Genomic DNA, 72,089 nt, shown 5'->3' with positions numbered 1-72,089 from the left:
ATTCTGTCTTTTACGTACTCCTACAAAAAAAAAAGGGGTAGATCGCAAGGTGTGACAGGAATGCACGTTGCACTTTAACAATGGATTGACTTGGGCAACTTCCAACACATAATGATTTATCTCGTAGTGTAGTGGCCACGTTGCTACAAACAAGCAACAGCACAGCTGTGTCAAAACTTTGAACTTCCTGTATCTAGTGATATGCGTAATGTGTTTCTGTCTTTTGTAGTTTGTAATAAACGACTGAAAACTATTCTTTCTTTTTAAACACCTAGTACCTAAAAGCCGATCTCCTTACACATAAAATTATGGCAAGCATGTTAATGAACAAAGGTATCCTCAGTATGCCAACTTTTGACCTTTCAATTTCCTAAGACTAGGTATTACATTTATACGAAATGTTGTACGTTTTATTATTACCTGCCAAGCCATGTTTAAGGTATACATACTAGTAAAGGGATTTTACTTGTACACACTAAATGAGTATTTCTTTGATGAACCTTATAGTTAGGGGTGAAAAAACTTCTGGCAATGTAAATTAAACAGCAAGATCTTATAAAAGAGTTGTTCACTATACTGTTGTAGTCTGACAAAACTGAATGCACATATTGGATACACTTTAAAATTATGCTTGAACTCAGCGGTTTGCAGAGCAACACAAGGTTTACGACATACTACCACCGTCTGAGCAATGGATACCATCGCCAACCACAAGTTCGCCTATCACGATCAGCCATTCAGCTTTGGCTCAGCTATGGCGCCAACAAGCCAGGAATGCGAAACGTCTGCAGCCATCATGTTATCTCAGCGACCAAGGATATATGGTGAGACATCTGCACTGAGTGGTACGACCTATCCTTGTAGCATATTTTACGTAATGTTATCTCTTTGCTAGAATATTCATTGAGTAATTTCAGTCATTAACCTTATGTCCAGAATGAAATTTTCACTCTCCAGCAGAGTATGCGCTAATATTAAACTTTCTAGCAGATTAAAACTGTGTGCCAGACTGAGACTCGAACTTGAGACCTTTGCCTTTCGCGACCCAAGCATTACTCATGACTGTTCCCCACAGTTTTACTTCCGCTAGCACCTCCATGTCTCCGTAATGCCCTTTCTTCCAGGAGTGCTAAGTCTTGCAAGTTTCGCAGGAGAGCTTTTGTGAAGTCTGGAAGGTAAGAGATGAGGCACTGGCGAAAGTAAAGCTGTGAGAGGACAGGTGGTGAGTTGTGCTTGGGTAGCTCAGTCGACAGGACTTTCCCGCGAAAGACAAAGGCCCCGAGTTTGAGTCTTGGTCCAGCATACAGTTTTAATCTGCCAGAAAGTCACATTTATCTAGTGGTGTACATGTCCACATGTCCACTGCAGTGGACAGCTGTTAATGATCGCTTTTTCCATGTTTTCAACCAGTCCTGTGGCTGCAAATGCATGCAGTCCACTCCAGTGGACACTTCCTAATGGTGCTGTGCCCTGCATGCATTCGCGGCCTCAGAACGAATGAAAACGTGAAAGAAGCGCTCATTAATAGCTGTCAGCTTCAGTGCACGTGTGCACCTCCTGCGTGTTGGTTTTCCAATAAAAGTGCAACAGTACGGTCATTAGCGGTAGAAAATTTTCGTTTGTTGTCGATATTGGTTACATATAATAGAAAATTATATTAAACTGTGAATATTCATTATTTACTCACTACCTTATGGCACGTGTTTTTCTTACAAGCTGGAAATAACCAGTTTACGCTGATGTTTTGGTTCTCTCTCTCCCTCTCTCTCTCCGCAACGTTGTACATCTTTGGGCACTACGACTGCATACAGTTTCAGTTAATACATTGCATCTATTGATTTTTGCGATACTTACTCCACTTAACATAATCTTGCATATTCTGCCACTACGAGCAAGTATGAAAATAGTAACATTATCCCATGGACAACAACGCTGATCTTCTCCAAATACCTCTCATTATATGAAAGCGAGCCTATGTTCAAGAAATTACACATTGGTACAGTACTATGACATTTGCTACCACACAATGTGATTTTCAACTTCAATTCTTCACATTATGGCTACGCTTCATATTCCGGAAAACATGTTGCTGAAACATTGCTCCAGCTTTACCCATATCAAAATTAAGACTTGCTACGAATAGCGACGACTGTTTGTTTTACTTTTTTTCCTTTTTTCTAAAAGGAAAAAAAGAAAAACATGAGGAATACTGCACTTACAGTTCGCGAAAAATATAATGATCACAATAATGAATAGCTCCCCACGAATTCATCATAAAACCCTAATGACATTATCTTGTGCAGACAATAATTAATGAGATAATTGCATTTATGAGGAACCCACATTCACAGCTTGTGAAGCTGGCACATATCTTTCCACAAATACACGTATTCTTTCAGAATTCTTGGTAGATACGCAATATTTCTAGACTTTTCTGTGCAAAATTTGAATTACTCTGAAGAATTTCGTGAAAAAAATTATGATCACAACTCTGAATAGCCGAATGGCTGTTATACATTAGAATGCAGATCATTTTAAGCTTTCGCAGTTGCTCGTGGGTTTTATAGTATACATAAATTAATCAGTTTTTGGAAGACAGGATGAATCGAAATGCTGAGAATGCCTCCATCATCGATCACTTTATATTCTTCCAAGCTGAGAAGATGTTTCAGTTCCAGTAGAGTGTAGATAGTTGTTATGGTTCATAAAAAGACTAAACAAATATAATCACACTGTTCAAATGAGCGTGAGTAGTGTTGTTGCATTTACTCCTCACATCCTTTTAATAACACTATTTGTCTCGACCATGGTGTTTTATTGACTTTACTATCTGACTGCCCTGTGCTGCCTGGGTATGTATTTATTCTAGTTCTATAAATCCATCTCCTCATCATTCCCTCTGTCCATCTCCTTCTGTCCCATCTCTCTGACTACTCCCTCCTCCCATCAATATCGATCCCCCTTCTCCTCTCACTACTCTCTGTCCACCTCCTCCTGCATCTCTCTCTGTCCATCTGCTCATCTTCGTCCATCTGTTCCTTCCCTTTTTCTCCATCTGCCCCCCTCTAAGTCTATTTTCTCCTGCCCCCTCGTCACTCCTTCTAAGGCTATCTCCTCGTGCCCCCTCTGTCTCCTCTTCACACTATCCAAGCCCGTCTCCAAAATCTCTAGTCCCTCCTCTTTCTGTATATCTCCTCCCCCTCTCTGTCCATCCCTTCCACCCCCCGTCGCTCTGTCAATCTCCTCTTCCTTCTCCTCTCTCTATCTCCTCCCTCCTCCTTCTGTAAATCTTCTCCTCCCCCTCTCTTAGTCCATCACCTCTCCTGTCTCTGTCCACCTCCTCCTATTGCCTTTCTCTATCCATTTTCCCCTTCCCCTCTGTCTGTCAGTCCACCTCCTTCTCCCCATAACTATGTCCAGCACCTTCTTCCCCCCCCCCCCCCCCCTCTCTCTGTCCCTCTCTTCCTCACCCTCTCTCTCTCTCCACATTATCACCCCCACCCCAAAAGGACATTGCTGAATCTTACCCCCCACAGTATTTCTTTCTGTGTAGTAAGCAGTATGATCACTGAGTTTAGCTGAAATCAATCCACGGATTTACTAGGAGTTTTTTACCTGCAGCTTTGCCCACACACACTCGCATATTTTTTAAACAAATAAACTTCCATTTGGCTGTGTATTACTGTGTTTTATCTTCTGCACGATCTACATTTCCAAAGCAGCTGCTTTGGACTACTTTAACAGATGTGAAATGTTAATGGTCTAAGAACGTTTAGCATTGTACTCGATAAAGGCATAAAAGTAAAATCTAGATAATACAGAAGATAAGTACAGTAATACACAGCCAAATGGCGGCTTATTCTTTCAAAAAATATTGCATGACTGTCACTGAGCACCATCGGAAATATGCCACGTATATCTTACATATATCACACTTTTCAAGAAGGGTCGTCGAGCAGATGCGCAAAACTATAGGCCTATATCTCTGTCATCGATCTGTTGTAGAATTTTAGAACATGTTTTTTGTTTGTGTATCATGTCATTTCTGGAAACCAGAATCTACTCTGTAGGAATCAACATGGATTCTGGAAACAGCGATCGTGTGAGACCCAACTCGCTTTTATTTGTTCATGAGACCCAGAAAATATTAGGTACAGGCTCCCAGGTAGATGCCATTTTCCTTGACGGCGTTCGATATAGTTCCGCAGTGTCGCCTGATAAACAAAGTAAGAGCCTACGGAATATCAGACCAGCTGTGTGGCTGGATTGAAGAGTTTTTAGCAAACAGAACACAGCATGTTGTTCTCAATGGAGAGACGTCTACAGACGTTAAAGTAACCTCTGGCATGCCACAGGGGAGTGTTACGGGACCATTGCTTTTCACAATATATATAAATGACCTAGTAGATAGCGTCGGATGTTTCATGCGGCTTTTTGTGGATGACACTGTAGTATACAGAGAAGTTGCAGCATTAGAAAATTACAGCGAAATGCAGGAAGATCTGCAGCGGATAGGCACTTCAGTGCAGGGAGTGGCAACTGACCCTTAACATAGACAAATGTAATGTATTGCGAATACATAGAAAGAAGGATCCTTTATTGTATGATTACATGATAGCGGAACAAACACTGGTAGCAGTTACTTCTGTAAAATATCTGGGAGTATTTGTACGGAACGATTTGAAGTGGAACGATCATATAAAATTAACTGTTGGTAAGACGGGTTCCAGGTTGAGATTCATTGGGAGAGTCCTTAGAAAATGTAGTCCATCAACAAAGGAGGTGGCTTACAAAACACTCGTTCGACCTATACTTGAATATTGCTCATCAGTGTGGAATCCGTACCAGGTCGGGTTGACAGAGGAGATAGAGAAGATCCAAAGAAGAGTGGTGTGTTTCATCAGAGGGTTATTTGGTAAAGGTGATAGCGTTACGGAGATGTTTAGCAAACTCAAGTGGCAGACTCTGCAAGAGAGACGCTCTGCATCGTGGTGTAGCCTGCTGTGCAGGTTTCGAGAGGGTGCGTTTCTGGATGAGGTATCGAATATATTGCTTCCCCCTATTTATAACTCCCGAGGAGATCATGAATGTAAAATTAGAGAGATTCAAGCGTGCACGGAGGCTTTCTGGCAGTTGTTCTTCCCGCGAACAATACTGAAACAGGAAAGGGAGATAACGACAGTGGCACATAAAGTGCCGTCCGCCACACACCGTTGGGTGGCTTGCGGAGTGTAAATGTTGATGTAGATGTATTTGTGCACATATTCCAGAAAGTTAATCAAGAGCTGAGCAAGCCTTTAAGATCCAGGCTATAATTTTTGTGCTCAGTGGACTGGATAACACGAATAATTTACAACCTTATCTATGTATCCTAATGTGGAGAATTACAATGAAATAAATTTGGTATGAATGGAAGGTGTTAACAAAAACAAGCTTTGGATTAACACATTACTTTACTGATCTGTGTATAAGAGAATATTGACATTACAAATGTCCCTTACAGGAATTCTGTCAAGTAAAGTTATTAGTGTTCAGTGTTATTGGAACGAACAAGAAACTATGTCTGTTAGATGCAACTGACTTCATGAAAATTACTCAAGAACTTTTGTCTAAACAAAAGTCGTGACTCATGCAGCTACTAAAGCATTATTGGACCTGAGACTAATGATCGCAATGACTTGAGAAAATGCAAACCAAGAGTTCTCCTATGATGCCAGTGCTGCTAATTATGCCATCATAATTAATCAGCATGAGAGGTGCAGAACACCGTCATCATGGATGTGATTCTGCAGGTACAGGATGAGGGCTGAACTTCTGTCAAGACGAAGTCTGGACCCCACTTGTCTGCTAAGATGCACACCAAAGGAACACAATTCTCCATCTCCAAATGAAAACTAATGATGCGCTCAAGATGCACACTTTTCTTGTTTCCCTGCGAACTCCTTGATTTTTAGCTGAAATATACAGTCTTCCATTCCTTCCTGCTAAACAGGACATGCCTGCCAATCACAGAATGTGAACACTCAGCTTCCCAATGGTGAGGGTTCTTCATACGCAAAAAACCTCCAAAAAGAATGTGCCATGAGAAATATGCCAACGACTTTTCCATTCACCCATCTTCTTCCAGTAAGCTGCTGCTTCTGTTTAGTCTCTGTGACATCACAAATATTTTTATGAACCACACATTTTTGCACCCAGTAACTAGCCTCACATGAGAGGTCATCTCAAAGTACAAAACTGTGCTTGAGGCTAAGCTCTTATCTTTCTGCAAGATGTGTTTCCTTAGGAAAGTTTGTCTGCCCCAGATCCAGCATTCTGTCCATTCCCAGACACATAAAGCATAGAGAAAAACAAGGAAGACCAGCACCATGTTAAATATATTTGGCCTACCTTTTACAGGGAAGTGGCTCTCATCCTGACAGTATTTCTTTCCAGGCAGTATGTGATATACAGGGTGTTACAAAAAGGTACGGCCAAACTTTCAGGAAACACTCCTCACACACAAAGAAAGAAAATATGTTATGTGGACATGTGTCCGGAAATGCTTACTTTCCATGTTAGAGCTCATTTTATCACTTCTCTTCAAATCACATTAATCATGGAATGGAAACACACCGCAACAGAACTTACCAGCGTGACTTCAAACACTTTGTTACAGGAAATGTTCAAAATGTCCTCCGTTAGCAAGGATACATGCATCCACCCTCCGTCGCATGGAAACCCTGACGCGCTGATGCGGCCCTGGAGAATGGCGTATTGTATCACAGCCGTCCACAATACGAGCATTTGGTACCCGGGTTGCGAAGACAAGGGCTTTCAAATGCCCCCATAAATGGAAGTCAAGAGGGTTGACGTCAGGAGAGCGTGGAGGCCATGGAATTGGTCCGCCTCTACCAATCCATCGATCACCGAATCTGTTGTTGAGAAGCGTACGAACACTTCGACTGAAATGTGCAGGAGCTCCATTGTGCGTGAACCACATATTGTGTCGTACTTGTAAAGGCACATGTTCTAGCAGCACAGGTAGAGTATCCCGTATGAAATCATGATAACGTGCTCCATTGAGCGTAGGTGGAAGAACATGGGGCCCAATCAGGACATCACCAACAATGCCTGCCCAAATGTTCACAGAAAACCTGTGTTGATGACGTGATTGCACAATTGCGTGCAGATTCTCGTCAGCCCACACATGTTGATTGTGAAAATTTACAATTTGATCACGTTGGAATGAAGCCTCATCCGTAAAAAGAACATTTGCACTGAAATGAGGATTGACACATTGTTGGATGAACCATTCGCAGAAGTGTACCCGTGGAGGCCAATTAGCTGCTGATAGTGCCTGCACATACTGTACATGGTACGGAAACAACTGGTTCTCCCGTAGCACTCTCCATACAGTGACGTGATCAACATTACCTTGTACAGCAGCAACTTCTCTGACGCTGACATTAGGGTTACCGTCAACTGCACGAAGAATTGCCTCGTGCATTGCAGGTGCCCTCGTCGTGCTAGGTCTTCCCCAGTCGCGAGTCACAGGCTGGAATGTTGCGTGCTCCCTAAGACACCGATCAATTGCTTCGAACGTCTTCCTGTCAGGACACCTTCGTTCTGGAAATCTGTCTCGATACCAACGTACCGCGCCACAGCTATTGCCCCATGCTAATCCATACATCAAATTGGCATCTGCCAACTCCGCATTTGTAAACATTGCACTGACTGCAAAACCACATTCGTGATGAACACTAACCTGTTGATGCTACGTACTGATGTGCTTGATGCTAGTACTGTAGAGCAATGAGTCGCATGTCGACACAAGCACCGAAGTGAACATTACCTTCCTTCAATTGGGCCAACTGGCGGTGAATTGAGGAAGTACAGCACATACTGACGATACTAAAATGAGCTCTAACATGGAAATTAAGCGTTTCCGGACACATGTCCACATAACATCTTTTCTTTATTTGTGTGTGATGAATGTTTCCTGAAAGTTTGGCCATACCTTTTTGTAACACCCTGTATGTACCAAGTTTGGTGGAAATCAAACCAGTGGTTTAGGAGTAAACATGGAACATACATACATACATGCATACATACACACACTTTTATAATATGTATGGATATGGATTATACCTTATGCGTTTCATTATTTTGCCATTTTCAAAAGCTCTATAATAAATTGAGTATCCATGAGAAACATATGATAACATCCAAAAATCGTGTGATAATATCCAAAGTAGGAAGAACACCATGATTAGTGAATGAAACTTAACACTTACCCAAACAAAAACACATTGTTTTATGGATTTTAAACAGCTGAATGTATTTGTTTGTACGGAAATCTCAGTGTGCGGATCTTTCTGGCATTTGACGAACTCCATCACTACAAAAAATCAAGCTGTGACCATGCGAACGTGATGATGGTGTTAATTGTTTTCTACAGATTCACCCTTTAATGTGTTGTATTTTTCCCAAAGATGAATGACATACTAGAACCTTGATTGTAGAAGTCAGCATTTTGGAAGTCTTGTTCAGGAAATGCTCCACCTCAAAAGCCACCCTGCTATTCTTGTGGAAATTCCATTCGCACCACAGTTTCATCCATCAAGGAAAGAGGAAGAATTCACTGTGTGCCAAGCCAGTAGGATAAAGACGTGAAGCAAAATTAGACAGTGTAAAGAAGCAGCATGTGTGACTGCCCTGTGTAGAACAAGCTCACATGTGTTTTGGAGCAGAAACACCTTCTTAGACAGCTTCCATGACACTCGAATTGACAGCATCTCGTAACCTCATCAAGAGACTTCCATTGTATGTTCCTGTGATGGTTTGCTCCTTATTTGCATAATCTGTTAGCATCACAGCATGGTAGTTCCAAAACACATGCAGCCTCCTCTTGCCCAATGACTGCTGGGTCTTTGCCTTTTTTGTCAGTGATGAATGTACATATCCACTGCTTGTTTTACTTCTTTGTCTGGCGTCAAACTGATATATCTAGTGCTCATTCACATCTTTAGGCAGTTAAAGAAGTGATCTGGATTGGCTTGACACAGCTGCAACATTTCTGCTGTTGCCTAGGTTTCCAGTGTACTTTTTGAATGGATGTGAGCACTTGCTGAACACTGTGGGTGGCGACCTCTGTTAAGCTGAAAATGTCATGCCAGGTGATGAAAACTGTTCCAAGACTCAGTTTTACTTTTTCACCTGTGATGCGCTGGTCTTTGACCGTTGGAGGCTTCACTTTCTCTTGCAATTACTGTGTTTCTTCACAGTGTGATGGTTTGCTACTTCATTTCATCATCATTCAGATTTGTTTGAGCACACTGTCAACCGATCCACACATGGAGTGACTCAAATGTAACCCACTGCTGATGCAGATTGATAACCAGTTGACTGTGAAACACTTCCTGTTTAGTTAAAAAAGGGCTCTGCAGTTGGCATGACTGCAGAATGACTCACCAGTAAATCGCAATGTGGTACCAACTAGTTGCCAGTGGCCTAGTGATCACATCACCAAGTGATCTGAGATGCGCTGTTTCCTTGAGTACAGCCATATATTGGCTTGGTTTGGAAATGAAGGAGCAGGTTGTGAAAATTCATATGGGAAGTGGAAATATATCCTATTTTATACAACTACAAGCTCTCAGGCTACTGAAAAAAGTTCATATGACAAGTATGTAGTGTACTATATATCTGCTGTTTAAAATAAAATTACTGGCACGTCAGTGGGAGCAAACGTACAAAAAATGTAAATAATACTGGGACTATTCTGACAGCGGTTTTGTCATTCCATAAAATTACATTGTTCTGTGCAAACAAATAGTGAAAAGACAGGAAAATGATGGAAAAGTCACACTTCTCCAATATATGTAAACACAATGGTGTTCACATACTAAAATTCAAGGAGCAGAAACCACCATCACCATGTCTGCTTGTACATAAATCTCAAGATATCTGTGGCTGCTAGGGCGGCAGCTCTGTATCCTTCCAAGCAGTGTGTCGAACTGCCTTTCGCCAGCAGTGTGCCACCTTATGAAGACAGTTGGTGGATGTATCTGCCTGAACTACTTGCGATCATGAGCCTGGCGTAGCAAAGTAGTTCCTAGGCTAGCTGCGACCTCTGGTGAAGCTGTTCTGCAGGCTCTGCAAATGGGTAGTGGTCCCTGGCAGCCGTTGGTGGAGACCTGGTGGTGTGTTTTGTTGTGGCTGTCGGTAGGTCTTTGTTTTGACAACACAGACAACATAGGTTTTCCTGGTGAATATACACCCTGTGATGCAGGCATCCTTTGATGGTCGGAAGTAAAGTGGGATGCCAATGCAGTAGGCACTACGATGTCTGAAGTGTGCGGCCACACCAGACCTCCCTCCCCCCTCCCCCACCACCACCACCCACGCCCACCCCCAGGGGGGGAGTGGAAGGCCCATCTCAATGTCAGGCCCCACAGCCATGGGCAACAGGAGTCTGGGGGCAGGCACAGGATCCATCTCCATGGGCGTAGGGCCCCCTGCCAGAGGGTCCACCTGGGGTGTGGAATAGTAGGAGGAAAGGAAGATGGTAAGGACATAAACCAGGGAGTGTTGGGGACACAATTTCGACATCTGGACTTTGAATGTCCAGACAAACTGTTTAGCTAATCCTTTAGATGCAGTATGAAAGGGAACACTATGAATCAATTGGATACACTGGGAGGTGCAGGAGGAGGTAAATTCAGGCTTTGGTCGGTCAGCAACGTCTCCCTCAGTGGCAAATATGAAGGAAAGAAGGAAATGGTATAGGTGGCGGTCATGGAGGACACGTGGGAGACATATGGAAACCCACTGCCAGCTTCCATGAGGATAAGCCAGGAGGAGTCGAGAAACGGGCCTGCGAAATCCAAGTACAAACGGGACCAAGGAGACGGAGCAGGAGGCCACAGGAACAGGTGGCAATGGAGTACCTATTGGTGCTGTTGATAAGAGGGATATGAGGCCACCATGCGGCTGATGATGGTGTCCATCCCCCTCCAGTAGACATGCTGGTGGGCAAGCCGTTCCGTCAGAACAATCCCCCAATGACCAACATCAAGGGGCTCCAAGGCCTGCTTGTGGAGAGAGAGCGGCAGCACCAACCACCAGCGATCATTATCACCCAAGATGAGGAGGACCCCATCTCTGACAGACAGGTCATGGCGGCAGTGCCAGTACGCCCTGCCTCCGGCTGCAGCAGCAGACGACAGTCTGACGGCCACCCATGATGAACATGGTGCATCAGGACGAGGAGGGTTGGTCATCCACCATGTGATGTGTGACTAGCTTGGCATCCAGTGGCAAATCAGCGACTGCCTCAGCAGTGGCATCATCCAGGTGGAAACAGGCAACTGGCTGAGCATCGATCTCTGGGTCTGCACCCACTGGGAGACAAGAGAGAAGAACTGCATTGGCATGGAGAGCAATGGCCCAAAAACGGATGTTGCAGGAATATTCTGTGAGGAACAATTCCCAGCACTGGATACAGTGAGCAGTCCTTGTGGGGATGGCAGCTATAGCGCTAAAGAACGAGATCAGAAGCTTGTGATTGGTGTATAAGGCAAAGTGACGGCCGTAGATGAAATCGTGGACGACAGCCGTAGATGAAATCGTTGAATTTCTTAAACCCAAAGATGATGGCCAAGGCCTTCTTCTCAATTTGGCTGTAGTTACACTGAGGCGGGGATAGCATTTTGGAGACGAAGGCCAATGGGTATTCGACTCCGTCGATGATGTGAGACTAGATGGTCCCAACACCATAGTCTGATGCATTGGCAGCCAAGGTGAGAGGCTTGGTGGAGTCATAAGGGACAAGACGAGCTGGCATCAGGAGAGAAGACTTCAGATGGTGGAATGCCCTATCACAAGTTGGCGACCACTCCCAGGGAACATTCTTAGAGAGGAGGTGGAGGAGTGGTTCCATCAGAGCTGGGGCATGTGGGATGAAATGCGGTAGTAATTGAGTTGACCCAGGACTGACATGAGCTGGGAGATGTCCTTTGGGGGGCAGCAGCTGCTGAATAGCCTCAAAATACAAGGGCGTTGGTCGAATGCCATTAGCACTCAAAACATGGCTGAAGTAGGTCACCTGAGGAACAAATAAAAGACATTTCTCCTTGTTGCAATGTAAGCCGGCACCCTGAAGGGCCCTCAGCTGCCAGGCGACAAAGCTCCTCCTATAGTTTGTCGCGCAGGGCAAATGGTACCAAGCGAGCCTTGTGGAACTTCGGGATTGCTAAGGGGAAGAGTTCGATATGGGCTTTGAATCTGGACCCCCGGAGACATGGCAGAGAACACGTCTAGGATATCAACCAGAAGCTGCTGCAAGTGACGGCTGGGTCCAAGTCATGTATCTTGAGGCCCAGTAAGGGAAAAAGACCCATTCCCAATAAATTGGTGGCCTTGGGGGCGAGAACCAAAACCTGAGCTGTGGCATCGTGAGTGAGGTACTGGACCCAAGTCAAGAACCACCGCTGTAGTCATTGCTGTAGCTCTTCAGAGAAGGATGGAACAAATGAAGTGACGGTGACCCCAACTGATGGTGGGAATCCCCATCGAGGATGTGTCCTTCCTTTTCAGAGCACACTTGATTAATTACACAGTGATTAAGGCTTCCCTGTATTAAGTGACACTGTCAGCGAGGATGGCCATGAGATACATCATGTTAACTGCTGTGGCCGCACACTTCAGACATCATAGCACCTACTGTATTGGCATCCCACTTTACATACAACCATCAGGGGATGCCTGCATCACAGGGTGATGGTCATGGAGGACCTCATATCCACTTGAAAAGGGAGAGCAGTGCCGTTTAACTGCACGGTCAGAGTGATTGCCGCTGTCATGTGTGGAAAAACTGACTGCGTGAAGGAAATTGGCGGCAGTGGGTCCATCTCATCCACCACAGAGTCGGAGGCATCAACAGCAGTGTGTGGTCCTCAGTCATCAATAAAGATGACCGACAGACCTTGGCTCTCTGGCACTGCTTTCCGCAGACCCTCCGGAAGTGGCTATCTTGCCTCTGATGTGTGACAAAGCAATGACTACAGGAGGGCAACCATTGTTACTGCTGCTGCTACCACTGCAGCCACCATTGGTTCAGGTTGGCGCTCTGGTCCTGGAGGGTGGGCACAGCCTCAGGAGGGGGCCCCCAGCACTGCTGTGGTGACGGGAACCAGTGACGCAAGGGGCGGGTGGTGAAGACCTGCACCGGGGACTGCAGCATGGAAGAAGAGCGAAAGGACTGTTCATGAGCATGGATAATGGATAAACCGGTGTCTAAAGAGGGATCTTTCAGCTTCAGAAGATCAGTCCGTAAGGTATCATCAGGGGGCATGGACAAGAATCATATCACATATGAGTGCCGAACCGTAAGACTGCTTGCAATGGGGATTGCCACAAAAGAAACGACAGTCACGGGAGAGACCTTGCAGTGTAGCAATCCATTCCCTGTATGACTTTGCGGGAAGTTTCCGACAGGAGAACAACTTGTGACTTGCCACTTCCACATGGAGCTGAGAGTCAAAATAATCCAATAGGCTAGAAGTCAACACCTCATAGGAGAGAGCATGAGGTTCTGTATCAGGCTGCAACTGTTGCAGAAAGTGATAAACTTCCGTGCCCACATAGTTGAGGAAAAATGTGCGTCGCTGAATGTTGCCAGTGACATAATGAGCAATAAAGTGTCGCTCCAGATGAGCCACATAGTTGCGCAAAGGCTCAATGGATTTGTTCAACTTGGGAAATGCAGGGGGCAGGCCACAGAGGCCCAGAAGTGGGGAAGCTGGGTGGGACCCCTGCATAGGCAGCTCAGTGGGGAAGGTGGATATCACCTGTAAGCGCTGAATAATGAGCTCGTTTGTTTGTTCCATACATTCCAACAGCGCTATGACTAGTGCTGAGGGTTCAGCAATACCTGAAATACCTTTTGCCATAGCGGATAACAACCGAGTAAATGTGAGAAACTCGTAAACCAACTCGTCGCCACTGAAGTATCTGCACTAGCAGAATAGAAATGCAGATAACACAAGTCTGAAAACAATTTATTGGACTCACAAAAACGAAACAATAATACAATATCCTAAAGAACAACTGACTTAATCCCAACTGTGGAGCGACACAAATAGAAAATAACAAATAATAATGATAACAAAAAAAGACCCGACTCTTCACGGGAGTGAACACAAACAGTTGTACGATGTCGAGAGGTTTGTCGACTATGCCAAGAGATTGCCCAGCTAGAAGAGGTGTCTGCCCATGGCTGCAGCTCTGTATCCTTCCAAGCGGTGCATAAAACTGCCTTTTGATGGCAGTGCACCGCCTTATAAAGCCAGTTGGTGGATGTATTTGCCAGAACTATTTTTGATCACATGCCTGGTGTAGCAAAGTAGTTCCTAGGCTAGCTGCGACCTCTGGTGAAGCTGCTGTTCTGCAGGCTCCGCAAACAGGTAGCGTCTGTTGGGTGAGACCTGGTGGTGTGTTCTGTTGTGGCTGCCAGTAAGCCTTTGTTTTGACAGCACAGCCGACGTAGTTTTTCCTGGTGAATATACACCCTGTGATGCAGGCATCCCCTGATGGTTGTATGTAAAGTGGGATGCCGATGCAGTAGGTGCTATGATGTCTGAAGTGTGCGGCCACAGCAATTAACATGATGTATCTCATGGCCATCCTCGCTGACAGTGTCACTTAATACAGGGATGCCTTAATCACTGTGTAATTAATCAAGTGTGCCCTGAAAAGGAAGGACACATCCGAGATGTACAACTGTTGTATGACTGGAAGCTGTAGCTTAATGTTCACTGTGCAGTCATTTTGATTACTTGATATGGACGTTGATATCAGGTGACTTAATTTTTTAGCTTTTCCCTTTGGGGTGTACAGACTTGTTAACATAACCCAATGCTCTGCACAGAACTGAGGTAGCTTTGTACTGCACTGCCTCACTCATTTCCGATGTTTGAGGGTCTTTGTATTGGCTTTGTTTACCTGCTTGCACCTCTCATCATGTCCTAAAATTTCACACTGACTTTCCACACAGGTGTAGGATTCGTTATGAATAGGAAGGTAGGGCAGAGGGTGTGTTACTGTGAACAGTTCAGTGACCGGGTTGTTCTAATCAGAATCGATAGCAGACCAACACCGACAACGATAGTTCAGGTATACATGCCGACGTCGCAAGCTGAAGATGAACAGATAGAGAAAGTGTATGAGGATATTGAATGGGTAATGCAGTATGTAAAGGGGGACGAAAATCTAATACTCATGGGCGACTGGAATGCAGTTGTAGGGGAAGGAGTAGAAGAAAAAGTTACAGGAGAATATGGGCTTGGGACAGGGAATGAAAGAGGAGAAAGACTAATTGAGTTCTGTAACAAGTTTCAGCTAGTAATAGCGAATACCCTGTTCAAGAATCACAAGAGGAGGAGGTATACTTGGAAAAGGCCGGGAGATACAAGAAGATTTCAATTAGATTACATCATGGTCAGACAGAGATTCCGAAATCAGATACTGGATTGTAAGGCGCGCCCAGGAGCAGATATAGACTCAGATCACAATGTAGTAGTGATGAAGAGTAGGCTGAAGTTCAAGACATTAGTCGTGAAGAATCAATACACAAAGAAGTGGGATACGGAGGTACTAAGGAATGACGAGATACGTTTGAAGTTCTCTAACGCTATAGATACAGCAATAAGGAATAGCGCAGTAGGCAGTACAGTTGAAGAGGAATGGACATCTCTAAAAAGGCCATCACAGAAGTTGGGAAGGAAAACATAGGTACAAAGAAGGTAGCTGCGAAGAAACCATGGGTAACAGAAGAAATACTTCAGTTGATTGATGAAAGGAGGAAGTACAAACATGTTCCGGGAAAATCAGGAATACAGAAATACAAGTCGCTGAGGAATGAAATAAATAGGAAGTGCAGGGAAGCTAAGATGAAATGGCTGCAGGAAAAATGTGAAGACATCGAAAAAGATATGATTGTCAGAAGGACAGACTCAGCATACAGGAAAGTCAAAACAACCTTTGGTGACATTAAAAGCAACGGTGGTAACATTAAGAGTGCAACGGGAATTCCACTGTTAAATGCAGAGGAGAGAGCAGATAGGTGGAATGAATACATTGAAAGCCTCTATGAGGGTGAAGTTTTGTCTGATGCGATAGAAGAAGAAACAGGAGTCGATTTAGAAGAGATAGGGGATCCAGTATTAGAATCGGAATTTAAAAGAGCTTTGGAGGACTTAAGGGTCAAATGAGGCAGAAGGGATAGATAACATTCCATCAGAATTTCTAAAATCATTGGGGGAAGTGGCAACAAAACGACTATTCACGTTGGTGTGTAGAATATATGAGTCTGACAATATACCATCTGACTTTCGGAAAAGCAGCATCCACACAATTCCGAAGACGGCAAGAGCTGACAAGTGCGAGAATTATCACACAATCAGCTTAACAGCTCATGCATCGAAGCTGCTTACAAGAATAATATACAGAAGAATGGAAAAGAAAATTGAGAATGCGCTAGGTGACGATCAGTTTGGCTTTAGGAAAAGTAAAGGGACGAGAGAGGCAATTCTGACGTTACGGCTAATAATGGAAGCAAGGCTAAAGAAAAATCAAGACACTTTCATAGGATTTGTCGACCTGGAAAAAGCGTTTGACAGTATAAAATGGTGCAAGCTGTTCGAGATTCTGAAAAAAGTAGGGGTAAGCTATAGGGAGAGACGGGTCATATACAATATGCACAACAACCAAGAGGGAATAATAAGAGTGGACGATCAAGAACGAAGTGCTCGTATTAAGAAGGGTGTAAGACAAGGCTGTAGTCTTTCGCCCCTACTCTTCAATCTGTGCATCGAGGAAGCAATGAGGGAAATAAAAGAAAGGTTCAGGAGTGGAATTAAAATACAAGGTGACAGGATATCAATGATACGATTCGCTGATGACATTGCTATCCTGAGTAAAAGTGAAAAAGAATTAAATGATCTGCTGAACGGAATGAACAGTCTAATGAGTACACAGTATGGTTTGAGAGTAAATCGGAGAAAGACGAAGGTAATGAGAAGTAGTAGAAATGAGAACAGCGAGAAACTTAACATCAGGATTGATGGTCACGAAGTCAATGAAGTTAAGGAATTCTGCTACCTAGGCAGTAAAATAACCAGTGACGGATGGAGCAAGGAGGACATCAAAAGCATACTTGCTATGGCAAAAAGGCATTTCTGGCCAAGAGAAGTCTACTAATATCAAATACAGGCCATAATGTGAGGAAGAAATTTCTGAGGATGTACGTCTGGAGTACAGCGTTGTATGGTAGTGAAACATGGACTGTGGGAAAACCGGAACAGTAGAGAATTGAAGCATTTGAGATGTGGTGCTAGAGACGAATGTTGAAAATTAGGTGGACTGATAAGGTAAGGAATGAGGAGGTTCTACGCAGAATCGGAGAGGAAAGGAATATGTGGAAAAACTGATAAGGAGAAGGGACAAGATGATAGGACATCTGCTAAGACATGAGGGAATGACTTCCATGGTACTAGAGGGAGCTGTAGAGGGCAAAAACTGTAGAGGAAGACAGAGATTGGAATATGTCAAGCAAATAATTGAGGACATAGGCTGCAAGTGCTACTCTGAGAGGAAGAGGTTAGCACAGGAAAGGAATTCGTTGGTTGTTTTGGGGAAGGAGACCAGACAGCGTGGTCATCGGTCTCATCGGATTAGGGAAGGATGGGGAAGGAAGTCGGCCGTGCCCTTTCAGAGGAACCACCCCGGCATTTGCCTGGAGTGATTTAGGGAAATCACGGAAAACCCAAATCAGGATGGCCAGACGCGGGATTGAACCGTCGTCCTCCCGAATGCGAGAAGGAATTCGTGGCGGGTCGCATCAAACCAGTCAGTAGACTGATGACCAAAAAAAAATATCTCTAATTTCATAGGTCTTAGAGTTATAAGCTGCAATGGTGTTTGGCAATAGAGTATCCCTATAATTCTGATGGCTACTCGCATAGTGGCTTAGAATTTTTCCTGTTGTCCAGTGTAACCTCTATGTTCTTCCATTTGCCTTTCAATGATGTCACATTTGCGTGAGGATGGTCTGTTTCTGACAGAAATGGGTTGCTTGATAAAGTGATGATACTGTTGTGTGCAAACCATGATTTTCCAAAAGGAAAACTGAATCTGTTCTGCAACACAAAGTAACTGCATGAACCAATAACTAATAATTAGCTATTTAAAACTGATATTATTAACATTTTGATACCATCAAAAATTATTGGTACCTCATTTAGCTCCCTATGAAATGTTGAGGACCACATACACAATGAAGTCACTAATTGCAGGAAAACTGGCGTGAACCTGATGCAGATGTGGGCATAGGAGCAGCTGTAGCAACACCACACGGCACAATATCACTTTGGCTTCGAGAGCGAGTCAGAATTGACATGACAGTTGATCAGGCCATAAGGATTATTAATCCAAAGGTACCTTATATTTCATATAGCTTGTAAGAAAATCTTCATCAATGTGTAAGTTTGTACAACTAGTTCCTTTGTAGGCATGATCTATTGTTCAATTTACAGACATAGAAAATGAGGATTCGCTTAATGTGAAACAAAAGATGAACACACTATCTTTCAAGCAAAAATCATAAGTACCACTATATGTATTTTAGTGTCCTCTTTCAGAAAGCTGAAATGTCATTTTAAAACACGTTAAATTATTTTTACAACACAATTTCTTTATCTAAGTTTTCTTTTCCAGAACAATATTGTCTTGACACTCAGCAGCAGTGGCTCTACATCTTCATTAATTCACCCAAATGGACGTGTTTACCAGTATGGTAGTCGTGTTGAAATTATGGCTAATGACCCTCATGGAAACAACAAGTAATACTTTTGTTCACTTTTCCTCTACTTTAGTATATAGTATATTCATGTCCAATGTGTTTTGTTCTAATGCTGGGTCTGCAAGTGAAATGTTGAAGAACTTGGTGATTTCAAGGAATTATTTCAGCCAGGAATTCAGATCTAATAGTGACATAAAAACAAGCTTTCAGATGTCATATGAAAAATGCAATGTAAAATACATAAGATACTCAGATTTTAAGACACTGAAGAGAGTCTGCAATTACTTTGTTTCTTCCAAGTTCACCAGACTATTCGGTTAGCTCTGACTTCTCAGAGAGTTATTCATGTATATTGCACACTTATATATTTGCCTTTTTTTGCCTTCTGTCTGTGCATCTCTTCCAGAAAGAAAATCCAAGAACTGGAGATTTATTACTTGTCATTTATACAACCATGTTTTCACAGTAAAAGTAGAAACTTTAGTATTCATAGTTATTCAGATAAATTCAATCAACATAAAAACTTGTTGGTGTAAATTATGAAATATAGTAATTTGTTACTGTCTTTAGAAAACAAATGCTATAATATCACAAATAATTCTAGGTGATTTCCCTGCTGAGAATAAAACACCAAGCATTTATATTCAGATTTGCAAAAAGAAAAGTAGTGCATAACAAAATTGTAAAAAATGACTGAGTCATTCGTTTAAAGTGAACTTACTAAAAGAAAGTTGGGAACAGATTCACAAAGATGGTATTGCTACTGAAACAAACAATGGAAAATCCAGGATGGAATAATGCCAATATTTACTCACTTTATAAAGGAGTTGTTGAGTCACAGAGAGGGACAACAAAAAGACTGCTATACATTTGAGCTTCAGCCAAAAGGACTTCCTCTAAAGCAGAAAAAACACACACATTCACATAAGCACAACACACACACATGACCACTGTCTCTGGCCACTGAGACTTACCTGAGTGGCCAGAGACCGTGGCCTTTTGATTGAAAGCTCAATTGTACAGCAGTGTTTGTGTTATGCCTGTCTGCAACTCGCCATCTCCTCTACATGGTGAGTAGCAGTCTATCCCTTTAATATTATTGTTAATAAAAATTATGTCAAAAAGTTATGATGGTGTTTCTAGCACATAATTGAAATCTCATATTGGTGTGGTTCCTGTTGATTCTCTCAGTAGGTGGGACTATACCAGGCATGGCCTACATCTCAACAGGAAAGGGAAGGGGAAACTGGCTGGGGTAATAGCAGGAAATTTAAGGGGGGGAGGCACTGCCATGAATGGTAAAATACCAGTGGTTACAGGTGTTGGAGCAGCACCTTTTTTAGGATAGGTAAGACAGAAAGATGTCAAGTTCTACAAGAGGTCAGGATTGAAACAAATCTTCAGTTTAGGAAAGAAATTAAACAGCACAATTCTAGCACATTGGATCACCAATCACAGCTGTCAATTATAATTTTTCACCAATCACCAGAAATTTTATCTCCACCAAGTTGTATCTCAGTCCTAGGTAATTGTATTGATGAATTAAAGTCACCCAACTCAGTTGACATAATCTGCCTCTGTGAACACCATGTGACCACTGGTATAGGAACTAGGCCTAAGCACAATGAGAAACTCAGACAGTAGAGTACTGCAAATGTTAGAATAAGGAAAGGTTCTCATAAAAGTATAATTAAAAATAATGTGAGTATATTTCATCAAAATATTGGGAGTTTAAAGAATAAAATAGATGAGCTTCTGGTTTGTTTAGAAGATTTAGAAGCTGAGGATGAAATAGATATACTATGCCTGTCTGAGCATCACATTGTTACTGATATGGATAAGGTAAATGTAAGTGGATATAAGCTCTCTGCACATGTAATGAGAGAAAATATGGAGAAAGGAGGAGTTGCGATATATGTCAAAAGTTATCATTGTGCAAAAAGTATAGAAACAAAAAAGTTTTGTGTAGAGAAACATATAGAAGCATGTGCCTGTGAGCTTAAATTAAATAAAGGCACATTTATAATTGTAACTGTATATAGGTCCCCATCAGGAAGTTTTCATCTATTTCTGAAAAATTTTGACTCCTTGTTGTGCTATCTGTCAGACAGGGGGAAGCAAATTATTATTTGTGGGGACTTCAATGTAGATTCTCTGAAAGAGGGTAATAGGAAAAATGACCTTGAAGTATTACTCGGTTCTTTCAATTTGACACCCGTTATTGATTTTCCTACTCGGGTGATAAAAGGATAGCAGCTCACTGATAGATAACTTCTTTATAGACCAAGATAAGTTTAACCAGATAAATGCTCAGCCTGTTGAGAATGGTCTTTCTGATAATGGTGCACAGCTAGTTACAATATATGACATAGCTCCATTCAGCAATACTAAACAGTTCTCCAAAGTAGTGCGTTCAGTCAACGATTTAACAATTGCAAATTTCAGGGAAAGTCTACAGCAGTTAGACTGGGATGAGGTGTACCGTGAACCTGATGCCAATTTAAAATATAATTTATTTCATGACATTTTTGTAAATGCATTTGAAAACTGCTTCCCCAAGAAAATAGTTAAATATACTCGTAAGAAACTCTGTAACAAACCATGGCTTACTAAGGGTATAAAAATATCTTGTAACCAGTAAAGGGAAATGTATCTGACAGCAAGAAAGAGTAGTGACCCAGAAACTATCAAACATTATAAAAACTACTGTGTTATTAAGAAAAGTTATTAAAAAATCCAGAAGTATGTGTATCATGTCTGAAATCAGCAACTCTGATAATAAAATTAAAACAATTTGGAATATTATTAAAAGAGAAACAGGTCAACCAAGAGCAGAGGAAGACAGTATTACCATCAAATTGAATAAAAACTTTATGAACAAAAAGTCAGAAGTTGAAAATATTTTTAATAATCATTTTCTAAATGTTGTGGATATAGTAGGATCCAGGTGTTAAGATGCTAGGCTGTTAATGGAAGAGGCCATACCTATGCAATTTGATACAATTGAAATCTCACCCACTTCTCCCTCTGAAATTAGGAAAATAATAAACTTGCTTAAAAGCAAAAACTCACATGGAATTGATGGCATTTCCAGCAAAAGACTAAAAGCTTGTTCTCAACAGATAAGTAAGATTCTCAGCCACCTGTGTAATAGCTCTCTGGAACAGGGCATTTTCCCCTGATAGGCAGAAATATGCTATCGTTATACCTTTGCATAAAAATGGGGATAGATCTGATGTCAAGAATTACCGTCCAATCTCCCTTCTAACAGCTTTATCCAAAATTTTTGAGAAAGTAATGTATTTAAGAGTAGCTTCACATATCTGTAAAAATGAAGTACTAACAAAATGTCAGTTTGGTTTCCAGAAAGGTTTTTCAACAGAAAATGCCATATATGCTTTCACCAATCAAATTTTGAATGATCTGAATAACTGAACACCACCCATTGGGATTTTTTGTGGTCTCTCAAAGGCTTTTGATTGTGTAAATCATGAAATTCTGCTAGACAAGCTCAAGTATTGTGGCATGAGTGGGACAGTGCACAAATGGTTTAATTTGTACCTAACTGGAAGAGTGCAGAAAGTTGAAATAAGCAGTTCTCATAATATGCAAAGATCAGCACATTCCTCAAACTGGGGAACTATCAAGAATGGGGTTCCACAAGGGTCAGTCTTGGGTCCTTTGTTGTTCTTAATATATATTAATGACTTGCCATTCTATATTCATGAAGAGGCAAAGTTAGTTCTCTTTGCTGATGATACAAGTATAATAATCACACCTGACAAACAAGAATTAACTGATGAAATTGTCAATACTGTCTTTCAGAAAATTACTAAGTGGTTCCTTGTAAATGGACTATCAGTGAATTGATAAGACACAGTACATACAGTTCCGTACAGTGAATGGTACGATGCCATTAATAAATATAGACCTTAATCAGAAGCATATAGCTAAGGTAGAATATTCCAAATTTTTAGGTGTGTCCATTGATGAGAGATTAAATTGGAAGAAACTCATTGATGATCTGCTGAAATGTTTGAGTTCAGCTACTTATGCAATAAGGGTCATTGCAAATTTTGGTGATAAACATCTTAGTAAATTAGCTTACTACGCCTATTTTCACTCATTGCTTTCATATGGCATCATATTTTGGGGTAATTCATCACTGAGGAATAAAGTATTTATTGCACAAAAGCGTGTAATCAGAATAATAGCTGGAGTCCACCCAAGATCATCCTGCAGACATTTATTTAAGGATCTAGGGATATTCACAGTAGCTTCTCAGTATATATACTCTCTTATGAAATTTGTTATTAACAACCAAACCCAATTCAAAAATAATAGCAGTGTGCATAACTACAGTACTAGGAGAAAGGATGATCTTCACTATTCAAGATTAAATCTAACTTTGGCACAGAAAGGTGTGAATTATACTGCCACTAAAGTCTTTGGTCACTTACCAAATAGTATCAAAAGTCTCACAGATAACCAACAAGTATTTAAGAAGAAATTAAAAGAATTTCTGAATGACAACTCCTTCTACTCCGTAGAGGAATTTTTAGATACAAATTAAGAAAAAAAGAAAAAAACAGACAAAAAAATTATAAAAAAAGTAAAAAATAAAAAAACACGAAAATAAAAAAAGTTGTTATATTAACTTAAGTATGTTGTTAAATTAACTTAATTATGTCATGTATTGGAATATTTGACCCGTTCCACATCATTACGAAACATCGTATTCATGATCCATGGAACTAGTATTAATCTAATCTAATCTAATCTAAGTGAGTAGCTTAAATGAAATACTGACTCATTTACACAGCATAACTTGTCAACTACGTTTCCACCTCAATTCCATCAAAGATTCTCTTCAGAGAAACCCATATATGATCTCAAACTTTAATTTTGAAAATTTGAGGTAAGTTCTATGGGACCAATCTGCTGAGGTCACCGATCCCTAGGCTTACACACTACTTAATCTAACTTATGATAAGGACAACACACACACCCATGCCCAAGGGGGGAGCTGCGAGAACCATGGCAAGGCGCTTCAGACCGCACAGCTACCGTGCGGCTCCTCAAACTTTAAATCCTGGCAAAACTAAACAACAAAACCTATCCTGTTAGTATATTCTGTAACCTTATCAAGGTCTTTGATTGTATGGAACAACAAGCACTGATGGGATCCCTCTTGCATAGATGGAGTCTTACCTTCATAACTGGCATCAGACATTACAGTGAAAAACTGCACCTCTTCCACTTCTAGTGCAACTAACAGGCCTCACCAAATAGTTTGGGTGGCTAGTAACCCTGAGGGAACTAATAATAATGTTCTTCTAATAATTTCCGGGTATGCAGCCGGATCCCGTCGACATTCTGCCACGATATTTCGGCCCAGAGACGTCCGGCCATCATCAGGTGAGTACACAACTACTGAAGAGCCCAGGTGCAGTCGCGGTATTTATGCCGAATGTCGCGCATGTGAAATGTACTGGCATCCTACAGCGCATGCGTCAGGTGTTGACATGTGCAGCATAGCCGAGTTGTACGTGCTGCCCTCGGTGGTGGAAATAAAGGTTCATCTAGTCATTGAGTATCGAATGACACTGTCGATTCCGCTGTGAATGTATAATTTTAATAACAGGATTCCAATTTTTATCCAGCTGAAAGCCGTTGTCACGATTTATAAGATTATTGGCAAGACGTATTTCCACTGATTCCTTGATTACGGAATCCCAAAAACCGGAAACCGGGGATAAAATTTTTGTTACATTGTATTCCATTGAATGTCCCAAAGAAATACAGTGCTCTGCTACTGCCGATTTTGACGGTTGCCGCAGACGGGTGTATCTTTCATGTTAATCGTGGCAGAATGTCGACGGGATCCGGCTGCATACCCGGAAATTATTAGAAGAAGAAATACGCCGGGAAAATTTCAGAAGTCACAATAATAATGTTGTACATCAGATTCTTCAACAGCACGTTTTTACTGAACACCAATTAAGTTTAAATATCAGACTGGTGTGTAAGTTGATAGCATTTTTCCATAAGTTTCATAAAAACAACAGATACACACAAGAGACTTTACTCATCAGTAACATATTCTCCTCCACTATTTTCAACAGTCTGCCAAAGCTGGATTAACTTTTTGATACCACAACAGTAGAAATCATGTGGCTTTGAGTGAAGAACTTATTGAACAATGTTTGTAGGGCATTTTCGTCCAGAAAGAAAATTCCTTGAAGGCTGTGCAATAAAGAGCAGAAAAGGTGAAAATCTGAGGGTGCAGCATCAAGTGAATAAGATGGATGTGGAGTAACTTCCCAACCCAACTCCTGTAAAGTGCAAATCTAGCAGAATACAGGCAGGCACTATCATGGTGTAGCATCACTTCACTCTGTCTTCCTGGTCATTGTTCTTGGATTGTGCCTGCAGGACATCTCAGTGTTGACAGTAATTGTCTTCAGTGATCGTTACACCTTGGGGAAGCAATTCGCAATACATCACACCAACGCTGTTCCATCAGATGTATAACATTATCTTTTGTGGACATGCGCATGTCTTTGTACAGGGTTGCTGCTTTGTTCAGGCTCAACAATTCCTTTCTTTTTCATATATTAGCATACAGAAACCATTCCTCGTCACCAGTAATGATGCGGGATGGAATGCTTGGTGCTGTTCACAACATAATTAATGACAAGCAAGCAGAAATACACGTATTGCCACAGACTGATTTTTGTAACTTTAGCTTAGAGCATGCATTAGCCATACTCCTGATATTTTAACCTCCCCACTGCATACATATACCACATGATGGTGGAATGATCACAGTTCATCACATTTGCCAGTTCTCAAATATACTGATGTGGGTCATTATGGCTTGATTGATTCTTCAGTTTCTCCAGTCTATTTGTTGATCGAACAGTTCACAGATGTACTCTCAGTTCATAGTGTCCAACGGGCACAATATTTCAGCCATCAGACATGTTGCCATTGTTAAGTCCACTGATGAACTGTGTTCCTAAGGGTGCATGGCTGACTTATATCCTCTGCCCTCATGAGCTGCTCTGTGTACACCTGTGACCGCATGCCAGTGGTCGCAGAGAGACTAGCATCAGTGTCTGCGATGGTGTTGATGTAAGTTCTCTGTCTGCCTTGGTCACCAGATTGTTTTGTTCACTGAGAGTCTTCTTATTTAAACTCAATGCTGGTTCCCAGGCCTTGTTACGATTACAGCCGCAATCTTGGTTGATGAGATTGGTCTTGGTACAAATTTTCTATGGCCTCTCTAATGACTCTGTCCCATTATCTAGAAGTCTGTGCCAAGATCCTGGTACACTTGCACTCTATGGGATGAGTCTTGGACAAACAGTGTTCTGCAACTGCTGACTTGTTGGGATAAATCAGTCGTGTGTGCCTACGGTGTTCTCAGATCTTCAATGGTGCACACTGGCTGTCTAATATATGTCTTCCCCCATTGACATGGAATCTGGTATAAGCCGTCTTGCACAAACTGAGATCACCTTTTTGACTTCCCAGTAATGCTCATGTTTTATTGGGCAGGCAAACAATGGTTTTTACTCGATGCTTCTTCAATATGCCTCTGATTTTTTCCAGTAATATGTCAGTGTAAAGTATTAAGACAGTGGCTGGATCTTCCTCCATGGCTTCTTCCATCTCCACAGAGTGTGCTGTTGTGTTGGGTGGAGAGCGCGCCTAATCTGCCATTCTGGGTATTCATTTTCTGGGAATACAGTTCTGAGATATTCCAGCATCTGGGACAGACTCTCTGCATCTGAGTGGTGCACACCCTGTGTAATAGTGTTTTAGTACCCTATTCCTCTGTGAAGGGTGGTGGCAGCTCTCTGCATGCAAATACAGGTCAGTGTGTGTTTTATTCTGATACACACTGTGGCCCAGGGTACCATTAGCTCCTTCTCCTGACCATGACATCCAGGAATGGTAATGTTCCTTCTGCTTCGGTCTTCAAAGTGAATTTGATATTGGGATGTATGGAGTTCAAATGTGTAAAGAGGTCGAGGAGTTCGTCCAATCCATGGGGCCAAATGACAAATATGTCATCCACATAACAGAAAAAAAACACGTGGTTAGTTAGTTGGTTGTGTGTTCCATTGATCAATCCAACGGTACAGAAGCCGTTATGATGTGGAACGTGTCAAGTGCACAAGAAATGCACATATGAAACAAAATTTTTTAATATATATATATATATATATATATATATATATATATATATATATATTATAATACAGAGTTAAAGATCAATATTTCTATTGTTAACCCCATTCCCTTAAATGGCACAAAATGCGTATATTATATTTATAGATTTAATTACTCCTATTCAAGAATTCATCTATAGTATAGAAGGAGTTGTCAAGGAGATATGATTTCAATTTATTTTTGAAGCTATTACCGCTGTCTGTCAGACACCTTATTTCATCTAGTAATTTGTCAAAAATTTTTATAGCAGCATATTTTACCCCTTTCTGTGCTAAATACAGGTTGAGCAAAGGATAGTGTACGTCTTTCTTTTTTCTGGTATTATAATTATGAATGTCACTGTTGTTTTTAAACTGGTCTATAGTGTTGAGAACAAATTTCAATAGTGAGTAGATGTATTGTGAGGCTGTTGTAAGAATTCCCAGTCTTTTAAAAAGATGACTACAAACTGTGTGACTATGAACCCTACACATTATTCTAACCCCTTTCTTTTGAGCAGTGAGTACTTTTTGTCTAAATGTTGAGTTACCCCAAAATACACTCCTGGAAATGGAAAAAAGAACACATTGACACCGGTGTGTCAGACCCACCATACTTGCTCCGGACACTGCGAGAGGGCTGTACAAGCAATGATCACACGCACGGCACAGCGGACACACCAGGAACCGCGGTGTTGGCCGTCGAATGGCGCTAGCTGCGCAGCATTTGTGCACCGCCGCCGTCAGTGTCAGCCAGTTTGCCGTGGCATACGGAGCTCCATCGCAGTCTTTAACACTGGTAGCATGCCACGACAGCGTGGACGTGAACCGTATGTGCAGTTGACGGACTTTGAGCGAGGGCGTATAGTGGGCATGCGGGAGGCCGGGTGGACGTACTGCCGAATTGCTCAACACGTGGGGCGTGAGGTCTCCACAGTACATCGATGTTGTCGCCAGTGGTCGGCGGAAGGTGCACGTGCCCCTCGACCTGGGACCGGACCGCAGCGACGCACGGATGCACGCCAAGACCGTAGGATCCTACGCAGTGCCGTAGGGGACCGCACCGCCACTTCCCAGCAAATTAGGGACACTGTTGCTCCTGGGGTATCGGCGAGGACCATTCGCAACCGTCTCCATGAAGCTGGGCTACGGTCCCGCACACCGTTAGGCCGTCTTCCGCTCACGCCCCAACATCGTGCAGCCCGCCTCCAGTGGTGTCGCGACAGGCGTAAATGGAGGGACGAATGGAGACGTGTCGTCTTCAGCGATGAGAGTCGCTTCTGCCTTGGTGCCAATGATGGTCGTATGCGTGTTTGGCGCCGTGCAGGTGAGCGCCACAATCAGGACTGCATACGACCGAGGCACACAGGGCCAACACCCGGCATCATGGTGTGGGGACCGATCTCCTACACTGGCCGTACACCACTGGTGATCGTCGAGGGGACACTGAATAGTGCACGGTACATCGAAACCGTCATCGAACCCATCGTTCTACCATTCCTAGACCGGCAAGGGAACTTGCTGTTCCAACAGGACAATGCACGTCCGCATGTATCCCGTGCCACCCAACGTGCTCTAGAAGGTGTAAGTCAACTACCCTGGCCAGCAAGATCTCCGGATCTGTCCCCCATTGAGCATGTTTGGGACTGGATGAAGCGTCGTCTCACGCGGTCAGCACGTCCAGCACGAACGCTGGTCCAACTGAGGCGCCAGGTGGAAATGGCATGGCAAGCCGTTCCACAGGACTACATCCAGCATCTCTACGATCGTCTCCATGGGAGAATAGCAGCCTGCATTGCTGCGAAAGGTGGATATACACTGTACTAGTGCCGACATTGTGCATGCTCTGTTGCCTGTGTCTATGTGCCTGTGGTTCTGTTAGTGTGATCATGTGATGTATCTGACCCCAGGAATGTGTCAATAAAGTTTCCCCTTCCTGGGACAATGAATTCACGGTGTTCTTATTTCAATTTCCAGGAGTGTATTATTCCATATGACATCAGAGAGCGAAAGTATGCAAAGTATGTTAGCTTACTAATTTCTATATCCTCAAAATTGGCAATTATTCTGATCACAAAAGTTGCATAACCTAGTCACTTTAGGAGATCCAAAATATGAATTTTCCGATTAAGATTCATGTATCATCTATATGTACACCCAAAATCTTAGTATGCTCTATCATGTCTACTGACTTCTGTTGATGTGTTATATTTATTGAAGGAACTGTACCTTTTCCAGCAGAAAATTGGCTGTACTGTGTTTTTTCAAAGTTTAGAGCAAGCCCATTTGCAGAAAACCAATTAATGACTTTTCCAAAGACCTTATTTGTATCATTTTCAATTGGACTTCCTTTTACTGGATTAATAATGATGCTTGTATCATCAGCAAACAGTGTCAGTTCAGCTTCCTGTTTCAGATAGGAAGGGAGGTTGTTCACATATATCAAGAACAGAAGGGGACCCATGATTGAACCCTGTGGAATACCTAATGTAATTTCACCCCCTTTAGATGAAGTGGCAAACTTATTTAAATCTCTTGACCCATATAAGGAGACTTTTTGCTTACTGTTCTGTAGGTATGATTTAAACCACTCATATGCTATTCCATTTATACCAAAGAATTGTAATTTCCGTAACATAATCTCATGGTTCACAATCAAATGCTTTGGACAAGTCACAGAAAATTCCTATTGGTGACATTTTACTATTTAAAAACTCTATTATGTGGACAGTGAAATTGTATATTGCTGTCTCAGTGGAACAACATTTTTGAAATCCGAACTGTGATTTACTAAGTATCTCATTACTGTTAGATGGCTCACCACTCATGAGTACATGACTTTCTCGAAGATTTTGGAGAATGCTGTAAGCAAGGATACTGGCTGATAATTATTGACCTCTGCGATGTCGTCCTTTTTGTAGAGAGGCCTGACAATGGCATATTTTAACCTGTCTGGGAAAATATCTTGAGTTAGTGATGCATTACATATGGCACCCAGAACATCAGCTGTAATTGCTCCACATTGTTTTAATATCTTATTAGAGATGTCATCTACTCCAACAGAACATTTATTTATCAGAGATTTAATAATTTTACTCATTTCACAAGTGATTGTTAGGTGAAACTTAATCTGACAATTTCTTTTCAGAACAGACTCTTTCATGTACTGCCTAGCTTTTTTCTTTTGAACTGGTCTCACCAATTTTTTCTCCTACACTTAAGAAATGGTTGTTAAATACATTAGCTGCTTGTGTACTGTTGGATAGGATGGTCTCGTTTTCTTTAACAGTAATACTACCTACCCCCGTGGTTACTTTTCCTGTCTCTCTCCTAACAACATTCCATATTGATTTTATTTATTGCCAGAGTTGTTAATTTCTTCTCTAACATACATTTTTCTTGATTTCCTTACAACTTTTCTCAGTATGTTACAATAATTTTTATATTGTAAAACTACTTCTGGATCTTTACTAGTTCTTGCTGTCTCATACAGTTTTCTTTTTCTTCCTGAAGACACTTTAATACCTGTAGTAATCCAAGGTTGTTTTGAAAAGTGTGTGGTGTTACACTTGGTAATTTTCTTTGGGAAACAATGTTCAAAGAGGGATATAAATGTATCAAGAAATATTTTGCACTTATCATTAGCATTTGCTCATGATATACATCTCCCCAATTAACATTTCTTAAGCTTTCTCTGAAGTGCTGTATAGATACCGGGTTGAGCGACCTCACATTTTTACTTAATGGTTTATGAACTGTACACCCTGTTAGGTTTTGTAAGTTAATTAGTTGTGCATCATGGTCTGACAATCCATTTACCACAGGGAAAGCACGGGTTTATTTACATCCTCTTTCTGTACAAATACATTATCTATTATCGTGCTACTCTCCTGAGCTATACAAGTAGGGAAATTGATCACTGATTCTAATTTATATGTTGTTAATAACACTTCTAGTTCACTTTTCCTATCAGAATTACTTAGAAAGTTTACATTGAAATCACCACAGATTAATAACTTCTTCTTTTTGTCTGACAGACAGCATAATAGGGAGCCAAACTTTTTTGTGAACATCTCCCAGTCTCCTAATGGGGACCTGTACAGTGTTGCTAATATCAATACTACATTATCTAGCTGAAGTTCACATGCACAAACATCAAAGTGCTGATCAACACAAAATTTGCTCATTCCTACAGTTTTGTTTTTATACCCTTGTTTTATGAAAATGGCAACTCCTCCTTTATCCATCCTAGATCTACAAGTGTAAGATGCTAAATTATACCCACTTATACTGACACTATCCATGCCCACATGATGATGATTAGGACAACACAACACCCAGTCCCTGAGCGGAGCAGAGAAACCCGGGCCCTTAGGATTGACAGTCTGTCGTGCTGACCACTCAGCTACCAGGGGCGCTTGGATGGCACCAGGGCTTCCTCCTTAAAGTACTCCAGATTCAGATTCATGACTACAGGTGACAGTGAACTGCACTTTGTGACTCCTTTCATTTGTTCATTGTATTCTGCATTAAATAGAAAATGGTGGAAGTCAGGACATGGCTGGAAAGGTCAGTGGTTTTTCATCAAACTTCTGACCAATGAGCTCTAGTGGCTCTTGTAGAGGTACCCTGGTGAGTGATGAAACAACATCAATACTCACCTGGATATCTGAGTCTTTCACAGTGAGATTGTCGAGATGTTTTACAAAATCCACAGAATTGTGGGTATGATGAGTGCATTTACCCACATAAGGGCTTAGTATTTCCATCGGGCATTTTGCCAGCAAATGTGTAGGTGCCCTAATGTTGCTGAGTATGGAACGCAATGGTACCCCATCTCTGTGAACTTTAGGCAGTCCATAAAGTCTTGGTGGTACACGTCCTTGTGTAACAGTTTTCTGGCGAGACTGTATGGTAAATCAACATCCTCAAATGGGCCCTAGTCTTTTTCTCTACCTTCTTTGCGGAGTCAGCATTGATCTTCCTGTAGGAGTCATCATCCAGCAGGCCCTGCATCTTCTTAAGATAGTCTTTGTGGGAAAGAACCACAGTAACATCGTGTTTGTCAGCAGGTAAGATGGCAACCTCAGGGCACTCTCTCAGGTCCTGAATTGCCCTTGCTCTCTGCTGGTAATGTTTGATTTTATAGGCTTAGTTCTTATCAGAACACAGCATGCTTCATGATGTACTTCTTCCACTGCTTCAGGCAGTAGTCATGCCGCGACTTGTTGAACTGCACTAACCATGTCTGCAACCAGTATGTACTTAGAGATGGGAGCAAAGTTAAGTCCCTTCTCCAGAACTGAAACTGCATCATCACTCAGCTCCATGTCAGTCAGATTGATGATTAGACAATCATGTTGCATGGGGCCGCCACTGATGATTTGTCAGAGAGACTGAGAATTTTGATATTTGATATCCTGTGGCCTTTCTATGAGGAGACTGCCATCGAGGCAACACCACCAATCCAATCGCAGGTCCAGAAATTAAAATGGTCAGTTGTAAACATAGTCTATATAATTCTTGGGGATTGAATTCAGTGCTTCGGTGGGTAAAGTGCACTGTCTAACATACCAAAGCAAGGCTGGCCCACGTCTTAATTCTCCTGGTTGCTGCAGAATTGATGTGATGCGAGACCTTAGCAAAGTTCGGCACAATATGCTCAGCAATACATCTCTTCGGTAAGGCAAAGGCACTCAGCAGACAGCATCTTTGGTGGTGCAGCTTGTCGAATTTCTTTGTGCTTTGATACATCTCTTCCCCATAAAGGTATACTCTGTGATTCTTCAGTTTCTCCCAGTGTATTTGTTGATCAAATAGTCTACCAGTATACTGCCAGTTTGTAATGTCCAGCAGGCACAATATTTTGGCAGTCAAACATGCCATCACTGTCAGGTGCACTGAAGAACTGAGCTCTGAGGGCACATGGCTGACTAATATCCACTGCCCCCACAAGCTGCATTGTCCATGGTCTGTACCTGTGGCCATACTTTGGCGGTCGTGGAGACACTAGCATCGGCGTCTATGGTGGCGTTGATGTAAATTCTCTGGTCGCCCATGTTGCCAGATCATTTACCTGCTGAAGCCTTGAATGCAATTCCCAGGAACTGTTTAGGCTACACCCAACTGGCCAATCATTTTAACTCCTGGATCTGGGATTGGATTGATGGTGTTACCTAGATGGCAGCTGATTCCACACATACAAAGTCCACAGGATATCAAATACAAAAATTCTCACATATCTCTTGACGAACAATCACTGGAGGCCCCATGCAAGATGATCATCAGTCTGACTGACTTGGAACTGCTGGCAAAATACCTGACAGAAATACTACCCTTATGTTGGTAAATGCTCTCATCATGTCTGCAATTATGTGTATTTTGTAAAATGCTTCAACAACTTCAGGGTGAAAGACTCAGATATCCTGGTGAGTTTTGACATCATTTCATTATTTAAAATGGTACCCTTATGGGAGTCACTAGAACTTATTGGTTAGAAATGTTATGAGAAGACCACTGACTTTTTCAGACACACCATGACCTCCACATATTTTCTGTTTAAGCAGGATGCTATGAACAAATGGAAGGAGTTGCAATTGGCAGCCCACTCTTGCCTGTGGTCATGAATTTGTCCGTGGAGTACTTCAAGAAGGAAGCCCAGCCATCATCCAAATGGAAACCCACACGTTTTTTGTGTTATGTGGATGACACGTTAGTCATCTGGCCTCATGGAATGGACAAACTCCTAAACTCCCGTACGTATTTGAACTCCATGCTTGCAAACATCAAATTCACTATGGAGACTGACGCAGAAGGAAGATTACCATTCCTGAACATCACGGTCAGGAGAAGAGCTGATGATGCCCTGGGCTACCTTGTGTATTGAAAGAAAACACACACTGACCTGTATTTGTATACAGAGAGTTGTCACCACCCTTCACAGAGAAATTGGTTACTAAAAACACTAGTACACAGGATGTATACCATTTTAGATGCAGAGAGTCTGCCCCAGGGGCTGGGACACCGTACAACTGTATTACAAAAAAACAGGTACCCAGAACGGCAGATTAGGCATGCTCTCCACCACACCAAAACGGTGAAATCTGTGGAGATGGAAGAAGCCACAGAGGAAGAGGCAGCCACTGCCTTTCTACTGTCCACTAGAAAACTATCAGGAAAAACCAGACACATGTAGAAGAAGCACCAAGTATAAACCATCTTTTGCCCACCAAATAAAACACAAGCATTATTGGGAAGTGTCAAAGATGACATCAAATTGTGGAAGGTCAGCATATACCAGATCCCATGTCAGTGTGTGGGGAGATATGTTTGACAGACAGTGCGCACCATCAAAGATCATTGCCAAGAACACCAAAGACACACTCGACTGATTTATCTCAACAAGTCAGCAGTCGAGAATCATGCAATGGAGTACGAGTGAACCCGAATCTTGGCACAGATTTTCAAATACTAGGACAGCGTTGTTAGAGAGGCCATAGAAATTCATACCACGGACAATCTCATCAACCAAGCCTGCGACTGTAATCGTACAAGGGGAGGCCGCGACGTTGGGATCACAGATTTACCTCAAACTTTGTACACCTTCAGTAGGCCACTAAAAAAATGTAATATGCAAGTAGGTTCACTACTCTGGCAGTTCCAAAAAATTGCAATTGAAGTTTTAAGTGTCTGTTATGTAACTGATTCTGTGCATAGGTGCCGCATGTTATAGTTCATGGTGGTCAAGTGGTTAGCGTTCGAGTGTTGAAAGACGAACATGTACGAAGAGATGGTTTGAGGATCACTCAACTTAATTTTTTAATCTACTTTTTTTCATAATTGGTCATATTATTTAATGTATATGAGATTTGAGAGGTAATATAATTAAAAAGAAAAACACACACTTGTATTTGCGTGAAGTTTTAGTGAATTCATTATTTGACTACTTACTATTTTTAATTTAATTTTACACACATATTTATAACTATTGATGAGTAAATGAAGAAACACAAAGAGTTTTCCTGAGAATGCATGCCTGTTGTGATTTGCAAAAACCCGTGCACTTGCAATCTGGTAAGGTACCCGGAACTACTTTGCACCTCGATGTTTCAAGCTGCAGACATAGAGGTAGGCTCCATTTGGCAGTTATCCTGCGTACTGGTGAGAAATTGCTAATGTAGTGAGAATGAATAGTGTAGGTGCAAATTTTTTGAATACTACGGAAATTACACTTGCACTACAAAAATGAAAGTTTGAGCGGGATTTGAACCACTGCCTCATACATGTTCGTCTTACAGAGTTCGAACGCTAACCACATGAACTCTAGCATGCAGCACCTACATGTGGATACATTAGTTACATAATAAATGCCTAAAACTTCTCTTGCAATTTTCTCGGAATTGCCAGAGTAGTGCACTTTACTACTTGCATATTATTTTGTTTTTATGGCCTACTAAATATGTACAAAGTTTGAAATAAATCCATGATCTCAATGTCATGGTCTTCCCTTATTAGCAAGGCTTGGGAACCAGCACTGGGTTTAATGAAGAAGACACTCAGCAAACAAAACGATATGGCGATCAGGGCGCACAGAGACCCTACATCAACGCAGATGCCAAAGCCAGTGTCTCCGTGACCACTGACACAGGGCTGCAGGTGCAAACCATGGACGGAGCAGCTTGTGGGGGCAGGGGTTATTAGTCAGCTGCACGCCCTCAGAAGCTTAGTTTGTCTGTACACCTGATGATGGCATCAAAATTACACTTGTGCTACAAAAATGAAGGTTTAAGCGGCAGTCAAACCATTGCCCCATACATGTTCATCTTACAAAGTTCGAATTCTAACTGCTTGACCACTCTAGCATGCTGCCCCTACACGTAGATACATTAGTTACATAATAAATGCCTAAAACTTCTATTGCAATTTTCTCGGAATAGCCTGAGTAGTGCACCTTACTACTTCCAAATTATTTTGTTTAATGGTCTACTAAAGGTGTACAAAGTTTGAAGTATATCTGTGATCCCAACATCATGGCCTCCCCTTGTTAGCAAGGCTTGGGAACAGGAACTGGATTTAATTAAGAAGACACGCAGCAAACAAAATGATCTGGTGACCAGGGCGCACAGAGAACTTACATCAGTGCCGTAATAGACGATAATGCTAGTGTCTCCATGACCGCTGACACAGGGCTGTGGGCACCGACCACGACAGGCAGAGCAGCTTGTGTGGGCAGAGGATATTAGTCGGTCGCGTGTCCTCAGGAGCTCAGTTCATCAGTGCACCTGATGATGACATCATATTTCATTGCCGAAATATTGTGCCCGTTGGATCATTATGGAATCCTGAAGGTCTTCCTGGATGTGGAGAGTCAATAATGTCAAAATGATCATCTCTAAAACCAGAAAACCATTTGCTTGCTGTGCTGGGTCCAGTAGCATTATCCCCGTACATAGCACAAGTGTTTCTTGTTGTATCCATAGCTGTCACCCCTCTATTTAACTCAAACAGAAGAAGAAGTTAGAAATGTTCCAATTTCTCCACTTGACACTCCATTTTCTAGTGTCCACAGTTCTACTCATGATGTCCAAATGAGAAAATGACAATATGTCAACTCAAATAGCAACAGTGAACTACAAATAAAAAATGACAGACAATAAATAAACCACAGCAACCAGAATAGCAACATGCAAAACGTAAACGCTACAAACTTATACACCAGCCTAATACATTACAGGAAATAATAGATCCTGAATCTTTTTGAATCAAACAAAAACAAAGATTTTTAGAGGTGGCCTCTGGAGATTTACTGAATAACTCTTGACATTAATGCTGAGGAACACTGTAGCTCTGTTGGGATGAAAATCACTCCAATAAAACTGCTCTCTCGGTGTACACACATGCCACCAATGCCTCATGGTCAACACAACATGAGGTTGAATGGAGTACAGGAACCACACTGCATTAGGGAACTAGACATGTCCATGCGCAAGTCAAAAGTCAGTGACCAGAAATAAGAAGAGTCTGAATCAATGTCCAGTAAATAGCCAAGTATCACAAGGTTATTGTAAATATGTTAGCCGGAAAGCATGTAGTATGCCTCAGCAAGCTGAGACAAGTGTGGCCGAGACAGTCTGCAGCAATCTTTAAATCTGCAGCTGTGTTTGTCCATGTGATTTGGGCTGGCAGACGTATCACACCTTGCTGCACATAGTGAGCTCAGTAGACTTAAGCTAAATTATAAATACTGAATAATTGATACATCGAGAGGGTTTAAAAAACAACAACATGAAACCTACAATTGTCAACATGTTTTTATTATAATGGAAAGACAAAACAGGAAACTTGAAAATGTATCTCAAATCTACATGTACAGAAGTGTGAAGGTGTCCACTTTCTGGAACAGGTAATGTCCAGTAACTAAGTTCACAACCTGATGTAGAATAAATGTGTCATAGTTCTTCTTAACAAGTCCATATGTACCAAGCCATCTTCCGAGTCACTTCCAGTAGGTCCACTTACTGGCGGTGATACCAACCACTAATGACTGCCATAGGCAGTAGTTTGTTGACTTCTCAGTGTAGACGAACTGTGGACTGATCATGCATGAACTCACTGTGAACTGACTGTAGAGGCCTACATTCAATCTATGTGATTGGCTGCCATTGGCCAGGATGATGAGCTTCTTGCTCATTGGCTCTCCATGTAACATGATGTCATCCAACAGGTGATCGGTGTTTGCAGAAATCATGGGAAAGGAGTTCCATCAGCTGTGGTGACCTCTTGAGGCAGCTGTCACTGTCAGATTTGCCGAACAGCCACCTCTGCTGATTATGCAGTCATTGACACCACATCATACGAAAGTATGTTATCTGGAGGACAAAACAGACTGTGCAATAATCAAGATTTGTGCATGATAATTCTCCTCAAAAATGCCACATCAAATAAGTCCTTTCCCTCTAACTCTGCACATGCTCTTGTAACAATGACTACAGCTCCACTAATTTAATGGTCTCATCACATAACTGCACAAAAACTGGCAGGCCAGATGGAGCGCTGGCAGAGCACTGCTGTACCTCAGGAGGGGAGTCAGGAGAACCAGGAGCATCGTCACAGTGGAGCGTAGGCCCAGATGAAGCTGGTAATTGAAACAAAGTGTGTAGTAAATCATTATTACCAAAAGTCCTACATCAGTAACAAAAATCTCACTCCCTGAGTCTAAAATAATGGGAGCTGTTATATGGTTTAGTGAGCCATCAACTTTAGGCTTAAAATACTCTTTCAGTATATATTCTTTCTCCTCTGCTGAGGATTGCTTCTTATTTTCATCAAACCTAATGAATATACTAATGCTTGTTTGTGACTCATCTATATATGCTTCTGGAGACTGAACCACTACCCAGAAACCTAAGGGTTTTCCTCTTTGTCATTACCTCTACTGTAAAGTGTGTTATCTGGGTTGTCTCTTATGTATGGTATTCCTCCACCATGTCCTTAATTGAAGTATTCATTCCTACTGTTTGTTCTTGTGTCAGTTTGTTGGTTGTTATCATTCATATTTCATTTATTGACGTCATTATTTTGCCATCTGAAAGATAACTGTTATACTATATCTATTTGCTATAAGTACTGTATTAATGATGACACTTTTGCCCAATCATTTCCTACAAGCTTATCTTTGACTCTCCAAGGTAATTTACTAATGAGTATCTCTACTAAATGTTCCTCCCAAATTGCTTTATTTAGGTGCCAGCCTACAAATTCTCTATATCATTTCCAATTGCCACTTTTGTATGGTTTGAACCAAATAATTCCAATTTAAACTTCTTTTGAGCACCCTCACTTCAATACCTGGACTTAAGCACTATCTCAAAACTGTGATATGTTGTGAAATCCTGTAGCTGTAACATTCTCCACTGAGCTATATCACCATGCATATGACTTAACACAAATCTTATTTTATCATAATTGTGCATGTGTCAAGCAACATGCCTTTGAATGACTTTAGAGATAATACTGGGTGTATGTGTCTAGATGGTATAAACTTGGGAAATTTGTGTTTGATCCTTTGTTTAATGTGGTATTAAAATTGTCACTGCTAGTAGGTTGTATTATGTTTCCATCTAATAGGTGTACAAATTCTTTTCTGATTTCATTTTTGGCGTATTCTATGTATAAACTATTAGGAAGTGTGGCTTCTTTTAGAGTACACTTAAGAGTGTTATTATTATGTAATATGGACTTTGCATCTAAGAGTATTGTGTTGATTGATGATGACTTATTACTCTGTAGTTCTCTCTCAGACTCTACTTTCTCTAATCATGGTTCCATTTTGTTAATAATTATCAAAAGAACATCTGTATTTTTATTCATACACTTTTGTAAACTATTCTTGGTTTGTAATGACTATTTCTTTAAAGCTTCAGTTCTTGTTTTTCATTTACCCTGTTCAGATTTAACAATGTTTACATGTTCTACTTTACTATCTAGCTTTACTTCTACCTTTTCAATATGTTTATCCATTTCTTCCATGTAACTAAGACCTATATGTAATTATGTGAAGATGGTATCTGTTCTTTCGGACATGTCCGATGCACACACATTGCCTGAACTCTTACGGGACTCGGTAAGATTGTCTGCTGCAAATAATGAGTGTAGAGGGCAGGGGCACTACGAATGTAGTGTGTGGACATTAAGTTGGGAATGTTGGTCTCACTGGGAGAGTGCAAGGGATAAATCCCTGCAGTCGCACTATCCTCTGTGCCCTTGGCGGCTCAGATGGATACAGTGTCTGACATGTAAGCAGGAGAGCCTGGGTTCGAGTCCTGGTAGGGGCACACATTTTCAACTGTCCCCGTTGATGTATATCAATGTCTGTTGGCAGCTTAGGGTCTTGATTTAGTTATCATTTCATTCTATATGTAATTGTTTCTCTGACCTGTGCATCCAACCATTTACTTGAGGGATGAAAATACTTATTGCCATTATTTCAATAAAAACAGTATTGATCACATTGAAATTGTTTATTTTCTTTGATGATCAGCTTTGATGTCTTATAGCATTATCATCAGGCCACATTTACGACAGCAGGAAATGGTGGCATGGAGCAGGCTGTTCTAGAGAGGTGTGAAGAACACTGATGACAATCCTGTAAGATATCAAAACTGATTACAAAATGAAATGAGTAGCTTACATGTGAGCAAGACTGTTTTGAAATAATTTTATTATAGTTTCATAGACCATTGCTATTCCATGGAAAATGATCCAAAAAATACTTGACCATACTGGATTCCAAGTACCTAACATAGTTTCAATTTGTAGAAGGTTTTTATTCGTAACACCAAAGTTGTGTCCTATTTGAACAAATCTACTATTAGTGTTGGCCAATAAATTCTTCCATTGACATATTGTCAAAGCCATGTTTGCAGTCTAATCAATTCTTCATTAAAATAGTGAAAAATAAATAAATATACTGAAATACGTGCTTATATTAGTACCATCATTATTGATGTTATGCATGTTCGTATTATTTATGACATAGCACTGACTCTTCTGTAAGGGGCTTGGTTATTTCTCCAAGTATTTTTGTTTGATCCATTCAGATTAGAATTTGTCTTGATGATAAGCAATTGCAAATGACTTGATTATAATAGCTGTCTTAAAATTTCTATCTCATGCACAAAGGTCAATAGTTCTGTAACAACATCATCACAACACTTCACTTTGTAAATTAAATTTTGTTTGCACCTAGCAGATAGTACTGCTATTGGCAGATGTTTGCTGTGTAGTGGTGTCATAAGCAGTAGCTCTTGTCACGGTGTGTAGGCTGGTGGCAGCTAACTGGGTCATATCAATTGTAGTTCTCACAGCATTCACAGCTGTATGTGGGTTGAACTACTACCACTGGTGGTGTAATGTGTTGGCCACAGTTATCTTAGTGGTCGTCATTGCATGTTCGTATTGCCTCACAGCAAGTTGTTACACTGCAACTGTGTTGCCTGTTGTCAACTTGTGCTTGCTGTCATAATGCAAACTGTGTTGCCTCATAGTGATGTTGATTATGTTATGCTAGTGTGTACTACTAATTACAAGCACTAGCTCTTCTATAATGTGCTTGGTTATTTCTTCAAATATTTTTGTTTGAGACACTTGGATTACTATCTAATGATCCCTGTTCTTTTTCATGTTCTACTTCCTTCCATAAACTGCACTTGCTGTGACATGATTATCATCAGCTGCTCTGCTCCGATGCTGCCTGTAGCCCAACAAATACCTCAAACAGAATGTGCACAAAGCCAAACTGAGAAAAATGTCATATTCAGTATACAACTAAAACATGAGTTTACAAAACAACATTAAAGAATACAAGAGCAATGCTGTAGCTTGATAATGTTTACTCATTCATTCCCACATATTTTAAAGTTTCTGTAGTCTCTAAATTTCTGCACCCTTTCAAAGTGTTCAACAAATTCAAAAGCAAGCAAGAGGCCCAAGAAATTTTAATCTTAGATAAAGTTAGGAAGTTGTCTGAAATCATCTATTCAGTTACTCTCAGTTTCTGTACTGATATCAGAACTGAAGAATGCAGAGAGACGGTTGAAATACTGAATTTGGTCCCCAGAGATTGTTTCACCATGGAAGACTGTAATACGATTCCTGCTTTGACAGATGATGAAATGGAAGATATTGAGATAAGTAATTGTTAATTAGAATGCCATTAAAACTGCTAAATAGTGGAAAGGAATGTAGACTGCACAAGGTATGTGAGAGACTCTACAGAGATTATGTGAAAGAACTTGCTCGCCTTTGACCACTAGTTTAAGTAGATCTTTGGAGCAACAAATATTAATTAATAAATTGAAAAAGTGCTATTTATACTCATGACAGAGGCATATAATTATAGGCTAATTTTGCTGGCGTCAATTTGTTTTAGAATTGTGGAATATGTTGTATGTTCACCCATTAAAACGTTTATGGAGAGCAAAAACTTTCTCTGTAAAAATCAAGTTGGATTCCACAAACAGAGATCTTGTGAAAACTCAGCTCACTCTGTACATTCATGAGAGCCACAGCACTGTAGATGATGGAGCTCATATTGATGTCATATTCCTTGACTTCAGGAAGGCATTCCAGTCAAGTTTGACACAGTTTTTTAGTGAACAAAATACAGGTATTGGATGACATTTTTATTAGATTCAGGACTGCCTTGCAGAAGGAACTCAACACATTATTATTAATGGAACAAAATTGGCAGATTTCAAGGAGTACCCCAAGAGAGTGGTTTGATGCTGCTCTCCATGATGGTCTATACTGTGCAGGCCCCTTCACTTCTGAATATCTACTGCTAACAACCTACATTCATTTGAACCTGCTTACTGTATTCAGGCCTTGGTCTCCCATTACAATTATTAACCCCCCCCCCCCCCCCCCCCCCCCTGCCCCAACCTCTCCATTCTGTGAAGCCTCAGGATGTGGCCTATCAACCTCTCTCTTCTTACAGTCAAATTGTGCCATAATTTTTTTTTCCACCAACTGATTCTGTACGTCTTTTGGTATTTGACTTACCCCTCTAATTTTCAGCATTTTTCTATAGCACCGTATTTCAAAAGCATCTGTCTTCTTATTGTCTAATTGCTGTCATACACATATCACTTCCATACAAAGCTACACTTCAGACAAAAACCACTGGAAAAGACTTCCTCACATTTAAATTTATATTAAATGTTAACAAATTCCACTTTTCCAGAAAAACATGTGGCGACCATCGTCTGCCAGCAATTGCTGCCTGCCAGGTGCAGAGTAAATTGTCTTTGGACTTGGGATTCTTTGGAAGGGGTGTGCTTTTGACTCTAGCGGAGATTGAGTTATTATGGTCTGTAATGTTTTTCCTGTGTCTGGTGTGATTAAATGAGCCGTAATAAAAGTGCCTGATCATAAGAAGTTGGGAGTTTTCTGTGGACAGTTAGTTGCTATAGCTAGAAAATCCACAAACTTCTCCTGCGAGTGCCAATCAGCATTTTACACCTTCCCTACTTCAGCCATCTTCAGTTATTGTGTTGCAAAAATAACAAAACTCATCTACCTTCAGTGTTTTATTCCCTAAGTCCCACTGCTTTGCCAGATTTACTTCAGTTTCATTCCATTGCACTCATTTTACTTTTGTTGGTGTTCATGTCATAACCTCTTTTCAAAATACTTTCCATCCCTTTCAACTGCTCTTCCAAGTCCACATTTGCTATTTCTGACAGAATTTCAATGCCATCGGCAAACGTTAGTTTTTATTTTTTCTCCCTGAATTTTAAATTCCCTTACCAAATATCTTCTTGCTTTCCTTTGTTGCTTGATCAATATACAAATTGAATAACACTGGGAATAGACTACTCACTCTGCCTTCCTTTAATGTCCTTTGACTCTTGTAACTGCAGACTGGCTACTGTATAGGTTGTAGATAACTTTTCACTCTCTCTGTTTTGTCCCCGCATCCTTCAGAATTTTAAAGAATGTACTCTAGACAACACTGAAATCTACAAATGCTATGAATATAGTTTTGTCTATTTTCAACCAATATTTTGAGATCAGTCATAGGGTTGGGTCAATATTGCTTTGCAAGTTTGTGCATTTCTTCAGAAGCCATACTGATCTTCCCCAAGTTTTACTTCTACCAGTCTTTTTCCATTCTTCTGTAAATAATTTGTGTCAATGTTTTGTTACCATAACTTGTTAAACTTCAGTAGAATTTGCAATGTCAGCACTTGTACTCTTCGAAAATGGCACTATTACATTCTTCTTGAAGTCTGATAGTATTTTTCCTGTCCCATAAATTTTGTACCACACATGGAATAGTTTTGTCATGGCCGTCTCTTCCAAGGATCTCAATATTTCTGCAGCTGTGTCATCTACTCAAGGGGTCTTGTTTCAGTTTAGGTCTTTTACATAATGGTCTCTCAAATTCTTCTTGTAAGTTTCATGTCTTCCATCTTATCTTCATTTACTTTCTTTTTCTGTTTCTGTAATATTGTTTTCAAATTTTTCTTTTACAATCTTTCTATACATTCCTTTCAATTTTCAGTTTTTCCTTCTTTGCAACATACTTGCTTGTTATCTGAGCACTTTATAGTCATACAACTGCTTCACTTTTCCACAGTGTCTCTTTAATTTTCCTATAGATGTCATCCATATTCCCCATAGTTATTTGTGCTTCTACAGATTTGGTTATGTCTTTTAACTATTCCTGCTGACCCATTTTGCAGATTCCATCAGTTTGTATTCCCTTTCATCTACTACATTTTCTGCAGTCTTGTATTTTCTCCTGTTGTCAGTTAAATGCAGTGTCTCCTGTATTATCCAAGGATGTCCACTTGCTTTTGTCCTCCTTGCTAATTGATCCTTTGCTGCCTACACTATGCGATCTTTTAAAGCTACCCATTCATCATCTATTGTGTTTGTTGTTAATGCTCCCTCTGGAACTCTTGACAACCTCCAGCTCTTTCAATTTAGCCAGGTCACATATCTTTTAATTTACTACTTTTTTGCAGTCTCTCCTGTTCGTTTTTCCTTAAAATGCCATCCTCCTTAGTAGACCTGGCCATTTGTCCAAATGGGGAGGGGGGGGGGGACTATTTTACTTCCAGGATATTTTACCCAAAACCATGCCACCATCATTTAATGATACAGTAAAGTGGAAGGCCCTCAGGGATAAAAAGGCTATAGTTTTCTTTTGCTTTCAGGCATTTGCAATACCAGCGCAGCAAGGCCGTATTGGCTAATGTTACAAAGGCAAATCAGTCACAGGCACCCTTCATACATGGTTGTACCTATTGTATGGCTATCTGTATAGAGGCATGAGAGCAACCCCTCCTTAGCATGGTTGAAGAGGGCTATTGTCTGTGAGGACCTATTACTGTTAATGGTGAATGTTAATGATCTAATGGATAATAGAAAATGTTGCTGTCAAGGGTACAAGATTAGTTAGACAAAATTTGTAGTTAGTGTAATAAACGGCAGCTTGCGCTGAATGTAGAAAAATGTAAGTAAATGCAGATGAGTCAGAAAAACAGTCCCATAATGTTCACACACAGCATTAGTAGTGTGTTGCTTGACACAGCCACGTTGATTAAATACATGTGTTTAATGTTGCAAAACGTTATGAGATGGAATGTGCACGTAAGGACAGTAGTAGGGAAGGCAAATGGTTGACTGCATTTTATTGGGATGATTTTAGGGAAGTGCAGATAGTCACCAGGTTGGATTAAAGAAAGACAATGAAACAATTCAGAGGTGTGCTGCAGATTTGTTACTGGTAGGTTCAATCAGCATACTACGAGCATTACGGAGATACTTCATGAACTCAAATCCTGGAGGGAATACAACATTTTCATGAAACTCTGTTGAGAAAATTTATAGAATCAGCATTTGAAGATGACTGAGGAACTATTCTGCTGCAGCCAAGATTCATTTTTGCATAAGTACCACAAAGATAAGAGAAATTAAGGCTCATATGGAGGCATTTAGATAGTTGTTGGAACAGGAGAGGAAATGACTAGTAGTGGTACAAGCTACCCTCCGGCATGCACCATAGGGTGGCTTGTAGATGTAGATGTAAACTGTTTCCCCTGAAAAAGACTGCTGCCCCCCTTCCCCTCTTCAGAAACCACATGTTTGTGTGGCCTCTCCACAGACACCTTTCCGATGTGGGTGCACCCATGGTATAGCTTTCTGTATACAGGCATGCAGATCACTCCACCTTGACATGGTTCAAGGGAGCTATTGCTTATGGAGAGCTGTTACTGTTAATGATATATATGAATGTTCTAATGGATAATGGAAGCTCTTTAAAATTATTCACAGATAATGCTGTTGTTTGTGGGTAGGTTGCAATGCCAGAAGACTGTAGCAAACTGCAGTAAGGCAAAGAAGATAATCAAAATATGATGCAGGGACTGGCAGTTGAAAAACATTTGCACATAAATGGACTATTGTTTGATTACAGAATTGGTGACAGTTCACTGGAAATAGTAACTACTGTAAAATACCTAGGAATCACCATCCAACATGACCTAAACAAACTATACGAAAAGTGTATGTCAAACTGAGATTCATCAAGAGACATGTAGGTAACTCTTCAAGGAGCTGGGAATTTTAACTGTGCCATCACAATACATATATTCAGTAATGAAATTTGTCAAACAATATGTCATAATTTGAGAAGAACAGTGAAGTCCATATTTATAAAACTAGAGGGAAAAATGATCTTTAGTACACATTAATAAAGCTATCAGTGGTCCCCGAGAAAGGAGTTCAATACGCAGCAACAAAAATCTTTAATTATTTGCCAAATAACAGAATATATCTGACAGGTAGCAAAGCAGATTTAGATCTGACCTAAAATCATTTCTCCTGGACAATTCCTTCTATTCTGTAGATGAATTTCGGTCTAAAAACTGGTAGCCTGTAAAAAGTGTAGTTCCATGACTAAGGCTTCAAAAATAATGTGTTCATTAATGTTAACACAAATCATGTACACATATTCTGTAAACTGAGTCACTCCACATCATTCCAATAAAAGATTCATTCAAATTATCTAGCACTAAAGCAAGCAAACAAACAAACACTGTCCTATCAGTCCTTGAAAGCCCAAGATATGTGGCACATCAGCTGGAAGAGTATCTCCAATATAGTTTCACTGATACTGTTGCAGGCAGATATCTCATCTATGGGATCTGGAGGAAGTACAACAGTGTTAGTGGTCTCATTCACTTCACACTCATCATCAGAAGACTTTAAATTAGAGAAAGTGCTTTATAGTGACCCTTTGTGCCTGGGGAGTTTTAAAACATAGTGTTATATTAGGTGGAACCAGCCAGGAGCCCTGAACAGGGATCAAAATTCAGAGACCTCATGGGAAAATAAAATAAACGTCGGAAATAAACTATCAATAAGCATCTTCTAAAACAATTACAGAAAATGACGGTACACAGGCACTGACAGTTAAGTACATAACAATATAATTTACGCACTTTTTAAAATGTTCCACACTTGTAATGCTGAGAAAGTTTACTTCTTCACGCAAATAATCCCATACTGTTCGCTCATTTATCATCATCTGGTTAACAATGAGTGCACAAGCTTCACAGAGGTCTAGACAACAGTTCAAGGTAGTAATAATTGCTACCAACATAATTACAGATATAAAATTTCTGTTAAAAAGACAAATCCCCAAATGGGGATCATGGCAGTTAATGGTTAACCGTCACCTAAACAATTTGTTCAATATGAGCACCAGAGACATCAAAGAGATGCTGTACAGTGCCAGATTTTTTACTTTAAGGAAGCAAGTTTTGTTAATTGAGAATGAAACTAAATAAAACCAAGTCTCATGAAAACAGAAGTCACAACAAAGACTAAAGATATCCTGTATAGATGCAACAGTTAGGTGGGCTCATTATTATCTACCTAGACAATCAAAATTAGATAGCATTCCACAGACACTCTCAAGAAGATAAGCACAGCCCCCATATAACAAGTGTATGGTACCACTGGCTTTGACTTCTTGCCTGATCGTGTGGCTTACTTGAATAGAAAATCTGTGTATATTAATGAATGGATTCATAGGCCAGACGTAGACATTGTCAATTGCTGATGTGAATATCTTTGGGAATATCTTATATCTTTCTTCCTTGGAATAGTCTGGATGGGATTTGTGCGTGTGTGTGTGTGTGTGTGTGTGTGTGTGTGTGTGTGTGTGTGTGTGTGTGGGAGGGGGTGGGGGGTGCATGCACATGACCAAATAAAAAGCTCTCGAGGAAAATAAGTGGCAAAACTGACAACCTGCTGAAGACACGTGCCAGATCACATCAAATCCAAGGCAGGGAGTCATTTATTAATTTTATTACTGAATACAGTACTTCACTTCATATTGATGGCTACCAAGAGGACATGATGGGACTTTGAATAGTGTTGTTATTATTATTATTATTATTATTATTAGTAGTAGTAGTAGTAGTAGTAGAAGAAGAAGAAGACTGATTTGATCTGTCTCTACATGTAACAACTGGCAAAACTCAAAACTCAATGTCCTCAGGAAATTTTACAATTGTAGTTCCACCTTGCTGTCACCTGTACCACAGTATCAAACTGAAAGATAATTTTGACTAAGGTGCAAAGGGCAGATCACTCAGTTGTTCAGAATGTTGTCTCTGTAACTGTTGAGAGGGATACTGCTCATCTACAGGAATCATAATTATGTTAGTCTTTCACCTCCACAGGTAAACCCCTGAAATGATTGCACCTATGGTTTGACTATCTATATCACTGACGCATGCTAGTCTCCCCACATTAATGTGGTCTATAGTTTGATAAAAACTATAGTTTGAGAGGGTGATTATATCACAGAGATTAAGTTGTAGCAAATTCAGATTTATTCTGCAATTAAGGGAAAAAAACTTCATATTATAATGCAGATATACTGCTTTCATTAAGAGCTGCATTTATAATGTAAACTGTTCACATTTTTATGACTAAGTAGTTTCAGCTACAAACCCAAGTTCCATAATACATAACATAAAACATATGACAGGTAGAGGAAAGAGCAACACAATTTCAACAAAAACAATACACAGCACTTGCTTCTGCTGCACTACCCCAGATCATTTCCAACACAAGAAATAAACTGTTATTCATATATGAGATCCAGAAAGTGCAGCATTACTTTATTTCTCTAGAGATGCATTACAAAAATGTTGAGAATCCCCCTCTCCTCGAGGTTCTGGAGGGAGAGAAATTGTCATTATCTCTCATGTGGAGGCTCAGAGTCATGCATTTCAGATCCTCTACTGTTCCCCCGTAATCAAAGATATGTTCAACAAAATCTTTAGCTATTATACAGATAGTCATTTCCACTAGTCTTTTCTTTTACTCGTTCTGAAACATTATGAAATTACACTGTAACTGTCTAGATGTATTTATTTAATTCCATAAACTGTTAGATGATTTTCTAGTATACATAATCCACATACTGATATTCCACTTGTTTTTTCATTTCCACATTCATGTCCAAGCTTCAGTATTTTGATTTGGTTGTCGCTATTGGAACTAACTACTATATTAATTCTGCACTTTTGTCTTTACAAATATTTAACTCAAGAAATGTCATAGTTTTGGTGAGATTGGATGCTTCTGAGACTTAGCCACAAGCAGTCTTTACCAGAAGCATTCAGATGTAGATTATGTCCTGTAGGAAGCAACTAACGGAGGCCTTATGTATCATTCATCCTGATGTGTGGATATCTCTGACAGATGTGTGATATTTGGTGAGACACAACATACATTAATATTATTCATGATTCCTCCCAATAGGTGGTGGTATAATGAATTTATTAAACTGAATTAGTATTATACTCATTTTGATTGCCAAGACTTGAATATTTTATTAATTCTCTTAACATGGTTGATGTTACAAGTGGCACCTTCTTACAAAGACCTTTCAGGTCTCATTAACTTTTTTTTACATTTCATTTTCATTTGCTTTTATTAATTGGAGCCTTGAAGCAGTTCTTAGCTGCCATCAGAAACTTTATGATATAAAAAACAAATGCAAAGTTTCATGGTGGTACAAAATTTTCCAGACTTCTTGTTGTGTCACGTGGTTTCAAGTGCACAAACTTCTTGAAGGTTTTTAGCACCTGTTGTCATGTGGTAAGAATGCCTTGTTTGAGAACAGTTACCCTCACATATTCATATTAATGGCTGTGACATTACTGGCTGTTTACTGTATCCATTTTATGGAAATGTCTTCAGCACATAAGGCAACATATGTGTCTCGTGCTGTAAACATGCCCCAAGTACTGAACAATCCATGAAAATACATAATACAATATGCAGATGTCTCCAGCAATAGAAAAACAACTTAAAAAACCAACAAAAATGTTCTAGCAATGAACAGAGTGAGACACCTGCCCTTTATGCACTCTTACTGATTGAGAACAACTTAGGCAAAAGCTTGTGGATTTTAAGCTGTCTTTCATATCTGGGGGTACAAGAACAGTTTATTTATCATAAGGAGTTCTCAGTACCATCCCATGTCTCCATGTATTTGGGGTGTGATATCATGTACCCCCCTCCCTCATCTTGACTTTCTTAGTAGAGAAGCAGAAAGTACAAGACACTCTTGCATTCTGTTGGTTGGTGTGGTACTGCTAGTTTACGAACAGTTCAGCATAAAGCATAATCTTACATGTTGTTCTCACAGATATCATGGCCTGTTGACTTTTCAAGCATTTGAGAAGAATATCACTAATAATGACCATTTCCCTTACTTTTTTTGCAGGTACGCTAAGATGTGGTACAAGGGAGTCAGCTTCACATCAGAAAAATGTGCTCTAGTTTATCTAGTGGATTCTGGTGGTACAAGAAGTACAGCTGATAACTTCTTGCAAATGACCCAGGACTTTTCTGTGTCAGTATTTTATACAGGATCACGTCACGGGCCAAACTGTTCACAAGAAGTAATTTCAGTTTTGCAAAATGGTCAATATTGGATGACAGATGATCTCACACAAAACTGGATTATTAATGGAATTCGCATATCTCAGACACGGGATGGTCTGGTCAGGTAAATATCATCGTTACATCTAAAAGTTAATGAAAATGACATTTTTGTTGTCACTACTTAAAAAAAAATTATAATTCCTGGACTCAATATTTATTTTGAAATAATGGTTCTCTACAATCAGGGCTCAGCTTTCCATAACTATGTATTTTTGAATAAGTTGCTTCTGTGTATATTGTATAGGAGAGAGACAACTCCAAATTGAAACCCAGAATTGCACTTCTGTTAGGCGCAAGTACAGTCCAACTGGAAATGAGCGGGAATTGCCTGAAGCCAACCTGACTCTGCACATCATGTATTTTTCCTTCTGTGGAACCAGTCAGCTAGGCTGAGAGGGTGGCACGAGTAGTGGGCAAACTCGCCATCACCTAAAAACTGCGTCCCATGCACAGTAGTATCCACAGAGAGGACACTCCATTCATGTGAAAACAACACAGATAGTGGCAGTTCCTGATCATAAGCTTGCTCTAATGTGCATAGGAGTGGGCGCCATGGGTTGCTATTCACAGTGGGAGGGCCCATCATAGGTCCACTGACCAGTCACCGCCCACTTCAAGCTCGGCAGCCCTCAGTCAGTTAGGTACTGGCCCGCCCTGGTGCTGATTGTTCCATTGGGTGTATGGAACACTTAGCACTGCTAGAAGTCATCACCATGCTATTGACAACCGCTGCTACAAAAATAAAAAATAAAATAAAAAGTAAAGATATTTCATTAAGCATCATGGAACATGGAACTTCCACACTATGCTGCAAGGCTTCCTGGACACCACCGGAAGCTCACAAGAGCTATGCAAAATGGGAGCTATCGACTTAGAGCTAGTCAGACTCAATAACACTATAACAGCACTGCAGGAAACCAGGCTACCAGAAGAAGGCTCAATACGGGAAAAAAACTACACTTTTTCCGCAAGGGCAAAGATATTGCTAGCCCCAGACAGCACGGAATCGGTTTTGCTGTCTGCAGTGACTTCTTGTGTTGTACTAAAAATCCAGTTGGGATCTCAGAATGCATTATGACTCTGCATTTCACAACAAATAGTGGACCACTGATGCTCACATCTGTATATGCACCAACAATTACCTCAGTTGCAGATGCCAAGGATCAGTTTTATGAACAACTTAGCGATGTGGTACAGAGAGTGCACTCTGGGGACTGTCTTAGCATTCTTGGTGATTTCAATGCTCGTATTGGTAGTGATTTTGCCGCTTGGCCTGACTGCCTAGGCAAGCAAACATGTTGTGGGCAAGATGAATGAAAATGGCTATGGTTGCTTGAATTCTGTACAAAGTATCAGTTGTGAGTCACCAATACATACGTTGAAGGCAAACCGAATCACAAGATTTCCTGGATGCACCCCCACCCAAAACGTTGGCACCAATTAGATCTTATTCTAACTAAAAGGAAAGATCTGCATTACTTTCTTCGTACATGTTCTTTCCTTAGTGCAGACTGACACTGCTAGGGACAAAAGTGTGTTTCATGACTAAAAAGTTTCACTCTGCCAGAACACCTTGCAAAACAAAAATCAATCCTTGCCAAACAAGAAACACTGCCACAGTAGAAGTATTTAGTGACAAGGTATGAAAAGAGGTGGATCCCTGAGACTCAGCCATTACTATTTTTGAAGACTGGCAGAAGATAAAATTGCTTCTTACCGTTACATCTGGAAATGTGTTCAGTAAACTGGAAGCAAAATCCCAGGATTGGTTCATCTAGAACCTAGATGTCCCGAAATCTCTCCCCGAGGCTAAGCATCAGGCCACTGGCATCTGGCAAAAAACCCATGCAATTCTACACGCAGGGAGCTAAGCAAAGCAGAGGCAGCTGTTCAACACACTGCCCACAACTGCATCAATTCCTATTGGGAGCAACTTTGCACTGGCACACAGGAATGTTTCAATGCTGGCAACATTGGTGGTTTGTACTCGGGCATCAAATGGGCCATTGGACCCATTCCACAGAAGAGCATACCACGCAAGGATATAGATTGAAAAGTCATCACAGATTGAAATTGTCAATTGCACTGTTGGGTAGAACATTACTCAAGCCTCTACTCACGTCCCATCAACATTAGTCCAAATGCAATGGATGACATTCCTCAGATGACACCTTACCATGACTTGTATGTCTAGCCTACTATGGAGGAGCTTCAAAGAGCAATTGCAAAGCTTAAATATGGGAACTGTCCTGGCAAAGATAACACCTCCACAGAAATTGTAAAACTAAAGCCAGTTTTTCCGCTGCTTTTCTACCTCTTAATGAAATGTTGGGCTGAGGGTACAACAGATATGCCCATGTGGTGTTAGGCCCATGTGGTGTTAGGCAGAATTCAGAAGTTTGCTGAGCGCATGTACCCTCAGGAACAATGAGGGTTTCATCCCCAACTATCTACAGTTGATTTGATCTCCACACTCCAGTACATTCAGGAAAAGTGCTGTGAGCAGAAAACCCCTCTGTTCATTGCCTTTATCGACCTAAACAAGGCTTTCAACACAGTCAGGAGAGAAGGATTGTATGCAGTACTTTTGAAGGCAGGGTGTCCTCCAAAGCTCTTGAAGATAATCATGGCTTTTCACCGAGATATGGAAGGTGCTGTGGTCTTCGGCAGAATCACATCTGACCCATTTGCTGTGAAAAGAGGGGTTCATCAAGGCTGCATATTGGCACTCACTCTGTTAAATATATTTTTCTTAGCATTCCTCAAAGTTGCTTTTGGTGAAACTAACCTTGGCAGTCATTTGTACACCAGAGCTGATGGGAAGCTCTAAAACATTTCTCTATACTCAGATCCAAGTGCTCCTGAGAAGACTTGCTTGTAAATAGCCTTTTAATTGCTAATGATGCTTTAGGGATTGCGTCAAGTGTGATATGTGTGCTTTTAATATTGGCAGTGACAAGTGGGAGCAACTCGCTGATGATGGCAGCAAATGGAGAAACTGACTGCAGTTGAAAGCAAGATGCACAATGAAGTATGGCTTAACAACTTAGCTGCAAAACGATTGCGCAGACATGAGCTTATGACTAACCTTCCTGCTGGAGTGATTCATATTTGCCTCGCTTGTGGGCGCCAAGTTGGCTGTTGCATCAGACTTCTGAACCACCAGCGAAAATGTCTATAGGATGCCACTTGACTCTTTCGACAGGAAAGGCCATTATATATAGTCATTATTTTCTTCATTTAAATCTTTAACTTAACTTTTAAAGGAAGCTTGTATAACCAGTTGAAACATAGATTAAATGCTATTATGTCTTAGCTGCGGCATGAGGCAGTTAGAGAAAAAAAAGAAAAAAACACCAAATATTCTATAAAGGGAAGAACAGTAAGTCATAAGTTAATACAAAATGTAAGACTGGAGCAGGGAGAATCAATGGAATGTAATAGCCGACATTTGTGTTCTGAAGACCACTGAGTGAAAGTTAATTCTTGTTCACAAGAATGTATACTGAGAAGCAAATATTAATATGTGTAATGGAGGAAAGTATGTGACATTATTAGTAATGGGCCATACTTCTGTGCTGTAGAGGCATCTTTAACCTCCAGCCTCCTATGACGCCAAGATAGTGACTATTCCAACCTTGTCACATCCATTTCTGTAGCAAATTTTCCTGTACAAATTGCTAGGAGCCAGTGAGCTCTTGTTAAGTGGCTGTTAGACAGCCACAGCACTGAACCAGATAAGCTAGTATACACATACACCATGCTTGCACTAAAGGTAACAGCTCAGAGAATGAGCAACATTGATGCTTTAGCATTAATCCACAAAGGAACCATAACAAAATAAAACAAGGGATTAACTCAAAATAAGTGGGATACTGGAACTGCACAGAAGATTTGGTTTTTCTATACAGAGTTCTGAAGGTCTAGTAATGGAAACATGTCACATTGTGATCCTACAGTAAAACAGATAAGTCCCTGCTATTCTGCTGAGTGCATGGTTGATGCTGCTGTATTTTTTCTCTTCTTTTAACCACACATTATTGGGCAATCAGAAGAGATAAAAAACTGAATTTAATTTTTGTGGAAAAACATCAATGTTCTTTTCAATTGTTCACATATTGTTTTTAATTCTAAGAATGAGAGACGAGGACAGTAGGCCAAACTTAACATTCAGCAACCTCAACAGGTGTTTAAAAAGAATTAACTTTAAACATAGCTGGCTAGGCCACTGTTTTGTCTGCGTCACAATACTATTTATATCTCTACAGTTCAAAGAAGCATAAGACAGACTGCCCACCCCACCCCCCCCAAAAAAAAAAAAAAAAAAAAAAAAAAAAAAAAAAAAAAAAAAAAAAAAAATATTAAAATAAAATTAAGAACACTGTTGCCATAGTTGAATTCATGAGAAACATATTAATTTGAAAACTAAGTCCAACTGAGGTCTGAGGAAACTGCAAATCTTTGTATAAACCATGGCAGGCAGCTCAAATACTATGATCACTATAATTCAGCAACGAGTCAAGTACTAATGGGCAATAAATGAAGCAGCTGTTGTACAGGAAGAGAGTTTACAACCGGCAGCCATGGCGTATTTAAGCTTCAGTGATTAGCTGACTTAACTTTCACAGATGTAACTGTGCGCTTTGACGACTTGCTATAAATCTTAACATCTACCTTCTTTGCTGCTTTTCTGGCTAGTTTGTCTCTGTGTCATGTTTCAAGCAGTCATCCTACAAGTCATATCTGTTGCTTTGACCTTAATTGTGAAACTAGTTTGTTTAGTAATATTTTAAACACAAGTAGTATCTACTTATTTTCCAATGTAATATAAACAAACAGAGCAACATAGGCATAAAATAAACGTTAAAAAGAAACAACTAATTGAATCTCTATCTTTTATAATTTCTAATAAAATTAAATTTCAAATACTGCCAATGACAATTTAAAAATAGAAGGAAAAAAACTATGCAAAACTTTCAGCTTTCTGTAATGAATCTGTTTTACACTAATGATGTGTGAACATAATAACCATTATTAATAAATTTGTTGAGCTGTAGTTGTGGTCTTTAGTACCAAGACTGGTTTGATGCAGCTCCTCATGCTTCTCTATTCTGTGCAAGCCTCTTCAATTCTGAACAACTACTGCAATGTACATCCATATGAACCTTCTCACTGTAGTCCTCTCTTGGTTCTCTTCAGTACTAAATTGATGATTCCTTAATATCTCAGAATATGTTGTGTTAACAAGTCCAAAGTTTTAGTGAAGTTATGCTACAAATCTCTTTTTTGCCCCATTACATTCAGTACCTCCTTATTAGTTATGTGATTTACCCATCTAATCATTAGCATTCTTCTGTGGCACCACATTTCAAAAGCTTCTACTGTCTCCTGGCCTGAACTACTTATTGTCTACATTTCACATCCATACAAGACTACAATCCAGACAAATAGCTTCAGAAAAGACTTTCTAACACTTAATTTTATATTCAATGTCAACAAAACACTCTTCTTCAGAAATACTTTTCTTGCCATTACCATTCTACATTTTATATCCCATCTACTTCAGCCATAATTAGTTATTTTACTGCCTAAATATCAAAACTCATCTACAACTATTAATGTCTTATTTCTAAGTTAAGTCCCTCATCATTATATTGTTTAATCTAGCTACATTCCATTACTCTTATTTTGTTTTTGTTAATGTTCATATTATATCCTCCATACAGGACACTGTCCCTCCCATTCAACTGCACTTCCAAGTCCTTTGTTGTCTCTGACAGAATTACAGTGTCATTGGAAAACTGCAAAGTTTTATTTCTTCTCCCTGAACTTTAATTCTCTTTCCAAATTTCTCCTTACTTTCCTTCACAGCTTGCTTAGTTTACAGACTGAACACACATGTAAATAAATGTAATCATAATCTTAGCAAGTCCTACATCAAGGGTTAGCTCTTGCAACTGTATTTCTTTCCTAAGGAAGCACAGGTGGACCAGTTGATGAAGATTGGGAAAGGGGACAGGGTGCAGGTCATGCAAACCTCTGGTTGAGAGGAACTCATCTGTTGAGCTTTAGCCTTCCCTCATCCTCACAACAGGTAGCTTCCCCTCAACCTGGGGTCTGAGTGAACTGCACCTGTCCCCTTTCTCAGTCTTCACCAGCTGAACCTTCTTTCCTCCCTAAGAAAGTACCTCCAGTCATGAAAGCTAGGTCAAACTGAAATTTTTTCTACTTTTAAATGTTTATATGACAGTACTTGGAATTTAACCTCCAGGAAGTAAGTACTGCCCAGCCTTTATTCTCCTTGTCAATTTAGTTTTTGTAAGTCCTTTATCATGATAATGGAAGAGGAACAACATGGGTACAGGTGCTAGAGGGATGTAGCAATCAGTATAAACACTTATTCAGAAACAGATAAGGCGAAGTACTGAATAGCAAGACATTTATTTCTACTTTGATTAAAATTATTTGGACAAGTAAAACTTTTATTTTTATGGCAAAAATGCATCTTGTAGTAATTAAAAATTCTAGAGAATAAATTAAGTTTTAACTTTGCAGTTTTGTGTTTGTATTCTCTAATCCAGTTGTTTCTGTTGTCATAGATTGTTAATGCTCATATACCTCTTCTGTCTCAAACATTACTGCTTCTTTAATACTATGTGATTATTTACTTAAATAACTTAATGTGACAAATTAACATACTAACTATTTCTTCCAGAGTTGCATGTAACAACAATAAATATCAACTTCGTACTTCACCTTCTAATGGCAATGCATCATTATCAACACCTTTTGTACACTGCACTGCTTCTATGGGACAGACGTCACACCTTTTTGTAAGACGTGGTGAAAGGCGCATGCATTATGATGGTTCCAGCTTTATTGTGCGCAATGCAGGACATTCAGCTGGATTTGATGAGAAGAATCAATTGAAAGTATACTGACTGATACACTGTAACGGATAGAATAGTTATATTTTTTGATGAACATATGATATTATTGGCTGTTGAGTCAGAAGAGTAATTTTTCTGGCTTCTTTTTTGATAGAATTTAATAATCTAGTACAGGGTATCCTGGTATACAACATATAGCATTAGAGTCAATGAAACTGCAATAATGTGTATGTTATTGTATGGCACTACAAAAATGCAACAATAAACAGTAGTGAGTCACTAAGAGTATTACATATGATGAAGTGTGCATGAAGTGAAGTGAAATATGTTTGCTGAGTATAGTACATGTGGAACTATCAGCTACAGATTTACTTTAAAGATGTATGTACGGCAAACTCAAATGATTGTGTTGTCATATGGAACTAAAATTAAAATATTTCAACTTTTGTTAGGTGACTTGATAGTTACCAAAAATCACATTACTGTATAAGGCAACTGTTGTTGATGTACTCTCATTAAGCACGCAAAGTAGTAAAACCAATATTGGAAAAGTAATCACAGTATTCTTCATCGTAGTAAACCATAAATTCATTTTTAGCTTTTACTTATTTCTTCCAATTTATATAAATTATCAAAATGATAATTTTATTTCATTTAAAACAGTGATTTCATATGAATTGTAACTTTTTTCAGTATGTAAGCTTGTATTAATTATGTTTTGTTCCATATTATGTTAGTTAAGCTGAAAATTGGCATAATAATTTATTTCAAGAATTTAATTCATACTGTTATGGAAAATTACATTTTGTTTTGTATTTATGTTTCATTTGCATTTATGACTGACAAATTTAATTGAAAGCCTTGTAATCAATAACAACTTTTTTTGTGAATTTACAGACTTATACTGGGAATCACAAAAATAGCTCTTAGAAATTGCCGAAAGCTTTAATTGTATTTTGTTCATTAAATTCATTATTAATGTGCTACAGCGGTGACTTCATTTTATTTGTTATTCCTTATTTTTGATTTATGCACTGTCATTTAAGCATGCTTATAAAACCCTCATTTATATATGGCACATTCATGTTTGTACATTATGTCAAGAATTTTACGTTACTTCCAGTTCCCTGTCATTCATTAGCCATGGCTGAACAAACATTGTCAGTTTTACAATAACATTACCACATTAAAATTAATAAAAAAATTGCAATTTAAACTGGGATAATGAAGTGGGAACTATAAAACATATATTTAAGAACTAGATTACATTATACATTACAATAATAAGACAATCATGTAGTAAAGTAGCAGAGTTGCTGCTGTTTTAGTAGCATAGTTGCTGCTGTTTTCATTGACACTGAGTTGCAGCTCAGGTAGACACTGTTCTATCACCAGAGAAGTATTCTTCTGTACTGTACATGGATTGCTCTTTTAGTACACACAAAATTTTAGGCCTAAATTGTTTTAGTGGTAATGACTGAGTATTCTTAGGTAGAGCATTAAATAATTTTAGGGCCACCATCAGGAAGGGGTTCTGCATCTTAATTAATCAACATCCTGGCCTGTCTATACTGTCCTTGAGTGCTGTATTGATGAATTTTGTTTCTCTTTCTGCATGATTTGACTTTTTGTGAACAAGGCAGCTGCAAATATATTGTCTGATAACAGTCAGAACTCATAATCTGGAAAATATTTTCTTGCAATGGTCAATCTTTTTGCTTGAGGTAGTGAACCTTATTGCTTTCTTTTGTAATGAAAGCACATTCTTGCAGCCTACAGAATGGCCCCATGGTAACAGCACATAGCTGACGTGACTGTGGAACATTACATAGTATACTGTTAACAGGTACTGGAGTGGTATAACACTTCTTAGTGTAATGTTGTTCTGCCAAGAACCAAAAGATGATTCAGTTAACTGTTTAGTTTCCTAAAGAGGTGTAGGGCCCGTGACAGTTTGGAACATACATGTTCAGAGTATCAGTTAGGCTGTGTATCATCCTCTGGGGTTTGGCATAATTAATTTTCATTTTTTTCAGGGTGAATCAGTCCTTGGCGTCACTGAATAAGACTTCTGCTTGTTGAACAGCTTGAAGTATGTTCTCCCCCTTTTGAGAACAAACATGTGTCATCTACAAACTGCAAGGTGTGCTCATAGTAGCCTGTGTCATTAACAAAAATTAAGAACAACATGGGTTCTATTAAGGATTCATGGGTCACAACACATTTTAACTTTATTTCACCTGATTTCTGCTCCTTGCACTGATACAATCTGTTGCTGTTATTTAGGTAGGATTTGAGAGTTTGGAGAACAGCTCTCCCAGTACCATATGATTTTAGCTTACTGAGCAGGACCTTATGTGGGATGCAATCAAATGCCTTACTAAGGTCACAGAGTATCAGTGCTGTAGACTCCTTGTCTTCAAAACCCTGAAAAGAGCAAGTACTGCTGTTGTGATTGACTTGCCCTTTTGAATGTGGATTACCTTTATTGTAAACTGGTACTGTGTGTGCTGCTTTCAGGAAGCCTGGAAATTCTCCAGCATGGAGGCATTTTTATTTATTACAACTGACAGTGATTGACCAATTTTGCAGACAGTAATGTTTAATATATTACAGGAAATACCATAAATATCAGAGCTCCCTGAGGGTTTGTAGTGTTTTACTATTTTTATTATGCATTTTGGATACACTCTCTTCCACATCACCAAACTGCATTTATTTCCAAATTTCACAGAAACTGCAGTATCTGTTCTGAAGCCAGTAATTTTCACCTACTGTGCTCTGTACTATATTTATACAATATTCATTACTTTCATCTGAACTGCAAGAGTTAGAGCCACAGATGGGTAGTTGCCTATATTTATTAATCAGATCCCTTGCTGCCTTGCAAGGATTAACTGTCATTGCTTTCCTTCTTTGTTTTCTCTACATCCTTTTTGCAGATAACTGCAGTATAGTCTGTCCTTGATGCCAATATATTCGGCGTCTTTAACTTTATCATTTAGTAGTTGTACAATGCCTTTTATTTTAGCTAATCTAGGGGTGTACCAGATCTTTACTTTGACAGTTTTCTGTATGTATTTTGTTTTGGCAGTTGGATATCTCTTGGGTTTTAGTTGAAAATTTTCATCCAGTATGGCTTTAAGAATCTGGAACATGCAACTGACTGCATTATTTGGTGAAAATTCTTCACACATTTGATGCCAGTCTGCATTTAAAACACTGCAATTTTGAAAGTATCTAAATTTTTCTTTGTAATAACCCTACTTCTGAAGACATAATTTGAATGCCAGCTTGGTAAGTAGTTATTGAGTTTGCCCATAGCTTCATGATTACTGTGATCTGCAAGTATAGGGTCAACCACACTTGCTTTGTAGTCCCAACAACTGCATCAAGACAGACATCTCCTTTTATAGATAACTTGCCACAAATAGTCCACAGCTGCTTACTAAGTTCATAAAAGCTCTCTCTCTGTCACTACCTTCCTGATATGGATGCTGAAGTCACCACATAAGGCAGTTTCTGCTCCAAGGTGCACTAGTGACACAGACAGCTTTCCAATTTGTTGATGAAATTTTCAAAACTGCCATTTGGGGAATGGTACACTGAAGCAACAATTAAGTTAAAATCTGGCAGTCGCAAAGCAGTCAATTCTGGATCCAAGTCCACACTAAAGTTTCTTACATTAATTTTCTTGGCACAGAGCTTTTGCATATACAGACATACCACCATGTGTAGCATTAAGGATACTAACAGTCGCTAACACACTAGTCTACACTGGAGCTTGAATTCAGGGTAGCCAGTTAATGTCGGTGAAAGACCTTCTCAGTGCCAGTATTTAATCAGAATGGGGAGGAAAAGTTCTTGAACACAAGACTGTGTGATGATATATAACAATGTTAATGCTGATCCGTCAAAATGGGGTAGTGAGATGTACAACTAGTGGCATTCCAGAAGAGTAGGCTACATGCCTGCCTTCTATCTTCTCTGAGTTACACTTATCATCATGGACTACAGAAACAAATGTATCAGTCGTACTGTAAGAAAATCATGTGCTTAGGAATGATTCCTCTTTCAAAATTTAAAATAGAACACGAATTTGATACATATTTTAAAAGCTGTTCAGCAATACACACAAAAGTTGTAAAAAGTGCCACACTGTTAGAAAATGAAATTTTTAAGAAAGAAATGTAATAAAATGAAAGCTGGCTTTCACAGCCGGTATTTATGTTTTTGGTGATTTTCATTTTATCGGTATTGTGTTGTCCCAGGTATATTCCTCTGCATAACATTTTGTCTCCCAATTTGCTGGAGATATCATCAGAGGCTGTAGCAACTCAGAAAGCACTTACAATCCCAATCAAGCTCAGCTTGCCAGACTTTAATACATATCCATTCCAAGCTCCATTTGTGACATCATTCAGACCACTGCCTAAGATTGAGGAGTTACGCCAACATGTGTTATGGAGCTTGTAGTGGAGCACACTTGGCACAATTTGTTTTATTTAGCACTAAGGCCCACAACTTGTCTATTTTAAATCCCCCACCCCATCTCTCTGTTCTTTTTAATTTTTTTTTCAGTTCCATGCTAAGTTTATCCTACCAGAGAAATCATTAAATGTTGATAAAACCAAAGTATCAGCAAAATGAATTCAGTGATTCCCTGGTCCCATGGTCTGATCTGCTACTGCCAATTTATCCATGTTGTGCTCAGACAACAAAAGACTGGTGTTAATGCATCTTCTTCTAGTTCCTATGTACACTGGACTGCATGTGAATGAGAATTTATGCGCGCCTATTGTGGCAAGCAGCTATGGCAACCCACTTAGTGCAGTTGCAGCAAAGAAGAAACTGTCCATTCATAAGGGTAGATGCCCTCACTTAAGATCCCATAACCATCACAAACAGAGAAGAGCAGTGATAAAAACATTGGTAGAATGGGCTAAAAGAATCTGTGAACCACATTACCTGGAGGACAATCTTGATCATTTAAGAATTGTTTTCAGAACACATGGATACTCTGACAAAGAGATAAATTGGGCACTACACCCTAAAATATCTGGAACTTCTAATGAAAAAGAACCAATTAGATGGCAAGTTTTCCTTCTATTAATAAAAACTGTCACAGATTGCATCAACAAATTACTTAGAAGACACAGTACTGACACAGTGTTTAAACAAGCTTAAACAAGAAAGGTGCACAATATTTTAACACTGCAAAGGACTTATGTTCAAAGCTTTCCACAGCAGGAGTATATAAAATTCCTCTGCAAATGCTGTCAAGCATACATAGGGTGTTCAAAAAGAAGCATTAATGCCTGGCTTAAGAAACACATGAGCAATTGTCATCTGTAAAACATGGATAAATTGGCAGTAGCAGATATAGACTTGGGACCAGGAAACTACCAAATTCATTTTTCTGATACTATGGTTTTATCAGGATCTAATTATTACCATGCTCATTTGTACAGAGGGGCCATGGAAATTCAAAACAACTGCACATCAGTGCAACTCCACAATCTTAGACAGTGGTATGACGATGTCACAAACTGACCATTGTACAGGCAAATTTAAACAGTTCTACTTGCTGACCTTGTTTTAGATTGTAACTGTTTTCTGAGTCATTACAGCCTCTGGTGATATCTCCAGACTGGAAGATGAAATGTTAGAGACAGAAATATGCCATGGACACAGTCACCGAAAATGAAAGCTGTCTGGAAAGTGAACACAAAACAAATATGTGGCACAATATTTTCCATGTCAGCAAACATGAAAAGGTGACAAACTGCAGACACATTTCAAGAATGAATTTTCACTCTGTAGCAGAGTGTGTGCTGATTTGAAACTTCCTGGCAGATTAAAACTGTGACCGAATCAGGACTTTACTCATGGACCTCTGCTTTCAATGTGCACGTCCTCTACTAAATGAGCTATACAAGCATGACTTACAAGCCATCTTAGTAGCTTCACTTCCATGAGTAGCGCATCTACTAGACCACTAATTTCACTGAAGTATTCTTGCATACTTTGCAGGACTATCTTTACTGGAGGAAATGATGTTGCAGAGACATGGCTCAGCCACAACATGGGTGATGGTTTTCAGAATGAATTTTAGCTCTACAGCAAAGTGTGCGCTCATTTGAGCCCCGGTTCTGCACACTGTTTTAATCTTCCAGAAAGTTTCAAATCAGCACACACTGCATTGCAGATTGAGCATTCGTTCCGGAAACAAACCCCAGACTGTGGCTATGCTGTGTCTCTGCAGTATCCATTTTTTCCAGGAGTGATAGTCCTGCAAGGTATGTAGGAAAACTTCTGTGAAGTTACAAAGATAGGAGGTCAGGTACTGGTGGAAGTAAGAATGTGAGAGCAGGTTGTTGCTCGTGCTTGGGTTGCTCAGTTGGTACAGCACTTGCCCACAAAAGGTGTAGTCCTGGTCTGGCATACTGTTTTAATCTGCCAGGAAGCTACAGACCTGTTTCTTTACATTAGTTTCAAAAATACTTCAAATTTCTTAAAAATTACACTAAGATTTCTTAAATAAATGTGACATACAAATAGAATTTCAGTATGGCTGTAGAAAGAGTTACTTAACTTAAACAGCTTCATGTTTTCTGGATGAAATACTGAAGGCATTAAGAATATGAATTAGGTTAGACTGCTATTCTCCACATAGAGGAGATTTGAGTAGCAGCTACGCACATTTAAAATAGACTGTTGGATGCTGTAGTGTGTCCTCTGAATGTGTGAAATAACTTAATATCAAACAGTCTACTTTTAAATGTGCCTCTCTGCTGCTTAACACCTCCTCTTATGTAGCAAGAAGCAATACATTGTAATACAGTGTCATTCCACATATTTTATTGTTTGACCAGAGGCTTTTTCACATCATTAATCATTATAAGCTACTTAGAAATATTTAGCATTATGTGTCATGTCATGTTCCATAAACCTCATCAAGGAGTGTGATAAAATATGTAAAATGAGCAAGTTCACACATTAAATGGCGGAAGCTGCCACTATAGGTAATTTGTGAAAGCTATACAATAGCAAATTATGACTTACAAATTACTTGTATGTTATATATCTGCACTGTTAGCTATTTTTACTTAGTACTTCACACTGATCTTTACACAAAATGGCATTACCAGCCTATAAATTTGAAGAGTCACCTCCGATTTCATACTATACAAAAGTACCTAACTCTTAGAATATGATGACTGTATGCCATACAGGTGCATACTCTCTGCTGTTTCAGACACCATCCTTATTCCACAGAGGCAAGAATCTATGTATTGGATGAAGGATGTTTAGCATATCATCACAGTCATTTTGTCTTGTGTTACTAGAGGGCTGCATTTATCTGGTAACTTGCTGTAGTGGCCATGACCATTTAGAGAGCTACAAAGAAAAGATTTTTTTAATTTTTTCTTTTAGTTTATTCACATGTATGTACACAGGAAAAATGGTGAGCAGAAAGCTCAAGAAGAAGAAGAAAGTGTGAGCAGTAATTCACATAGGTCTGTGTTTCAGTTGTTTACCGGCAATTAGTTTATTCATATGTTTTGTACCTAGTTTCTGTTTGTCTCTTCAGAGTACTGATGCAATCATTCATTCTCTGTCATAGCTCTAAGCAGTTGTGGATTGCTTAGCTATGATACCCAGGAACACTCAATGGTGGCTGCACTGTGGCTTGAAATTATCTGTGTGTCTCAAATGGTTATTTAAAAAAAATGCTAACAGCCTTTTAAATATCATTCTTCTCTGATCAATAATTGATGGGTAATGCTGTACTTTCCATAAACAGTAACTTACAGGTCCTTTTTCTGTCATGACACATTATTATTTGTAAATTATAAAAACCAGAGAGCACTATAATGTTGTAAATTTCTGTCGTGTCTGAACTTCAATTATAATTACAGTTTATCAAGACTTTAAAAAATATTCTTTCCACTGTCAAAATTCAATAATTTTGCTAAATTAATTATATGAACACTTTCAGTTATTTATTGCCACTCAGAATAGACATTCTACTGAAACTTAAATAAAATGTTACATTAATCCACAAAGGTATGCAAGCAAATGTGGCTGGTCATGAACTGATACAAGATTGTTCAACATGGAAAAAATTACAAAGCACGCAGAAAAGTAATGACTATGAATTTATGTGAAATCTCTTTAAGCTTTTTAAATAACAAAAATGTCATTAACACTTTACATCTTCATTCTCCATGTGCATATATTTACAGAGGTCTCCAAATTATTGTGTGTAACATGTCGGTGTGTGACACACAGCATGCAGTAATGGAGTTTCAAGTCTGAAGAGTTTGTCCACACACGATACATTCTCCTTCAGTGTGACAACACCAGACCACACGTGAGTGCTGAGACATCAGCTGTGGTCCAACATCTTGGGTTCACTGTCACTGATCATCTCCACATAGTCCAGACTTGGCCCCATTCGATTTTCATCTGTTTACAAGACTTAAAGAACACCTCCGAGGACTTTACTTTTGATAGCGATGAAGCAGTGTACATACAGGAGAGGTTGTGGCTCCACCAACAAAGACAATCATCCTGTAGTGATGGTAACAACAAATTGTTCTCCCTTTGGGAGAAATGTCTTCATTGCCAGGATCAGTGTTGAGGAATAAATATGTAGACGTGAAGAATGAAGCTGTAGAATGTTAACCTCATTTGCTTTATTTAAAAAGCCTTAAGAGTTATATGTGAATTTAGACTTTCTCGGTGAGTCTCGATGATAGTCTTCTCGGGTTATCAGTCAAGTCAAGGCGTCATTCTATGGCAACGTTTCCTACTTGTCATCTTCAGGCGAAGTGTTGGGTTCATGTCCTGTCCAGCTCTTTATAGCTGCTGCACCGCAGGCTCCTCTCTGCCTCATCTGTATCAGCAGCACCAATCACTTGCCTCCGGAAGGGGTTCGCAGCGTGTGGTGGTGGTGGTGGAGGTTGTGGTGGAGGTTGTGGTGTGTGGGGAAGGGGGGAAGAGGAGGGGGGAGTCGCTGCCAGTGGAGGTGGGGGCTCCCTATGTGCTGGGGGGGTATAGACGTCGCATCCTGGTGAGGCCTGCCCATTTCGTCTACTGCCTCCACCAGTTTCACATCGTAGCATTCTTGTTATACTTTTGTTAACACTGCACCCCATGCGGTGCTAAGTTGGAAACCGCTATCTTAGTTGAAAAGATTACCATGGACTCGTATATCCACAGCCTCTTTAAAGATTGAACCCCAGAACCCACTTGCCCTTCACAGTATCTTTGTTTGTTAAAAGTCAAACATATGGTTTTCCTTGACACTGTGTTCTGCCACTGCAGATTTCTCCGTTTGGCCTAGGCAAATGCCCTTTGTGTGTTCTGAGCAGTGCTGCAATATACATTGCTGTGTCTGATCAATGTACTGTTTGCCACACTCACAGCTGATGCTGTATATTCCAGATGTCTGTATTCCTAGTTTATCATTCAATGAGCCTACCATATTCTTGATTTTGGCCGATGAGCAGAAGATGGTTTTAATGTTGCTCTTTTCTAATATCCTGGCAATCTTTGCCATGGACGGCCCAGCAAACAGAAGGAACACCGATTGCTTAGTGTCTTCCTCATGTATGTCTTCTCTCTTCCTCATGCTCGGCTGGAAGGAGCATATTATCTGCGCCTCAGAATAGCTTTTCTTGTGAAAGGTTTTTCTCAAGTGCTGCAGTTTGGCAGGTAGACTCTCCTTGTCACATATGTCTCATGGTCTGCGCACCAAGGTGGTGAGCATGGATTTGCGTTGTGCTGGATGGTGGCAGATACTGGGGTTAAGGTACAGGTTGGTGTGCATCTTCTTCCTGTAAACAGAATGACCTAATGTACCATCAGTTTTCTTCTTTATCATGATGCTGAGGAAAGGCAGGCATCTGTTTCTTTCCACCTCAATGGTGAAAATTTAATATTTCCATGGAAGCCACTGAGGAGGTTAAGAAATTCTTGTAAATTTTCTTCACCATGCGGCCACATCACGAATGTATTGTCCATGCAGTGGTAGAACACCTTTGGTTTCAGGCACGCCATTTCTTCAAAGTGTTCCGTGTATGTGTTAGCGATATATGATGCCAAGGGGGAAGCAATGGCCACTCCATCTATCTGTTGGTACAATTTACCACCACATTGGAAGTATGTGGTAGTGAGTGCATGGTGAAACAGTTCCACTGTGTCTTCATCAAAGAGCCCCCTTAGTAATGTCAAGGAATCTTCCAGAGGTACCCGTGTGTGACATCAGGGCTGACCAGAATGTCTCTCTTGTCCAGACATGTCCCTTGAAGTATCTTCACAAACTCTATCGAGTTTTTGACATGGTGAGGAAAATGGCCCATGAGAGATTATTGTCAGCAGTTGCCTGGCCTGCGCTGATGGGAGAGGAGAGTGTGGGGGAGGACACACAAGACAAGAAGGGCTTAGGAGATAGTGAGAGGCAGATCTTTCCACAACAAATGAGTAAGCAGCTGGACAACAAGATTAAAGGAGTACAGAGAGTGAGTGTGTGTGTGTGGGGGGGGGGGGGGGGGGAGCAGCATGCATGCATGTGTAAGAGGGGAGAGCACTCACACTGGGCGAAGGGGGGGAGGGGCGAATGGTGGGAGAAAACACTGTGCAACCTGGAAGGAAACGGAGTGTTATGGAAAATGGCAGAAGGGAGAGGTAAGGTGAGACAGCATGAAACAGGTTAGTGGAGGTTTAGGCCAAAGAGATTGTGAGAGTGCAGGATATGCTGGAGAGAATTCCCACCCGCATAATTCAAATGGCTGATGTAGTGAAGCAACTGTTAGAGCCACTTGTGTTGTGAAGCACAGCTTGTTCGATGACAGGATTGTCAAATTGGTAGTTTGCTATGGCCTGGTGGTAGCCGTTCATGTGAATAGACAGTTGGTTACCTGTCACACTCACATAGAATGCTGTATAGTATTTGCAGCGTAACTGATGCGTACAGATGCTTTCACACATGTCCCTAACCATCCTCTGGGTAGAAGTGCCTGTGGCTGCATTGCAGTAGGAGACAATGGTTGGATGTATGAGGTACATGGATCATCCAGAAGGAAATGAACTATAGGGTGCAGGTTTGGGAACAGGGCTTGAATATGGCTGGACAGGGATGTTCTGCAAGTTTGGTGGGCAGTTGAACACTACTTTGGTGTGTGTGAGTAGGATTCTGGGTTAGATATCCCTCATCTCGGGGCATGATGAGGGGTTGTTAAAGCTCTGGTGAAAGATGTGTGTGAGCCTTTTAAAGCCAGGTAGGGAACTGTGTCTCCAGCATATCCGGCTGTCTCATAATTCCCTGGCCTAAGCCTCCAGTAACCTGCTTCCCATTGCCTCACCTTACCTTCCATCCTTCTCTCTTCTGTCACTGTACACACCCCACACCTTCCCAGGGGCCTTCTCCCACAACTACCCCCTCCCCCTCAGATCCCATCTGGAGTTGTTCAGCCATCTGATGCAAGTCTTTCTGTCTGACGCTCCTTCAGTGATGAAATGATTAAGACAACAGAAACCTACTCTCTGAGTGAATAACATTTCCTACCTGGTTAGGAATGAAACCCAGGACTCTGCAATTTAGAGGCACCAATGCTAGCTAACCACTAGGCCATGAGCTGAAGACATGATGTGATCTGCAATGAAGTAACATGATATTTACTGGTTGTTTTAGTATTATTTTGCATATGTGTGAGCTATGAGGGAGTACCCAAAAAAACTGGAATTATTTTTTAAAAGATATATATTTTCAAATTGTTTACAAAACAAACTTATCCCCTTCAAAATAATCTCCATTACAACTAATACATATGTCCCACCAGGGCTTCCACAGTCCAAAATATTTTACTGTAGTCATTTATAAAGAAATGGCTGCCAGATTCTCCCTTGTTTTCTTCTTTACCTCTTCAATGTCGTCAAATTGATGTCCTTTCATGCCTCTTTTCATGCATGGAAATAAGAAAAAGTTGCACAGAGGCATGTCAGGTGAGCGAGGTGTGTGTGTGGCAGCAGAACCACACCATTTTTAGCCAAAAACTAACAGAGATGGCTGTATGTGCAGGTGCATTGCCATGGTGGAAGAACTAGTCTCCTGTCTGCCACAAATTGGGTCTTTTCTGACGAACACTGTAGAACAATCTTCTTAAATCTTCCAAATAAAATGTTTGATTGATGGTTTGACCTGGGGGAACAAATGCTGAATGAACTGTGTCCTTGGCATCAAAAAAGCAAAGCAGCATTGTTTTGATGTTTGATTTAACTTGGTGACTTTTTTTGGATGTGACAATACTGTCTTCCATTGGTTTGACTGCTGCTTTGTTTCTGGGCTGTACCCATAGCACTATGACTCGTCACCAGTAATGACCTTTGACAGTAAATCTGGATCAGTTTGGAGCTGTTGTTTCAAAGCATGACATGTTTCAATTCTACATCCCTTTTGATTGTCAGTCAGAACCCAAGGAACAAACTAGGCAACAACCATTTTCATTCCCAAATCTTCCATTAAAATTCGCTGAACCGAACTCCAAGATAACCCACTAATCTCTGTCGGTGTGTGGCAGTCTGTGAACAAAAGCTCTTGATTTTTTTTCAATATTTTCATCGATTCAGGAAGTTGATGGATGTCCAGAGCAAGCTTTGTCATCAGTCGACATTTTGAAATAAATCAAACCCCCCATACACTTGAGTTTTTCCCATAGTGTGGTCATGATAAGCTGTTTTCAACATTAAAACAGTTTCAGCAGCATTTTTACCATGTAGAAAACAAAATTTCACAGCTGCACATTGTTCACTTAAACTTGCCATCATAAAAAATGAAACAAAACAGCTCTAGCAAAGGCAATCACTGCAGATGAACAGGACAAACCAGGCAGACAACAGAGGCCGCACTGAACTGGCAATGAGTTGTGCTATACATGCCTAGTGGCAGAAATTCCAGGGTTGCCACAAGTTTCCCCAAGTGAAATTCCCTGACATTTCCCTGATTTCTAGACAAGTTCTGGAGTGGTATGGGGTCCCAGACTGAGAAAACATGAAGAGACGCCCCAACCACAACCACCCTGCCCCTGCTCCAGGGGTAAAGCAAAACCTTACATCTGGAAATAACCATTTTCACAGAGGAAACTGAGAACCAGTTCAACCATTTATGAATTGTCTGCTATTATTAAGATTAAGGAAGACTATACTTGCATAGGCAGTGGACTCCTTCCAAGACGAGGAGAAGGAAGAGCACCAAAGGGCAGTAGTCTCCTTGATTGTGCGGAGTTTACTACTGAGAGCAGTGGCACACCAGATGTCATCCCACTTTTGGGCAAAGAGAGATTTGACATAGATCCGCATATCCGCAGCTGGAGTTAATGAAAGGGAATGGAGGGTGAGTATCAGTTTCTCTAGCCAAATGGTCAGCCAGTTCATTCCCTGGGATACCCACATGACTTGGAACCCAGAGAAAGAAAACTGAGCAGGCACCACGGCCAAGGAAGGAGTGCAGGTCATGGATAGCACAGACCAAAGGATGATGAGAGTAGCAGGCTGATCATTGCATCAGTACACTGTGGAGGAAGGGTGAATAACAAATTGGAGGGTCCTGGAAATGGCTAGCAGCTCTGCTGTGAACACACTACATCATTCCAGCAATAAATTGCGTTCTAAGCCAGTAGGAGATGTGAAAGCAAATCTCACTTTTATTTATCGTCTTAGAACCATAAGTGTAGAAGATGATAGCAAGGATAGAATGGACAAGACACTAGAAGACCACAGAGGGGACAGAGACCTTAGGACCCTGGAACAGACCGTTCCTAATCTGTGGTATGTGGTGGGCGGGGGAGAGGAAATACATTTGGTGCATTTCAGTGAGTAGAGATGGAGATCCAAACAGGGGGAAGTGAGACGCGTTTCAACTGGCAATCCCACCTGTGGGCAGTGATCAGGAGGGAGATGTCCCTCACTTGTAAAGAGGACAGGGTACATGGAATGGTCAGGGAATCTGCGAATGTCGAGTGCATAAGAAACAGGAGTTGGCTTCAATACATTTGTAGAGCAGGATGCCCACTTCTGCAAGGAGTCTGTCGACGGGACTAGTGCAAACGGCACCAATACTCAGGCGCACCCTGCAATGGTGAATGGGATCACGTATTTTCAGAGTGGAAGAGGCCACTGAGCCATAAACCTGACTTCCATATTCTAGTCTGGACAAGACCAGAGCGTATGGTAAAGATGGAGAGGAGTAGCATGGTCTGCACCCAAAGATGTGTGGGCCAGGAGGTGTAGAGCATTAAGTTTCTGCATGCATGAAGTCTTCAGGTGGTGAATGTGTGGCAACCATGTCAGCTTTTTATAAAAAATAAGACCCAAGAAATGGGACTGTGCTGCAACATTGAGGGGCTGGTCGCCTAAATACAGCTCTGGATAGGAGTACTGTGGGTCAACGACAAAATGCATAACCCATGTTTTGGAAGGAGAAAATTGGAAGCAATGGGAGACAGCCCATAGAGAGGTACATCGGATGGCGCCTTGGAGCCGGCACTCAGCACATGCTGCTGAGTGGGAGCTGTACCAAATGCAAAAATCGTC

The 72,089-nt window shown here is 40.4% G+C and overlaps 1 protein-coding gene across 1 annotated transcript; it reads left to right on the top strand.

Moving 5' to 3' along the window:
* The first annotated feature begins 18,361 nt into the window (after positions 1-18,361).
* LOC124777661 lies at positions 18,362-57,907 on the top strand. The gene is made up of 4 exons (XM_047253143.1): positions 18,362-18,476; positions 18,757-18,881; positions 50,381-50,665; positions 57,317-57,907. Exons 1-4 carry the CDS (start codon positions 18,438-18,440, stop codon positions 57,540-57,542), a joined length of 675 nt encoding a protein of 224 aa, XP_047109099.1. The 5' UTR covers positions 18,362-18,437; the 3' UTR covers positions 57,543-57,907.
* Positions 57,908-72,089: the final 14,182 nt, after the last annotated feature.

Source organism: Schistocerca piceifrons, chromosome 2, assembly GCF_021461385.2.
Source record: "Schistocerca piceifrons isolate TAMUIC-IGC-003096 chromosome 2, iqSchPice1.1, whole genome shotgun sequence".
Classification (NCBI taxonomy): Eukaryota; Metazoa; Arthropoda; class Insecta; order Orthoptera; family Acrididae; genus Schistocerca; species Schistocerca piceifrons.
The sequence above is the reverse complement of the archived record's forward strand: the minus strand, read 5'-3'. Positions and strand labels throughout refer to the sequence as shown.

Coding starts and splice junctions, on each gene's coding strand:
- LOC124777661 (XM_047253143.1), top strand. CDS start 18,438: ATGACAGTTGATCAGGCCATAAGGATTATTAATCCAAAG. Junction 18,477..18,756: donor TAAGGATTATTAATCCAAAG/GTACCTTATATT, acceptor TTTCTTTTCCAG/AACAATATTGTCTTGACACT. Junction 18,882..50,380: donor GACCCTCATGGAAACAACAA/GTAATACTTTTG, acceptor CTTTTTTTGCAG/GTACGCTAAGATGTGGTACA.